We start from the raw sequence: 72,089 nt of genomic DNA, 5'->3' as shown, positions 1-72,089 counted from the left end.
GACTGTTTCGCTTTTTTACTTCAGTGTATATAGTGTATATTGGCTCGTAAAGTGGTTACACTGCCAAATTATTGCGACATGTAACGCCATCTGTGACCTGTTTTAAACATTATATCGATTGGAAAATTTGAGTCGTTTTTTAATTCTCAACTTTGTAAATAAAATATGTATTTTGATATGAGTTACAAAAGATAAAATAAGCTCTAAAACAGCTTACGGAGCGTTACTAAAACTGTCCGCCGTTTCATCGGAATATTCTGGAACTGTCCGCTGGCGAAGCGTGAAATAGCCGTCGCTCGGTTAAACACGAATATCCTTTATATATGAGACAGTGTATACACATATATCGAGTGCTTTTAAAGCGAAGTTATTGCTTCATAGCGGATGGTCACGAGGGAAATCTAGCCGTGTTTGCATTGCCGCATGGCCGCTGACCCTTCCCGCGATCATGTTAACACAACACCATCCGAATGACATTTGCATCTCATTGTAATATCGCCCTTTAGAATTGTTATTGCGGAGAAGAGTTAAGAGTGGACATGCGCTTCAAACTGTACTGTACTGAAATTTTATAATTAAAAACAACTAACATACCAAATTCAACTTCGTGACGATTGAATTAAAATAATAAAAGTACCTAATTACATAGTGTTATTAGGTGTATTTAGTATTTAAGTTAAACGAGCACGCTATTATGTCTATGTATAAAAAAAGTTCTGTGTTTCGAGCGAAAATTAATAAACATTTTCTAATTTTAGTTTTATTTAATACTTAATCGATGATTGAAAATTATATTTTACAATAGTAATCCACAATAATAATAAAACGAATGTATGAGGATTGTGTAATAAATATTACAATAGAATAGTAATAAAATAATCGAATCTATTGCAATAGCGTGGTCAAATCATAATTATAGCGAGTTCGCCATCCGAAGCGAGAGGGCCGAAATGCGCAGCTTCCGTTTTCCACGACATTGGGCACAATTTGAAATATTTTAGTGCTGTTGTAACGACTTGATGGCGCTGCCGAGGGCCACTTATATATCTCTTTTATCTTTTGTTGCCCTCTCCCCTCGCCCCTTGCCCTCCGCCGGATAAACTTTGCAGAGAGGGTTTTTCCAGCTAAAAAATTGTAGTGGAAAAAATTCGGCAATATTTTTATTTGTTGCTTTACCCAACATGTGTTACAATCTAAGAAATCGTTGAAATTGTTGTTGTATATTTTAGAAAAAATGTTTAGATAAAAAGTGACGTTAGGAATAAGTAAAAGAAAAGCATTTTACGTTTGTTCTTACGGTAGACCTTCATTTTTGTTGTTATTAACAGAATTTCCTTCTTTTCATTGATAATTATAACATAATTTTAGTATTCACTTAACAGAGTCCATTAAAATGTAACATGTAGAGTTACGAGCTGGAAATTCTCTTTGAAGTTGTTCGACCGGATATAAACAAGTCCAGGCGACACTTAAGAATCTTATAAACATATTCAGTCGCTTGTAAATCAGGTAGTAGAGATAGTTAAATCACATTTCTATCTCAGAAGCGATCTACGCTGTAAATTTCAAGCTAAAATGTCTTACTAAAAGCCAACTTACTAGTCTCTATAATACTGAATTATTTCTACATTTATGATTTGATATTAAACATCGAATATAAATTTATTTAAATATTCTGTGTTTCAACTGATAAAACATAACATTTTGCATTCTATTTGTGAAATATTAAATGTATATAAATTCCATAGAAACACAAGCTACATCTACAAAGCTATTTTCTGTTGTTTTTATTTGCACGCAAGTATCTACATAAAATATTAAATTAATGAACGCGTCTGACTAATTAAATTTTTTGTAGATGTATAATAAGTGTATAGGATATTGATTTGTATTACATAAAATTAATGATAACGTAAACCAACTACCAATGGCTACTTAATGACTATGATAATAATGTATCTTAGAAATATTAAACGGTCTCTATTTATTTAAAAACATTCTCAAATAAATAATTTGTTAATTACATAATTTTAAACTGATCGTATATTTATTGTCGAAAACTAGTAACGTAATATAAGTAATTCAATGGTGACAAAGTATACGTACAAAAAGTATGAAATCTTTGTTTTTATTCATTCGCAGGACTTGTTCTAAAGCTCGAAAGCTTAAACTTTTATTCTATTATTAACGTTTTCAAGGCATTCTAATTGTGTACAAGTTTCAACCGGACATTTGTGCTTTATTACTAATGTATTAATTACATACATCTTACCCGTTGCATTGAAATATATTAAATAAATAACCGAACAAAGCTGAGCGCAGGGCGTCCGTGTATAACTTACGACGATCAGAACAATAATTCAGGCAAAAAAGGAAATATGGCGTGCTTTTTTTACTTTTGGTAACGTCTTGATTAAGTAGGGACCACCTGCCCGGGTCCGTTCCTTCGGGACTCCATAAATAAGGCCAGGAAAAAAATATTAATGGGGACATAAAGAATACTTACCTTGAAACTCGAGTACGGGTCTATGGTCGTTAAGTTGTTATAAATCGGAAGGGTTGGCGGCGGCAAGCTTTTGTTTTATCGAACTTATAATCCTATGCCACTTCTAAATCTACCAAGCGGCTTTCATCTTTTAATCGATTAACAAAGAATATCAAATATAGAAGATAGAAATATCAAATATTTTAAATTGTGCAAATGAAATATTATTACGAAATTAGTCCTAAAAGTTTTGTGGTTTCCTCATCACAGTTTTCAACCTATTTATAATTGGATATAATCAAAATGATTTAGTTTTGTAATGTGATTATTACCCAAACAGATAAAAATATTTTCCCGCTTACAATATAACTCGACATTCCAAACCACTTTGTCGGTGCGAACAAAGGAAAACACAGCGCACTCTTAATGGCTGTGCAAAAAGGTTCCACGCAAAAAAAAAGATCTCATTTTTTTGCAAATATTGTGGTCGAATATAAATGAGTTTAGAAACTATTTCGCACAATAACGCACAGGTAAATAGGGTTCGGAATCAAAGATGGCTTCCCCCGTCAACAATAAATCTACCTAGAGACATTTCTCTGTTAGGCTAATCGTAAATTTATTGTTGCGAGGCTCCGTGTAGTACAAATTAACAATAGTGTGTATGAAATTAAATTAAGTTGCGTATATTAAATCACCGGGGTCATTGTATATACGGCTCGTATGAGAGCTTTTATGGATAATGAAGCGGTTTCCGCTGCCGCATAATAGTTTGAATGTCGTTGTAAATTGATTTTTATATTTTGTTTGACATAAATGATTGACATGAGAGCCTGTAGTCGAGAGGACGGCCGCGCACGACGCTTTTATGACCTGAACGACACTTTAACCGATAAATTTATCCGTCGAGGAATATTTGGGCAATTTTATGACTCATTTGGTGATACTAAATGCCGGTGTTGATCTCTCGAATGTATTTTAGTACGTATCGAGTTGCACCTTTGAATTTAGAATAAAATGCTTCCGAGTGAGGATAATGTTATTTTAAGCGTATCAGTCTTTTATTTTGTTTTTATCTAAAGGTACATTGATAGAGTGTAGTTAAGTTTACCTAATTTTAGATATGAGCAGCTTTCAGACAAATTGTTTAATGTTTACAGCGCGAACGTGTTTGTACACCCACCATTCCTTTATTTAAGAACATTTTGACTTTATGGTTTAAGATTATTTTAATTGTCTTATATCAAATTTATAGGATAATTAATGAGTTATTGAGGCATTATCATCTGTTGAATATTAAAAGCATCTAACAACTGTAAAATGGGATGTAAACTTGTATTTTATATTGCGTTGATTTATAAAAATGATTTTTTTTAGTATTATAATAATAGAAACAGCCATATTTATGCAAAAAATTGCGGTCGTGAAACTTTATCGTGTTTCAGGCGCTACGGCGGTGTGTCAGGATGTTGCCTTGGCGAAGGCTTCGCGGGAACAACATCAGTCTCCGGCGGGGCGCCGCCCAGCGCGCGCGGCCGCCCGCCATTGGCCCAGAACCTCCCGCCCACAACCACCTACAATCATATTTATAATGCACACGATCAAATAATTTACATTCAAGCTGAATTTGCGACCAGTAAGGGTAATTGAAAATTTGTTGTATTGACCCTTAACGGCCTATGGATGGGAATTGGAGAGTTCGGACGATTAATTTAATTAATACTACGATATCTACCTGCCTTTCCGCTTTTAGATTAATTTTAAATGCGCATAACATACAGTACCTACCTTTGTATTAAAATTATAAAAAATAGTATAATTCCACAATAACTAAATCAAAGAATATTAAATCTTATAAAATGACCATGATTTTTATTTCCTTAGCAACATTTACAAATATACGCGCTCTACGCGTAAATCAATATCGGTTCAAATAAAAAAGACTCAAAGGAGTTTAACGTTTTACTTAAATAAAAGAAAAATTGCGTACGTGTTAAATTGATAATTATTATTGGAAATATATGCAATATGATTGGACGTGGTTTTTACTAGATGTATTAAAATGGACTTTTTTATATTTATACATTAATAAATTAAATTATGTTCAAATTAATAACATTATTTACAATATTTTAAGCCATGACTTTATAAGCTAACGGTAAAAATTTATTAAAAACGATGATCGTAGAAATATGATATATACCTACTAAATTAGTTAATAATTATTTTAAATTCTTACTAGGCAATATTTCCAGTTAGAAAATTGGTCATTCGTATTTCGTCGTATTATACTAGCTTTATAATCCCACAATTTTTATACTCATAAGAAATATATTTATGGTGTTATTTGTAGAGAAGTAAAATTTGAAGTAAGATGTATGATATACAAATATTATTGTGCAACAATTGACATCCGAGAATTGAATTTAAATAAAAAATTAATTTAATTTAAATCTATTAAAATTAGTTTTAATTAATGCATTATCTGTAGATAAACTGAGGTATGTAGTGTCATTAAGGGAGGCTGACTTAAAGCGATAACTTGGAGTAGCGACTGCGCTGAGATAAACTCAATACTAATAAATAACGCACTCTTTAATTGGACTGACGATATGGATTTTAATTGGTCGTAAGTCTCTACCTACACGTAATGGATTTAGTATCCGTTCAGCGAACCCACCTACAGAAAGGATTAAGATTTTACTTAAGTGTGATACTTTGATTTAAGAATATTACGTGAACTCCTTTACTCTCTAATGGAGGGATGTTTATACGAGATAATTATATTTTTAATTGCTATTAAGACATCATGTATGTCTCAGATATGTAGAAACAATATTTATATTCTGTGTGTAAATTGCTTTCGTGGATATTTTCAAGTTAAAAATAATTAAATATATCTAAATTTCATTTGAGACATGAAATACTATGCAAATGCAAAAATACACTTATACGTATGAGTATGTATTCATTCATTTAACGTTTTAAATGTAAATTAATCATTATCGTATTGTTTTATAGGCTATTTATTATAAGCTATAGGTTTCTTTCAAAGCAAAAGAATTGTGTATTTCCCGTTGGACCGATCGGACAATTGTTCAATATGCACAATGGGATTTTTTTTTATAAATGCGAATGTTTGGATCTGTGGATGGATGGATGGATGTTTGTTAGAAGGTATCTGCAGAACGGATCTCAATGATATTTAGCGTAGATGTGAACCATAGTTTGGTAGACCACATAGGCTACTAATTAAGTTATTTTTGAATACGCGACTGATAAATAATATGACAAATAAATAAATTCAGACTGTTATGTTTTGATTTTTCTTTATTCTAAAATTGTTATCATAAATCATTGTTTTTTCACATAACTATATGATATTACCTATCTTTATTTTAATACTTCAATTCATTTTATTCTAGAAATTTCATATTGTAACTAAAATAATTAAATTTCGCAACGTCTGCCATGTCCTGTTGGAACCGATTAATGTATAAGTAGTTTTCAATAAAATTTTTGCAAATGCCTGTACATGTTACAATTAGGATCGGTCGAATGGGAACACGATTTCCTACATCGGCCCAATCGGAAAAAATCCTATCGACCGTTCGTCGACCGAGCAAATGCCCCGAAAATAAAGGAAAAATATTCAAGCTCTACAGTATAAATAAATTTATCAGCTAAAAAACATATTTATTTGATTATCGTGGTAGTGCCAATAGAGCCGTGTTAAACGTGCGCTTTGTCATAATCTTTGACAATGAGTGACTAAGATGCATTTTACATTATAACGTAAAAGGTCTTTCCAATATACAAATTCCTTATAAAAAATCTGTTTACATTTACTAGATCACATCTAAACAATGCTGCATATAAACAGCAGTCTGAAAATTTCGATATAATGAACTGATAGAGCAATAGACACCTATTCTCTTATCGTGTTGCAAATCTGAAAACAAACAAGAGGAAATATTCACGCTCCCGCTATAAAGGGGTAGCTACGAGTGATTTAATCAACCGATAAAAATTGTCGAGCCGCCAAGCTAGATGGCGCGTACGATAACAGCAATTGCTTCGCCTAGACTAGTTGAGTGTGCATTTATTTATGCACTTTATAACTGTAATTAAAGTGAAATATTCAGAGAAGGGAAACAAAATTCTTGCAAAAAAGAGCTTTGAAATATCAGTAAAATTTATATATTATCAGGAAGTTATTTTATGGATTTTCATATCATTCAGTTTCCTTCATAATCTTGAAGTTTTGGCTGACGACAAGAATTGATTTGGTACAAACAAAATTATAATTCGGATAAATCACACCTAAATAACTACTATAAAAATGATACTAGAACAAATTTTAAGACGCTAGAAATTATCATTATATTTAATAATGTTTTAATAAGCTTTCAATTATTAAGTTAAAAAATATATTTTATACAGACATGAAATCATTATTAAGTAAGTATTGCTAAGTAAAGCAAAACTACGTAAAATACAAATCCACTCACCGCTCTCGCATTCATTTCTGAAACAAAAGAAGGTATTGGTTAATTGCTGCTATAACATAGATTTTTACAACAACATGCCGTAAGTAACTTCGGCTTTCTTCAAAGGTATAATACCTCAATTGCATCGGTAATAAAATGAACCCTTAAGTAATTGCCAAATACCGTTTGTTTACGGTTTGCTTTTTAATATCTGGGTTTCTTTAGTCAACCACTAGTGAGTGAGCCTCTAGACTTTAAGAAGTGTTTAAAAATTTACGTAATATTTTGTAAATTTAAATTACAATTGTTGTGTTATTTATTTTGAAAAGTGAAAATCCTGGTGTCATCGTTTTTTTTTGAAGAATGTAGAATTTATTAATCATTGTTTGTTTATGTACGAGGACCTAAACGGAAAATAAATTGGAACTTAATAACGTGTAAGTAATTTTGCTTAACAACGTTTTTTTTTTTAATCTAATGCTGTACTAAGATAAACATAATTATTTTGTTATAATAACTACTAAAGTAATATAACGCAATAAATTCCAAGCGATACTACTAATATTAACTAATATTTCATTAGTATTTGTAATACATAGGTTAGAAGTTAAATTAACAACGACAGTTTAGAAAATTTGCTGAGAAAATTCATCAAATTTTCAAATCTTTTCCTTTGGCTTACAATTTGTTGTGCTGAAACTTTCTTATATACTCCTTAAAATTATTATAAATCAATCGGTAATATAGTATGAAATAGAAAATAGAGACCAAATGCAATCTTTTGATTATTGCCTAATGGGACTTGCGCTTCAGTTAACTCTAACAGGAAATTTCGAAGGCATATAAAATACGCGAGTTTTTTTCTTTTCTTACCGAGGGTTGGCACATGCTTTTAGAATAAAATAAAAGTATTTACAGGGCAAATGATAATCTTTACTAAACTATCATTTTCGGTTTGATGAAAGTTAGTATTTTAAAGTTTTCGTTACGTTTCGAATTTAAAAATTAGCACCATCTATTGGAATATTGCAAAACTACAATAGTTATTAGTTGCACCTTTGTTTGCATGAAGCATTTAGTGCCATCTATGAGTAACCGCGTGTACCACGTACGTTCATTGGAACTTGCAAGCTTGCATTCTAACTGGTTTTCATGTTACCGCACTAGATGATGTTGGTTATTTTTTAAACTATTATCGAAAAATGGTAGGTTCTTGTTTAAAAATTTAAGTATTTGTAAACTTGAGTATTTTAAATTATGACTAAGAAAAAAAAAACAGCGCAATCGCCCTTCATTTCAAACTTGAAATTAAAAATATAGATCAGTATGTGAAACTTACATAACGATTAGTAAAATGCTTATTTGTAAAAAAAAATCGCAGATTTGAATAGTTTTCAGCATTTAAAGTGAAATTCACTTGAAACTAAACTACATTACACATGCATTAGATATGTTTACTCGGACAAATGTTTTTCTTTTAACATGAAAATCGTTTAAATTAAAGAATAGACAACCATAAACTATAAAAATGCCATTTAAGCCGCACAGCTAAATTCATATTTCGATTTTAATACAAAACTAATTTTATCTGCAGTCCTTTACCGAACTTTATCTCGGCGTCATTTTATGAAAAAGAGGTCCCAATAGATGTCCAAATTGATGCTTTGTTTACATTGCAGCAATAAAATAGTTACGACGTGTTGAATAATCGTCTCCAGTTTGAGTGACCATAAATTTGTATATTTTTAAAGTCACGCAGTTTGGAGTCAATAAAAATTTAACGATTGTGAGGGTGCTCAAATAAAATTGTTACTCGGTTAACGGGCCCGCTTTGTTCGCTTCGGTTATACTTACTGCGTTGAGCTTTTACGATTCCTTCCTACAAGATTTCTTTAATTTGATTGTTATTTAATTGCTTCCGAAGCAGTAAATGTTAATCAAATATTATTTTTTTACTCGAACGGTTAAAATTGTTTTGCAATCCATTTACGATTTAATTTTTTTTTTCTATTTTTTTCTGGAGGTTGGGAATAACGGAATGCTTATTGACATTTCTGGAATTTAAGGAACTTACATAATTGTTACATGATACGTTTATATACTGATTGGTTTTTTTAAGTGCTAAGTTATCTTAGGAACTGTATGTTAGGGTATTCATGTTACAATGCTTTAAGAGTCAACATTATGTTTTAGTATTATTACTTCCTTTGACTAAATTCAATGTTCACTTAGTAAAACATAATACTTAACAACCTATAGACTTTGGAACATTCAATGATTGTTATGTAAAGACAAAACGCAACCATTCACGTATTCTCACGCAATTCAGTGCAGGTCATAAATAGGCGAATGTCGAGATATTCCTAACATTCCTAAAAGTAATCTATCTCGAGGCCTCGCCGCAATATCGGTTTCTGAACGATTAACAGAGGGCGTGCGTGCCCTTCGCTTTTACGACATACTTTTACGACGTCGTAAAAGTTGGCTATATAGATGCTATGATCTTTTTCCGCCAGCAAGTCCGCGAGCTGGCGATAGATGGCGCTTAACACAAACTCGAATCACTGTCACAGGGTAAATGTTTAAGTTTTATTGTGTGTTTCGCTAATGTGGTGTAAAATTAATAGGCAATAATGCTTTTATGGGTGCTTGTGACGGTTTATAGGGACATAAAGCTGTGCCAGGTGAATCTAGAGCGCGTATTTGTTTAAACTTAATCTCAGGTGTTCTACCGTGCTTTACTACAAGTTTGTATTTTATTAAGTGATTTTAAAAAACAAAAAGTGGATGGCTAATTACTAACAAGGAATTTGGTTTTTATCAAAAGAAGTAGAAAAATTGTAAACTCATCAATTATATCTTAGGTGATATAAATCACTCATACACTAAGAAAGTGACAGGCCTTCTTAATATATACCTATAAATGCATTTAACAATCAATTGATAGGTATATAATAACTATTAAAAATTTTAAGAGAAAAATCATTAGTATAAAAAGTTACTTTACACATTACATTTTACATATCTATTACTTTTATTCTTGTGTTAAGTTTAAAGCTTACGAATGTGCTCTTTTAAAAGTGTACATATTCAACCTATGTATGGGTTTTTAATATTACATAGTTACTTTCTGTGAATACCGTGAGTCTGTTGTCATCTTTGCGTTCTTAAAAATAATATTGTCATTGAAACGACGCGAGTGGGTGGTTGTCAATGGAATATGGATTTACAATAGATCATTAATAAGATTTACGACCTATTTATGTTCAATTGAGTTATTTTTGTGTGTATTATGTACTGATTTTGAAAACCCTTCTTCAATAGATCTCTACGATATTTAACACTTATGGTGTTCTATTGAATATAATATTTTAAAAGAAAACGCATCTTGGACTGCTGTCACTAAATAACATTAAGGGATTATTTTTATTATACTTAAAGTATTTTTAAGTAAACCTTGCGAAGATTTCGTTATTCTCCTTTATGGACAATTTTGTTCAAATCCTAAAACTTGGGATATGTCTTAAGAGACTACCAGTGCTTAATTACATTCCAAAGTTATGTAAACAAAATTCAAGTGAAGCTGCGTGTACCTAAGCAATTAAAGTTTTAACTTATGATGTTGACCACATACCACGGAAGGGTTGCGGAAAACTTTTAAGTGATTCCAAGAAATTTCCGCCTGGAATGTACTACATACATGCCGAGCTCAATTAAGCTGTTCTACTTTCGCAAATTGTTGCCACCGAAGCGTTGTCCCCACGCAATACCGCGCGGTATAAATTTAAGCAAGCGTAAACTAAAGTATCATTACAATATATTTTAACCAACGTCGTTTCACGCCTGTAACGCAACTTACAACTTTGCCCGTCTAGACTGAAACTATTCTGATATAACCCTCAATTACTTCAACTTTATCACGTTTCCCTCTCTCGCAAGTTATAGTGTCGAAAGTTCGAAAGGGACGTATAGTTTTAGTGTAAAGGGTGCGCTGCTGAAATCCAGCCGATTTTCCATGCAATTGAATAGAATACGTTACGGTGTGTTGACGTCACAATGGGGTTTTTGACGTCCCTCTTGAATAATGATTTATAGTCACTTTTCAATTTACTACAGCTCCTTAAATGAGTTTAAATGAACTAGGCTCTTACTTTTTTTTAAAATCAACTTTTTTGAATTTGAAATTTATGCCTTTTATGCCGAAGTTATTGAATATCGTCGATATATATCCTTCCCAGCCATACTCGCAATATCTTATAGGTAACTTAATATGCCCTCGACTGCCCTTATTTTGCATATATCTTGTTCATTTTTTTACGGCAGCGCCGAGATTTAGCGATAGATTCTGTTGCGTCATGGCTACATACAATTTATATTTACATAAAGCATGTTGAACAAAGTACAAGCATATGCGGGAATACAAAACATGTAATTCTATTCGCTCGTAAACACGTAGCAAGGGGAAATGGACAAGTGAAATATATTCCTGATTCAATTTCTTAAGAGCTGAATGCGAAAGAGTGAACACGGTACTTGAATGGACCGTTCATTTAATTTATTACATTACACTACGATTGATTCAGTTTTTCTAGTATTAATTTTTTGTAAAAAAAAGCTTGTAATATAATATTTTTTGCATTAGTAACATTAAAGTTAGGACGTAATCAAATTGAAAATCTTTTAGTAACAATAAACAGAGAGAACAACATAACGAAAAATGAAATTAAAGAGAAGGCACTATGTGTACGGCAGTGTACTATGTACCCGAAAGCTTTCAAGAGTCGAAAGCTCCGCCGAATTTTCGGTAATGACCTCTGAAATGAGCTTCATCGCCGTAAACCGACGAAATTTGCATTATCGCGATATTAATACTAGGGCAACACAAAAATTCCGAGCTTTTTGTAACGCCCGCGAAATGTATGCGGGTTACTTCCCTTTGAGGGAGCTTTGGAAAAATTGTTCACGCTGTAAGGTAGCTTTTACGATGAAAGGGAATACCTAAAGTATGTTTTTAATGTTATAATTATTAGTGATTTGCAGAAGTCTATGATGCTATTGTATTGTAAAATGTACTTGACAAATAACAATAATTAAATAGTATTAGATCAAATTCTTGTTTACGCTTCGTTTCTGCTAGTACGTGTTTTATTTATACATTTATAAAATAATTCTTGGAACAATTAATTTTAGCATATTAATGTGCTATTAGATTGTCGCTACCATTCGAAATTTAATTAGCAACTCTTCTAATTAGCATTCAAAATGGAAGCTCACGCAGACGCTTATATAAATACTGTCTATATCGCAGCAGAGAGCCGTCCGAATTCGCCGTTATTTTAATACCCTTATCAAAAAACAAGGCACATTACAAAATGGCCGCCATTTTCATGAGTTTGCGCGGGAAAACGCTCGTGAGGCAGCCTGGAAAATTATAACAAAAGGCATCTACCGCTATCTTTGTAATTATAGTAAATCACCTTGCTACAGGCGAGATAAGGTTGTATCTTTTCCGTAATGGAAAGTCCTATAAGTTGCAACCAGACCGCGACTTGTGACGTTTCTCTTTCGCCAGTGGAACTTTTCATACACCAAAAGCAAAAAGGGTTTTAAGTAATTGTTGTTCAAAGCAAACACTAACATATTATAAGATTGTTTAAGGTTTATCTTTCTACTTAAGTTACGGCCTCATGTTACGTTTTAGTTCTGAATTTGGGACGCGTTCGATGAACGGACCCTTGTTCCGTACAATCCGACCGAAAAGTTGTTGAATTAATGGTTATTTTATATGTAGATAAATAAGAAGGTGTTTATGTGTCTATCGTGGTGCTTACCTAGCAGATTATATTCAGTCAGATAAGAACAAGTAGAATCTTTTTCGTATTTTCGTTTTAAGAAAACTTCCCAAATTACAAACAGTTAAGTGTTTTAAAAAGTTATTTGTTTTCTTATAAATCTTTTGACCTAAAATCATTATAGTCGAAATCGGTTATACCATGTACAGTCGCGTAGCAAGCGTGTAGTTTACTCACGAGTGCGTTGTATCGCGTCGACTGTTCGCGAATTTCCCGCCAGTACTGTACCGAGGTGTACCGGCGGACATGAGGGAACGAGCTGGCTAGTCGTAACTTGGCCCGGGATAGTTAAATGTACGAATAACGTCCGATATTGCGCCCGCGGCTCCAACAAACGATCTGCCACGTAACACGATCCAATTAAATTGGGACGAATTTACGAGAACACGTCTGGCTACGGGAGGCGTCTTTAATTTGTTTGCTTTAAGAATAAACGAGACTCTAATTGTATGTATGGTGCAACAAATCGATAGTTCACAGTTCTGTTGGGAAGTTGTTTGACGTAATAGTCTTCACTTACAGCTTTAGATAATATTTCAATTAACTTTACGTAAGTAAAACATTGTTAAAGTGTGATCATACAGATCGTATGTACGATAAAACAAAACAAGTAATAGTAACATATTTTTAGTGTTAATTACCTGTTCGTCAACAACTACAATGGCTAAAAATATTTTGTGTTTAGTGTCGATTTTCCCTTTAGGTATATCAAGGAAGTACATTCAGTGCCTGTTCAATTAACATAAAAAAAAAAAAACATTGTAGTATTGTCATTAAAACAAGTCCTTTTCTAATAAATTTGTCTTGCTTCAATAAATGTAAATATTCCTTAGTGGATATTTAAAAAAAAAACTGATAAAAATATTATCTATTATCAAGTAGCGAGAAGAAAAATGAATTGAGTTTTGAAGATTATTAGCAAGTCCAATATAACTCGTAATTTTCTGTTCGCTGTATTTGAATTCATTTAACATAACGTGAATTGAGTATAAAAGTATTTTATAAACTATATTCTCGAGTTAACCCACTCAGAATTTCTATTTGGCGGGGCTTAGTAAACAGTTTTGATCAGGTAAGGTTAGTATCGGAATGGACCATTGTTCGCCCTCTATAGCCTCAGTGAAAGCGTAATGAAAGTGTGGATGGAACTTTTAAAACCCTTTGACTGTAAACGGCTTTCTCGGTCGAGTATAAAAGAAATTAGATTATTTATTTAGACATTTTTTTTTTTTCAATAGAAACACCTTTAATGTATGAATACATTGTCTGTTAATTTGCCTATAAAATCCAATTTCAAACTGTATTTTGCCTGCCTCAGTCTATGCTTTTTATTTTTTTGATCATAAAGTAATTTTTAACTTTAATAAGGTATGCTAAAAAAAGTTTCACCAAGTATTTGGACAGATAAAACATTTGAAGAAGTAAAAATGTACGAGAAATAACGTTCATATTTCACACAGACGTGCAATTATTATAATGAACTACAGGTCATAAAAAGTACACCATAATAGAAATTTAAAATCTAGTTTAAATCTTTGCTTCCACATAAAGTAAATAATAATATCAAAAGTATAAAATAAATATCTTATATTGAAGATGTTTCGGGTGATTTGAATTGTGTTCGTCTATAACAATTTCGCTTTTCCTGTGGCAAATCGTCGCCACCAGCGTAAAGTATAAAAGACAGCTTGATACGAATAGGCTATAATGATATGGTTATTATTATACTTATACTATTGTCTGTCTCTGCATCAAAAATTGTATCATTGTTAAGTTTTTCGTGCGATACTTACAATGCTGGTCGTGTGCCGTGAACATTGAGTTCGTACTGTAGGCAACGTTCATTGGATTTAATGTAAGCGAATTTGTACTGGGGGTTGGTAGGTAGGTTCGCTCGCTCCCAACCTGGCTTCTATCTGCAAAATCAATGTGGCTATTAGCAGGGTTTCGCGCAGTCGCAAAACGCTACCGGTCAACTGCGATCCGGTTGGAACTCGTTTTATATGGAGATAGTATTCACATTTGAATTTAGAACAACTGTTTTCACTGTTATGTGTAATTTTATACTATTTATATACTTATACTTGTATATATCAGGTTACTAATAAAGGAATTAGCTATTTTTTATCTGCTGTTGATTTTAGTACTATCTCGTTAATATGGTTTAAAAATGTTATACGCATCAGAACATTGATTTTGGAATGTAAATGCAAAAAATAAATTTTTGTATAACTTAACCTTTAACGTGTATACGACCGACTACGGTTGATTTACATCTCTACTGCCAGCTACAGTGCAGTTGACTATCTATATTATTATAGATAGTTAACTAATATAATGAAATATAATGTTAAAATATAATTGGTAAGTAATCGAGTTAAACTTAACGATGTGCAATAGCTTAAATTATATTCGAAACGTCGTCAAGAAAGTCGAAATTCGCAGATAAGTGGCGTCGTTCGCAAAAATCGATACTGCAATTGCTAACTATTTGGAACGAAGCTCCGTAGCATTTTAAATAATCCTGGCGGACGCTACGATTTACTGACGAATTGGATATTGGTTTCAGATGATTCAAAATTGAAGTTATGTACCTGATAAAATTATATACGAGTCAAAGAACGAAGATTAAAAATTGCTATTAACGAATGAGGTATTTTTATTTGTGTATTTTTTTAAACATCCTGAAGTTCATTTTGTAGATCATTCTTAGATTCTACATAAATTTACTCTACATGTTAACCTACGTAATATAACTTTAAATTATATATAATAAGCTAAGCACGCGTGGTCATAAACTTGTTAACAAATTCATATAATTATAACAATAGAATGTAGAAGTAACATAAAGTAGAAAATCATCCTCTTCGTAATATTTGAATGGTTTTTAACTTTCTCCTCAATTGTTTTTGTTTGGTCATACATAGCATTAACACGTGAATGTTTTACGATGCTCAAAGTTATAGCATGTTCTCTAATACAAACTGCCCATAAATAAAAGAGCCCTAGGATTGGTCTAACATATATTTTAAAACCATAAAACTTGAAGACGATCGTGCGAAATTGTTAAGACTCTGTATTGAATACTATTGATTATACCGGAATGTTTCAAACATAAATTTTTACGATTAAATACCGACATATAATTTTTAAGCATTGCCAGGTGTGTAATGTACTCTTTTACATAATGATCTTCATATTTTTTCTTATCAATGGCATGTTAGTTAGCAAACATTTTGAGGTGAATAATTTATACAACAATGTAATATATTATGTGGTTAATATCACACATTTTATTCAATAATATCCACTTATTTTATGTAAATTGTTCCACCTTATATAATAGTTATATGATAAATAAATTTAAGACTTAGTACAGGCAGGTTTTGTAATGCCATGGTACGATACAAAAGCTAGGGGATTTGACTATATACATATCTGTAGGTGTACATAAAATTCGTCGTTTCTCAATTCCCAATCAAAACTTTACATAGAGAAACGAAACAATTTCCTCGAAAGAATAAAAACAAAACCGAAATAAAATAAAAGGATGGAGTTTTCTATCGTATCCGGGATAGTTTGCGAGCGGTTTGCAGTCGCCATGTTCAATTCAGACAGATTCAATTACGTATCATATTCTTTTACCAGAATGTAATTTCGGAGTTTATATAAATTTTGGTTTTAATTATTATTATTTAAATAATATTAATTATTGAAACGAACTGCTAAAATTAATGTACAGATGAAGTAAATGTTACTTCAAAATATAGCAAGAAAGGATTAACTACAAAGCGTAAATAAAGTACCTACTCTACTTCATTTACGCTTTGTATCCTGAGGCAATGCGATAAGATGGAGAGGAATAGCAGTAACTGAATGATGATTCGTAAATGTGTTGGTACAGAAGAAAGGAGAGCGGTATGGCCGGATCGTGTGATATGGAAATTTATAATATCTGCCTAACCCTCCGAGATGCAAGCGTGAATGTTTGTGCAATGTTATTACAATTTGTTTAAAGTATCATACCTATCAAATAATTAAAAGCTAATTTATTTACCTATTCCGTTATTTCTAAGGTTCTCTCTCTCTCTCTTTCTCTTAAATAATAAAAAAGTATTTTAGGAGATAGATTGTTAGGGCAATAGCAATAGGAATAGACTTTTGAAAATGTTGGTTACGTATTAAGGCATTCGTGTGCAGGGAGGGAGCGTCAGACCATGAAATTGGCTCGGGCTATGGCATTGGAACAATGCATCGCAGCTTAATAGTTGACACGCAAATGGGATTTTTACTGTAGATATAAATTAACAAACTTTTGTAAAATTCAAATTTTATTATAGACAAGTAAAAAACATTTAAGTTTTGTATCTTTAAAGGACAAAATACATTTTAAGCAGAAGAAGATAAAAATTTATTTTATATAAACTTTACATAGAGTTTTAACTATTCTTGTTCCTGTCTCAGTGTTAGATTTTTTTTTAAATTAGTCCTTTTTCGGAATGTGCTAACCCCCAATGCGTTCTAGAATATGGTACCAAATTTTCTCTTTATCTACGTAGATGTGTATATAATATCCTTAAAGGCATTATTTTATTTACGTAAGGAGATTCCGAAGTTGTAAGACTGACCATCAATTGTTTTACAATACTTGTAGGTAAATACTATGTAAAGAATCGAAGACGGGAGAGGCAACATGAAAAATTACAGGTCTGACCACTAAATCATAAGGCTGTCTTGACAACAATAGTACTAAATTAGCAAAATATGTATATAGGTAAAATGCACGCGCTTTACACTTTAAGACGATCAATGTGAATCACCACCACTCGTGCATTTTATGAGCTATAAATACTAGGTGGTCTACGGTAATGGAAATTTACTAGATAGCGGTAAAACTTGTGCTACCTTAATATAAGAAATGAGGCTGTCACTACAAGTGTAACTATTGAAATTCTTTCGTCTCTAAAATACGTATTAACCACTTATAACGGCCATTCGATCACTCCGTGAGATATCAGGCGCCATAAAGGTAATGTCAAACGATTGGGGGTATCCAAAAAAACTATCAACAAAAACTATAAGCGAAAAAGTATTAGACGAAAGATGGAGACAAAAAATTGTATATGGATTTAAGTGCAAAACCGCTTGGGGCGTTCGATCGTTTCGTATGCCTTTTGCTTTAAGGGCGAACAGGTTTGCTGAACGATTTTCAGTTTAATGTTGCAAGAGTCTTCCTATTGTGAATTCCGTACGAGTGAAATTTATTTGACAGCGCCAGTGTCTGTAGAGAATGGAAAATGGCGGAATGGCAAAATACATTACATTATGGATATAAGTCATGGTTTGTTTTTGGCGGGGATCCGACAAACGTTATTGGTATTTAGGGACATTTAACTATTAGGGGCAATGGCTTTTTCTTTTTTATCGTGATATATGAGACAGTGAATGCAATAAGAATGACTTGCCGACAGTGAGGTCGTTAGTCACGGTGGGAATTAATATTATTTTAAATATGTTCGGGCATTTAGCTCAAGTAAAAAATATGCTTATCAGGAGTCAAGTGTGATGCCACTCTTCTTAAATATTGAAATAAGTACGCACCAGAGTGTAAAAATTAGGTGCTGATTTATGTTTGGACTGTTTTTTTATTTTAAGTCGGTTTATATTTAAAGTAATAAAAGATTTATTTTCAGTTTTATAACAAGAAAATAGTATGAAACTGCACTTAAATTTTGCTTTCTAATGGCGGTTGACGGCTATAAAAATATAACATTGTATAAACATTAGATTAAATCCTTATTATTGATGGTTCAGTTTCTTTAGTTTTTTAGTCAATATGTAGTAGCTAATCATTGGTGTTACATTCATTTTTTTGACACGGTAGCAATCCGTGTAGTAGGTATCCGACATAGTGCTTTCAATTCCCAATATAGGAATGTTCTCTACTACATCATAGCCTTTGTGTTTTTTCAAACTATGTTCTGTGTCAAATTTCATCAAGATCCGTTGAGCCGTCCTGAAGATACCTTCTAACAAACATCCATCCACCCATCCATCCATCTAAACTTTCGCAATTATAATATTAGAAAAATGATGCTACCGCATCATTTTTAATAGTATAACGTCTCTTACCTTACTCCGATCAAAAATTTTCGTCTCTTCTCCCTTGAACATTCCTGTTACTGAAAATATCTTTGCATATTTTCGGCAATGTATCTTTGTTACTAATAATAAACATAGTATAAATTTATTAAGACTGATTACTTAATCATATACTATTGAGACTTTTTTCTCTAAGCTCAGGTACAGCTCTTGTAGATAGTAAGTTTAAATAACTGTTATTAAATTGTTGTTTAGTAAATAAAAATATATCGAAGATATTAAACGAAGATACTGAACGATTTACATTTCATTCATATTAACCTGAAATTGCGTTCAATTTATAATTGTATTTTTAAAAGTATATGGCAACTTGGAAGATGACGCCGACGTCTCATCTTGCAAACAAACAGTTCATTAGAATATGTATGGATATGGTTAAGAGCATAAATAGTTATTTTCCACTTATAATATTATCACGTACTCAAACTCACCCTCTTATCATTCAGCAGAGCATTCAGTATTGCGCAGGAAGTAAAAGCTACAAAGTACTTGCATTGTACTGTACTCGTACCACAAGGTACTCGATAAAATCATTACAAATTCAGATTTGGCACTTAATATTTAATTTCTTGTTTTCAAATTGAATGAATAAGTGAAATTTGAATCAATGAGTTTTTTTGAAATTAAAACACAAAAAAATTTCAAACTACGACCATTTGTTCGGGATTGATTAAATCTTAGTGTTTTTTCTAAAACTGGTTACGATACCATATGTATGAAATTAAAAGATAAGAATAGTAGTTCATTTTTAGTTTTATGAGTAGATACTTCCAGTGTGAAAGGTTAGGGCGTGGCTTTTCAAATTGCTATATTATTTTGTGACCAAATTATATGTAAAACATTTAAAAACACGGAATAATATCTAATAATAAAATTTTCAATTTCATAATATACTGTATTCTATGAAGTAGAAAATTTTATTATAATTAGAAGGGTAGACAAAAAAAATAACTATAATAGCCTTAGTATTATTAACTCTTTATTCTCTTGAATTGTCAAAATTAATATTACAATATTGAATGCGGGCTTCATATACAATCACCCAACTATTTTGCTTAACTTTACCACGACACAGTCACATTAGCCGAATACGGTAACGTGATCGATTCCATGGACACAGTGCACAAACTGTTTGAAAGGTACAGATTAAAAATTATTAAAAAAAATATTGAATAAAACGAAGTTGTAAAATGGCCTCGCAACATTGATTTACTTTGTAAAACCAAAGCTAAAAATATTTCTATTAAAAAGTGTCCAAAACACATCACGTTTACCGTAATACGACATCGCGATACATAAATACATAACGTAAAAACAAAAATAATAATATAAACAAAATAATGCGCCACATAAATTTTCCACGACTATTTACAGTTACTTAGTTTAAGACAATTTAATTTCTATCTTCAAAAATATAGATATACGTACATACATACAATAGCTACATTTATATTAAGATAAAAATTGATCGATTTTTTTAACGAAATAACCTAAAAGAACGGAAGTCTTATATGCATAATGTTAATACACCAAGATTATGACCAGGTTTTTGATCAAACAATGAGTGTAAACAAAATGATATGGCAATGTTTGACGGATATTATTACTATATAGTGTTTAATATAAAAAATAATGATTACTGAATAAATATGGGTGAATATTTAGGTGTTTAATACGTTTAGACTACAAAATACTAGCAATATGGCAAGACAGCGTTGCAAAATGGAAAATGTTTATAATATATTTTGCAAATTGCTCATTGTTTCATTTGATTTATCTATGGTTATTACTGGCAGGGGAACAATTATGAAAACTTGACATAAATCAATAGATGTCTTACGCTGAACTACAAAAATTACAGGAAAATCCTTTACAAATGAAACATAAGAGAAAAACATATTCAACAATGAAAATCATTTTGGATTTGCACAGTCCCATAATAAAAAAAAATGTCGTCAATAACAAAACATTAAAATGAAATTAACTCATTGAATTCAGATAACAATTAAATTTCGTATACACACATAAATTTTTAACATTACACCTTAATGCAACAGATTGTGTGTGTTCCAATTTTATGAACATCTTCAATTTATTTCCCCATAATCAATAATCACGAACAATACTAATTAAGCGTTTACAAACAAATACTTTATCGGATTTAACACGCTTAACTTTTCTCTACGTTATTTATTACCTACGCATTATAATTTATAAAGTCTACTTACACCGATTACTTAAGTACATTTTGTTCGATTTATCTTTATTCTCGATTCGTAGTTTAAAATTAAGATGGGATTATTAATTTATTACTAGAGACAACCTTATTCCGTAAGCATTCTACGACCATTATGTAGATTTTCTTTATGAAGACATCTAATTTATTATTGCACATACCAGACGGTAGCCGATACATTCAATGTAAAGTTACGTGACACCGTATCGTCATAAATAAACATAATATATTTTTAATTTTATTTTTTATTCCAGTCAAAGAGAATTGAGAAATGTCCCGTTGATAGAATTAAAATTGTACATTACAAAAAATATAATATGTGAAATTTTCATGTTTGAATGAGTTAACGATGACGACTATTTCAAAAAATTGATTAACTGCTGATGAAATATTAAGTACGCTTATAAATTTATAGCATACTTTCTTCTCTCTCGTCTCTTGACTGGACCTTCGTGGAGTTTACTTGTAAAGAATTTGTATATTTCGTTGACAATAACAAAAAAATTGTCACTCTTAAATCTATTCACTCTCTTATGATATCCCGACTTTCACTTTCCTAAACATTATGATGCTAGTTTTTATGACGCGAGTAAGATAGTGGACAGAAAATCTATTGCGATAGTTTTATCAAAATCAAGCGAAGTTTCCAATTTTATATACGAATTTTAATTAATTTTCCAATTACTCTACCCTGACATTAATTTACGTATAATGGGTGACTATCAACACTAATATTAGAATACTAATTTTTTGTTTAGACATTACGTATAAAAGAAAATACCTTGCACAAAGAACTGTGTGAGTCTGACGCAATACTATTAATATTAGTGTTTATAAATTATAATTTTCATTTACAATGCTAAATTATTATTTTTAAACGTATTTTGGCACAACATTGCATTGAAAGCGAATTGAAATTCCAGACGCGTTTATTAGTTGAGTCTGTAAATTGATAAGAAATGTTGTGTGAGTGACGTCCATTTCAAATTAAGAAACATATTTTGATAAAAAAAAATTAAAATTTTAACTTGAAGCACTTAGAGATAAGGAAGAATATTATTAATAGGCATTTGTTCATTTTTGAAATTTGTCCCACAAAGCTATAAGATTCGAAGCATTGAAATGATCAAGGTGATACAAGCAAATGATCAAGTTAAAACTATCGAAGGTACACAAAGTGTATCTAATTTCTTAGGAAATACTTCATACAAAGTCCATTTTATATTACCTATAATGTATATTACACTTAAACTACTCAATGTTTAAAATTACTTGTAAAATTTAAAATTTAGTCACATTATTGTTTATTATATGTATCATTGTTACGTATATAATTTTTGAACATCGGATATTTTCAGATCTTTCGGACGACGCACCGCTCACTTTGCACAAAGTGCATCATATATGTTCAAATCCATTTGCAGTTTTTCGATCACTATATGTATAACTGGACATGGTGCTTCTAATCTAGAATTGATATCAAAAAATATCGAGTAATTTTAAATATTTACCTTTTGTTCTGAAGACAGAAATACAAAATTAAGATTTGTTAAAACGTAGACTTATTAGCGATTGTACTTCGATACGTATTTTTGTTACAAATATACATTAAAAGTTCTTATGGAATAATTATGTTTTCATTCATGTATTTGTCGGTACAAAAAAGTAAAATAAAAACTAAAATGTCTAAAGCGAATCAACAATTTACGAACTTAACGACGGAAGGAAATCACTGATGAAAATAATAAAGCAACTCTTTCGAAATCAACAATCGGACAATAATACAACAAACTTGACAAATATAAAAAATGTGACCCTTTAAAACATAACTGGTCTGCTAAAAGCAAACAAATAATAAAATATACATCAAAATGTACATAATATAATAATAATCTAATAGTAAAAAAATATAACGTAATGAATTAGAGTAAGTGGTAGCAATAAATACTATGAGATTCACAGATTTAAAATCTTAACTAACAATACCGAAATCCACTCGGAATTTATATGTAATCCTTAGGGCGACACTAACGCGTTTGTATATTTTAGATAAAATATTATTGCAATACATAGTGTGGTTATGGCAACAAAATAAATGCTTAAAGCACATCACCAGCCGTCCACTAGCGAACATGGAGGCGAGTCTTTCGCACTAAAGGAACATTGATACGAAGTCAAAATGCCTCCACAACGAGACGACACTCCCATTGAACCAGCCGCAAAACATAAAGAACTAGTGGATACGAAACGACAACCGTTGCGCGCTGCTCCCCGTGGACGCAACACTTCAGGTAATCACACTATGATACAGTATCAGTCAAGATTGCCTAGTGCTTTGGCCAGACGCCTTACGTCGGCACCTTATTCACTTTGAGGAGGTCGTTGGAGCCCTTGTCGATGGGCATCTTCATAGGGTCGTGGTGGTGAGTCACGTGGTGGCCGTGGTGCTGCCCCTCCAGCTTCGCCTGCTTCTCCTGCTGCTGCTGTTTCATTCTGTCCTGTTCCTCGCGCTCTCTGCGCGCCTGCTCGTTGATTTCTTTCACTGCGCGCAATTCCTTCTTGAGTTTCATACGTCGATTTTGGAACCAAATCTTGATCTGCCTCTCCGTAAGGCACAGGGCGTGTGCGATCTCTATCCTGCGTCGACGCGTCAGGTAGTGGTTGAAATGGAATTCCTTTTCCAGTTCTAATGTCTGGAACCTTGTATATGTCTGTCGGCCTCGTCGTCGAGGGCAGCCATTCGGACCTGAAAGCAAAAATAAATTAAATTTAATAATCATTCAAATTAAACTTAATGATGTTATCGTAAACAACTATCTCAAAATGGTTGTTAGTAATTAAAGTAAATTTAATATCACTTTTACGTTCCATATATCATTCAATGAGACACATGTTTTGAATTCGCAGCGCAAAGCCTCCATGCATGCCATTAAATTTCACTTTATATCATCTAAGATTTTTATGGGCCATTAATATTTTATTGCGGTAATAAAGTTAATTTTAAATCCCTTTTGCTACTGACAATACATTTTCTAAATCTTTAAGTGTATCGAATACAAATTTGATTACAATATTACGTAGACAATCTTAAGCATTTTTGACCTGGTCTATGTCTATGAAAAAGACTTGACTTTCGTAAACGGTATTTTCAAAAATGAACAAAATTCCGTACTGAACAAAAAAGTAACAGAATGGATTAAGGCCCGTTAAAAGCTTGCGCAGTAACAATGAAGCGTTTCCTAAAAAAAAAACACAAAAAAGGGTTGAGTAAGGAAGGGTTGCGCAACTTTCTAATGCTTTGTAAGGTGACTCTATTATGTTCGTCGAGGCATTTTCGAGGAATTCGTGAAAGTTGAACCTCTATTTCAATTTACTTAAAAATACAATAGGTCAAATAACATTCGGACCCTTTAAAAATACGTGTTTTAAATCGAAAGTTTATCTAATTTACTAGAATTTGATCTTGTTTCACACATACGGTGAGGACGTGTATATGTGGGACAGGTAAATGCCATGATAGCGGCGCAGACGCCGGACCCAGGACTGGTTTTCGAGCCAGGTAATAAATAAGGTAAGATAAATAGGCTTCTCGACGTGTATAAAATTGATAGTGGACCAACGGCGACCGCGAGAATGTTGTCGTGTAGACTTGCCCTTAGTTACCTGGATCCCGCTTGTAGCATGCCTACATATGCATCTTTTCGATAGATGTGAGTATTTTTGTTATATAACTTGATGATAGTATTTTATTTTTTACAGCCCTAAACGATTGCCCAATTTTTGATAATACATCAGCAAATGTTTTTGGTTCAAGATATATTTTTTATATAAGTATGTTGCAATTGTAAGCAGCTGTTTTTTGTTTCTTTTACAAAATGTAATACGTAACATTCTTAGGTTTTATACTTTTTGAATTACTTGCATAGACAAAACAGTGAATTACGAGCGACGTTGATCGCTACCTTTAAAATATACTCGTTTGAAATAGATATTTGCTTGTACAGAAAATAACACGTATTAAAATATAATTCGCGTACTGAGTATAAATCTTATTGGCGTAATAAATCGATTTCCTATTCAGATTGCTTACAAGGTTGTTTTATGACTGTTAAGCCGCATTTTTATGCCGGATAAAAAGGATTAGTAAGTTTAATTGAAAATAAGAATAAAATATTTCGGTCACATTGAGATACTGAAATTGATTCGCGATTCGGATAATTTACAACGTTGCTAATACCTGTTAAAGCTAAATTTAAATTATAGTGTCCTAAACAAATTAAGCGGCTCGTACGAAAGCTCTACTTCGAAATTTTGTATCAGCCATAAATTACTATAACTGCATTTTATGGCCGCAATAACATTTACAGTTGGCGTTAATTTCAACAAAAACTTAAAACTGCTTAAAATGTCATAAATAGGAAATGGTGTAATTATGCGACTGTGGTTAGAAGAGTGCGAACATTGTAGATGATGTGCGTGAAAGAGATAGATAGGTCTATTCTAATTTTAAAAAGCAAAGATGGAACCCAAAATACAATACACGAGTCCCAATAATGCAATCAAGGAGAAAGGTCGTAAATAGTATTGTGTGCTATTTGAAAGTGACCCTTCCGACTATCTAAATAAAGACTAAATCTAAACATGACGAGAATAATATAAGCTGTTTCCTGACGGTGGCAGCAATATGTTAGCGAAGCAGGTTGGCCACCCTTCACACGGTCGCCATGACGACGGGCGTTAAAGCACCTCCCGTCAGCTGGGTTCCATTATTCTTTGTTGTATTGTTGAGACGGGGCGGTTTGTCACTGATACGATACGTCGTACCTGTAAAAGCTGCTATTTCCGACAAAGTTTTTCGTGATCCGGATCTCGAAGTATTCGGATTACGACCTGATAATTTGCATTTGATTTAAAAAAAATTCTTCGTATGCATTGAATAAATTGTTGTGATTAGTTTGTCTTAATTGTATGAAAATCATGAAATATAGATACCAATTACTTTATTTTGTTCTTGACTCGGACAAAAAAAAAACTATAAATATACGATGGTTTAAGTGTAATATATCTCGAAAAAGAACGACAAAGCATTAATTAGGGGCGTACATTGTGAGTCGACTTGGGGCCGACTATAAACACACTGCGACAAGCTCTGGCTCTTAACTTACCTCGCTTTTTTCTCCGAAATAAATCTCACGGAATGTTCTTGTTTATTTATTATTTTATTTAACTTTGTATCAAACCTGCCCGCCTTTGTAAGGAACCAGTTCTACAGTGGCTTTGATTAATGTGGCCCCGGTGGATTGGAATATTAAAAAGGTGCGTTTGTGAATTATAAGAGATACTAACAGGTAAGAAGGTAATTTATAGAGCAAGTACGATTACTTCTGGTGGACTGGTCAGAGACTAGTGTTGTCTCAATACAATATTTGGAAGCTTACAGGGTTTTTGTGTTCTAATATGAAATAAATTTATATATTAAACATTTTGCCCGCTTTATGCTTCACAATTAAATGTAATTAGAGAACAATAAATAAAGATTGAGGCTTATTTACAATTTTTTTTGGGAATGATTTTTATGTAATTATGACTACATACTTTGATACAGGTTATGAATAACCTACTGTTGCTGCAATAGTAGGTTATTCATAATCTTGTGATACATGTGGCATACATTTTAAGAAATACTTTGCACTTGCATTTTACATATTTTTTATAATTAAAATAAAATCAAGTAGCAACACTGACCATGTTACGAGTATGCGTTTCACTTATTACGAGTACTTTCTGTGTTAACTTTATTTAAAATAAACAAACAAATGAATTCGTGGTACAAATTGTTTTATTTCCCAAAGATAAGGCCACCGTGATCGTAATCTTTTTTGTTCGCAACCCGTAAGCAAACGTTTTTAATTTACATTTTAAACTTTTTAATTATTTGTACAATCGGATTAGTTTTAAATTTAAATCTTGCACACATATAAGTAATGCGCAACCGTTTAGTATTAATTTTAGTATGAATCCTAGATTTTATTGACTGACAAAAAAATTGAAAGGAAAAAAGCTTGAATGTTTTACAAACTAATTATTTTAGCTTTCTAAACAAATATTTTATCACTTTTGCATAATATTTTTTTTGTTATTTATTTTAAAAATATTTTCTTTTGAAAAATAGAAATGTGTTCTTTTGAGGATTTTTCTGAAAAAGCTTTTGTTCTTAATACCGTAAAATTAAGTAAGTAATTGATAAATAATCGACAAAGGGCGATGTTATCGTTTTCTACGAAATAACCATTGTATGGATATCAATTACGTTATGAAGTATTAAGCTTTATCAATTAAATCGACATTACGCCTCTTAAGGGCTTCGTAACCTCACGTCAGCGACACTGGAGTTTATTGCGTCGTAACTCCTCGTTTGTCGTAAATGCTCGGCAATGTTCGGGCGGCCATTTTAAAAAAGAATTTGTAATCTCGAAAGTAGATATTGCTGTATTGTTTTCGGATCTTGTTCGACTCGATCCTTTAAATCATTAGGCAGGAAAGCGTTAGTGCTTTCATGCCCTTGGATTTAAAAGTTACTTAAGTGACTCACCGTTGGTTTCTGAAACCAAAATCTCTGAAAATCATGAACAAGAGAGATGACAATATGATTTAAACGGAGATTCTCAAATTATTATATAACTGTGGTAACTAATTTGTTTCGGTGTAGAATTCATTAATACGTGACATATATAGCATGGATAAAATTTCTTCTTAGACGTTTAAAAAGCTTTACTAATTACACCTTTACAATGAAATATCATTTTTCTGATTGAAACATTTAACTATTCTTTTTTTTCAGTTAGGATTTAAATATACTGCATGTATGTTTGTACACAATATGCAACAGAAACAAAACAAAACTTTGTAACAGTAAAGCTAAGTCAAGTAAAAAGCTAATATTGCAAGCGTACTCGAGACGGAAAGAGGCATTTTCGCTGGTTGCAAATGCCAGTTAAATCATCACAATGTTGTTCTGTGCTCCGTTCTACAAAGGACATTGCCTTTGGTACAGGGCTGCTACTGAATCACTAAATTTCTAAGAATACACAAGGAAAACGTTTTAAAAACCTAAACATTTTAAAATTACTGTGAACGTATTTCTTTAAAGTGGTCTTATAATCTGATAGTAGTAAATTGAACATACCTGCGTACATATTTCTAACGATTTAGTATACTGAACGTAAAAATAAACCGAAGTAATTAGTCAATCCTGTGATCTATTAATATAAGAGTAGAGCGAAGTACTATTCAGATATATTCAATGACATAGTACGAAAATTAATAAAAATTTTACAATTGATGTTAAGATCTAAGTTAAGTTATTAGTAACAAAATAAATTTTTAATTTATTTATTGTGGCAACCCTCGCAGTGGTATAATGTATAAACATAGGAGCAGCGAGTTGGACCAAGGCGATCTTTGATCCTCGCCTCACTGACGTCACGATTTATTCATCCCGCTTCAACAGCGAGGGATTGAGATGAAGACTAACGAATATACAAGTTGATATACAGTTATATACCAACTGTTATTGACTTGTTATGGATGACAACCTGATAAATATTCTAATAGTAGTATTAATAAGTGTCGTGTTGACTAATATTTCTTATCTTGGAAATAAAAAATTGTCTCAATTGATCTTTTTCACAAAATACGATGTTCACCGTTTGAACAGGAATCACCAATGAAAACTTAACAACAACATAATTCCTCTAGTTTTTGTATGGTGCAATAATAAAATGATTTTTTATTAAAGATGCTGATAAATTATAACAAAATATATTCGTCAAAGAGAACGGGTCGATGTATTTGTAACATATATTATAATATACAGGTTTCGACTATATAATGTGGCTGCGGTTGTATATGGACGACCAAACGAACTAAGAGCGGACAACTTGATTTAAAGCGCGAGGGGTTAACGCCCTCAGCATCCTTACTTGTTTAACAACCTAAAACAATATAATGACTTCCATCCTTGTCAGCTTTTTCGTGTAAAACATACTGGGTATAGCTTAATACTTATTTAATTAAAAAAAAAATAACAATTCGCATAGTATTTTCAAATTTAAATTATCCAAATATATTAATTAAAGTTTAAAATTGGTATTATAGATATTTTTTTTTCCTTTTAAATTAACGTTATGTAGGTAAATTTGAAGGTTTTTTTTCCAAATTTATTTAATAGTATCTCGAAGCTGGTGAAACAATTTACTGCGTACAGAAAACTTATTGAATACGTAAACTAACAGTGAAATTATGTTCGGATATAACTTTAGTCGATATCTGATGTGTTCCTATTGCGAGATTTATTTTATGGCTAGATATCAACATCGTTTACTCGATTCCTAATCCCATTTGCCGCATACAGACGATTTATGGGCGCGAAAGGAACGCGTAAATACCCGTTGGATCTTCTTAGATGGAGCCACTTACTACGATAAAATAAGAATTATCGCTTTTAATTTTGTTAGCGGCCCTCGCTCAGACGTTGTTCATTTCCAGAGTAGTTTTACGTAAGATTAATTTAACAAAAAAATATAAATAAACTTATATTGAATAAAACCACTCACGTCCGCTACTTGATAGTCATAAGCTGATATATTGTGTGCGTGATTGTACAAAATGTACTATTTTCTTATTTAAAATTACTGATTTTAGGAAACGAGATGGTTATTAAAGATCGTAGTAACTATAACCTTCCTTCAACCTTAGTGAACATATGTAAAAGAAGATTGGCATTTAATGTCTTCTAGAATAATCACTGCTTGGTATTTCCATAACTTCATATCATATTATTTTATTACATCATCCATGTACGAAGTAAAATGAACCCTTGTATATGCTAAATTGATGTTATTCAATAATCAATCCTTTTGAGTACAAACAGAGGCTCACAGAAATGCAGATCAGTGCACATTTACAGCCGGCAATAAAACGCTATTTACTGCCAAACGACCATTATACATTGTGCGTTACGCCAACTATTATTGAAATTGATGACTTTATCCGAGATAAATGGGTCGCAAGATATCTCGCTCGACACGTAATACTCGATTTAATTAGCCTGAATGTTTCCATTATTGATATGCCCACATATCAGTTACGAAGTTCATTCTTAATGCTTCATTTTATGGTATAAAGAATTAAGTACCTGTGTGTTGAAGAAAATGAAATATTTTAATATAACTGTGTTTTTGGTGACAAAAATAAGCGAATAAAAAGCAACATTTAAAATTATTTCCAACTTCGTCGCAAAATGCACACTGACACAGTAAGACCACATCCGATAATTTCGTTTTCAACATACAAAAAAGGATTTCCGTGGATTTGAAGCGTTGATATCGCTCAAAAAGCGCCGTAGATCACTGTCGGGGGTCGTTAAGGCGTTCTCGGTAGCGAAGGGAACTCGTTTGCAACGTGCGGAATGGCGGCACACGCTATGGCACTGCAGTGCAACAAATTACAATCGCAACTCCAACCTACTCCCATATTGCAAGAGCTACCTGGTCTTTTATATTTAAATTTACCTACTCTCATCTTCAGTTTTAATAGTTTGATTAAATAAAATATATTAATTTTCGTTAAAAAGTATTACAAATTTAATTTTATTTCAATTACTAGCTGTCGCCCGCGACTCCGTCCGCGCGGAATTAAAAATAACCTAATAAGTAGCCTATGCGTTCTTCCAGACTACTTCTATATATGTGCCAAATTTCATCAAGATCCGTTGAGCCGTTCCGGAGATACCTTCAAACAAACATCCATCCATCCATCTAAACTTTCGCATTTACAATATTAGTAAGATTTATTAGAGTAGGTACTTATTCGTTGTTACCATTGAAAATATTTGATTTATAAACTTTAACTAATTTAAAATAAATTCTAAAAACCTTGGTGACTGAAAACTGGTTTTTGTTCACTAATTATTATGTGTTACACAGCAAATTGCCTTCATATTAGACGCAGTCTAAAGACAAGTGAACTAACTAATCCCTTTGCGTGGCACTAAGTATTAGTTATAATTAAACACATTGTAGGTGTATACCAGCCGCCAAGTCTCAGAAATTGTAATTATACAAAGTCAGCACAGGATGTATAGTTACGACAAAATTGTATATTGGTGATGATTTCAAAGAACACAAAATTGAGCTTTAAAAAGCGGGTATAAAGTTCAATTTAGCAACGCAAGTGTATTGTGAATTTTCACAAAGATTTTCCTTTTAAGCAACAACTGAAATAGGTATACACACACGAGTAAGTGCACTCTGTCTGCCGCCAACCGCTGCACTCAGATTAATTAATTTCTTCCCCTGATATTTTAATTAAGAACCGGCAAACATTTTTTGAATTAAAAATGAGTCATACTAATTTTTTTAAATCTAGCCAAGTTTGCGACGTAATCAAACGATAAAATAAATTCAATCTCTTCATACTTTTACTCTTGTTATAAGCACGTAGTCGTAGTAAATGCCTAGACGAAATTATTCTCGGAAGCTGTGTTATTTCAGCAATCGGTGCTTACTCTGCATTTATTTTCCGTCGTCAATATTTATAAAAGGGGCTCACGTGTTAAGGCTAGAACAGGATGTTTTAAATTCCCAATTGCTATACTAAATACGCAATTCATTTCCTATTAATTATTATTTGTGTGTCGAGATAAGCCGTTCTTACTAAGGTGCGCGCCTACGGTTTAGAGAGCGTTATTTTTGATAATAATATTGTGAACCGATCGTAAGTCGTTGCGAGTGGAGAGGGCCGTTTTATTTTTGAAAATGGCTCCATCAATCACCGATAACGTTTTCGAGTGTCTTGACAGAAAAAAAAACTGTAACGCTCAGTATAATGTGTCGCGTACGATTTCGGAGTAACTAAATATTGTCGCGACGTTTTCAATGGGTATTTCACTGACGTTATTGCCCGTTACAAGTTATGAAGTGAAGGATAGTCGATTTAAGAGCTTTATTCCCGGTATTATCTTAATGTTCTTTGTTGAAAACATTGACTTCACATTCGCGTATTTTGATTTCACTTAATAAATTTTGTAATTTTGTATCAATGTAACATATCTCTAACGGAGGATCGCCCAAAGAATTTAATGAGAAATCGCAAGTCTCAACTAGAAGTTGCCTATTTAATATGACCGCTTTATGTAGAGAGTTAAGTTATTAACCTAATCTGGCTCGCAGTAAAGTTGCAACTCGTAGTCCCGTGGAACAACTCTCACAGCACTTAAGCGAACGGCCTGTCAATTAAGGCATCCGTTTGAAGGATTATTTAGTATCAGGTCAGGTCCATTCGACAAATGCAGTATTTTAAATTTTGTTTCTATTTATAGCTGAAAAATTTTACAAGCAAGCATGATAAAGATTGATAAATTGATATGACGTACATATTTTTTAAAATTATCCCCAAATGAAAGCATTGGATTTACATAGTAAGTGAATCATAGCAAATGGATCAAAAAGGACAATAGGATCGTGACTTTAAAATCGCACTAAAAACAATTATGTCATCAACTCATTTTAAATATGAACACCGCAAAGTACCGTATTGTCAACCTAAATTAATTAAAGAAAAAAATATTTGTGTAATAAATATGTAAATATATTCACGTTTCATTACGGGTAAGATAAGATTGAGTGTTTAATATTTATTCTGTACTTTATAAAGCCTTATCACTTCAACATGACATTACAATATATATCATAGTTGTATGATTTACTCTTCACTTTATTGAAAAATTTAAAACTGTGGGTAATTGAACTTTTGTTTATGTAACAAATTTAATTTTTTTTATTATTTAGAATTAAATTCTAGTTTGGGTCATAATAATTTGCGATAAACAGTCGAAACGTATTATTAAAGTGATCTAAATCAAAATACATGAGCCGATACTTGACTTTACTGTTACGAGTTTTCATAAAATTTCATAAAAAAAAACATATTTTTCACTCTGACATTTATTACTTTAGTATCTATTTAAGTAGCCTGAAATGTAAAAAGTACCGGCGAATAATTGTATCTATTACTGATAGTGTAAGTGTGAAAAAGTTCAATTAAAAACTCTAGTGTATATTTTTATATTTAAACGCAATTCTTAACATTATATTGGTATTACCTTGTTATTGTTTGTTTTCAATTTTTCACATTGAATTGAACAATGTGTCTTACAACTCGACATAGTTTTCCAAAATTGTACCGTAATGCACTGAATTAACAATGAAAATCAAATGAAGTGGGTGTACGCAATCGCTTTGCTTAGACACACGTCGGTCTCACAATAAAAGAGCTTTTAAAAACATCGAGGCTATCTCAAACGCTCGCGTTACTCGTTGTTTTGAAAGCACATAGACCGTTCATGACTACGTTTCCGACGAAGTGTCGACTTCGGGTTACGTTTAACACCGTCACATGAATCTCCCGCTCGGATGTTTGGACCGAACGAGCGTTCATTAACATTTTATGACTAATACGAGCGATAAAAGTGGAATAAGACGCATTCAACGGGTCATACGGTGTGATAGACGGGGGCTGGCACACACTGTAGGAAGCGTTCCGTTATAGCATAAACTCATTCAGATCCACGCATTCTGATCCATCGAATGGCGGTTATTGCACATTTACAAAGTTATATCGATTTTGTTTGGATAAAGCACACGGGAGCCAATATGAGCCAATATTGTTTTTCGACGGTACTTCATCTGCGCATATAAACATCACAATGTTCAAATATAAGATAAGCTTGCGTAAAATACTCGCGTGAGTCAAAAAATTAGCAACGTAAACAAATATGAATTTTAAAATGGAGTCCATTCGCACGTAGCTCCGATAAAGTCGATGCAGCGTCATAATTGCTTCATCGTGTCGTATTTGAAAAACGTGCGTTTTTTGTTATTACAACACGCGTGCTTCTAACACGATTATGAGTACAAGGATTAATTTGTAGGCAATTTAAGGTAATTTTTTATTTATATTTACGTAATTGAAGTTAAAAATCAATACAGTTTTAGAATATTTTCGTTAGTAGGGCGAGGTTAGCACAACCTGTTACACCTGTTACAAATAATCCAACTAAAATAAATATCAGTTTTTTTTTTTAAACTACTATAAAATATAAGCAAAGATTTTTTTTTATTCCGATTTATAAACGGCTTTTTTATCTATAAATACAGATATTGTTTTTTGTTGACAATTTTCCTCCTATATTTTAATTAATTTATTTTTCATAATAAAACTATTAACTTGCAATGCAAAGGCAGGTGATGATGTGTTTGGTGCCATCTGCCGGTATTTGTGATTGTCCTAAGCTTGGTCCCAGTGGCACCCGGTCAAAGATAATATAAAGTTGAACAGATCAGGGGCGCGGAAGATCGTAAACTTTTTTAGAACATCTCGCAACAAAACGCGAATCGTAAAAGTAATTGGAGCCCATTCATATTAATAGACATTTACGAGGTCCCCATAATAAAATAGAGATTGTCGTCGCTCTTATGCGCTAGTTTTGAACGTCCAGTAGCGACTGTAGGCAATCTGTGATTTCGGTACTGTTCATTCGTTTTGTGACTAGCACATTTGAGTCATATTGACTTTAGACATAAATTTCTTTATAGTAATGCTCAACAGCTGTCTCTGCTCTCATGTTATCCATTTAAACTTTGGAAATGCTTGTTGCCTAAATACTTTATGCAGACTGGCATAACTGTGCAAAAATGGCAGTTAACTATACTTTAAAAAAAGGTAAAACAATATCGTATAACAGTAGTTTTTTGATCATCCGAAATAAAAACTGCTTTGCAAAAATAAGTTACTGAATATAACTGCAACTAGTTTACTTTTATTACAACTACATATTATACATATGAACATAACTTTTAGTATATAGATAACCTTATCTACATTAGCGTCGGAACACATTAAACGAATTAAGAAAAATCGAACAGCTGCCACATTTACAACACAGGGCTGTAAGTACGCCTTATTGGGGATTACAAGTAATATACGATATGACTTATCTATCTATACAGCGCCTTCAAAATGACAGATAAATGGAGGGGGCATTAGGCAGCGCAGATGGCGCCTCCACACCTCCTCCGGGATGCGAGCAATTTTCCAACCCTTAGCTTGATTCGATTCCCGAAAGGTTTTCCCGGGGATATTTATTATAACATCTTTATTAACGTTTCGAAACGTTTGCGAAGAATTAGATTCGTCCATTTTTTCTACGTAGGTACGTGACAGCTTTAATTTTCTCTATTCGAAAATATATGAAACTTTTTTAATATACATATCTTATTAATATTATAAATGCGCATGTTTAGATGGATGGATGGATGTTCCTTTGAAGGTATCTCCAAAACGATTCAACGCATCTTGATGAAACTTGACACCGATGTAGAAAATAGTCTGGAAGAAAACATAAGCTACTTATTACGTTTGTTTTTAATTCTGCGCGGACGATCTCGCGGGCGACAGCTAGTAATTTTATACAATTTCAAAAAAGTCCTATAATTGTTAAAGTAATCTTTGATGAACACAAAATGTGTCTTTCATTTAATGACCAAGACTTTAACACATGTTTCAGCAATTCAGTGATTCACATCTTTTGTCTCATACGTTTTATTTACATCCTCAGATCTCTACTTTTATAAATAATTGAAAAGTAGGTAGAGATTTCAGCACAAATATACAGTTTTCTCTTCTCTCATTAATTTCAGCCTCCCCACCTTTGTTTATGATAGTAATACTTTATAGCGCAACGCAATATCGTAACGTAATTTAAAACGAATTAGTGCCCCCTCTGAATTTCAAATTTGTATGCTCTCGCGCCCTGCGCTTAATGTACCTACCTATATTTTAAAAAACAAAGGGTGCTACGTGTACTATTTTATAATCTCGGCCCCTTTCCCCCTTCACCGTTGCTTTGTGCAAATGTTACAGAACAAACCCTCTTATGTAACGGTAGAGAGCTTTCTCGTAAAAATGGCTGCTTTATATTTACTAAAACGGCGTTTACCTTCCAGTTAGCTACTGCTATTTTAAAAACAAACATTTAAGCTGCGAATATCTTGTAGTTTTAATCTATTTTTATCAAGTTTATCGTGATGATAATCATTAAATAAACGTTGTATTACATTAAATAAAATAATCATATGGATTAAATAACATTGTTTAATTCATTATTAGGTTACGTAGAACTTTAAATAAAGTATTCTGAGTCAAAGATTAATTTGCCTGGAAAATGTTGAGTGGACACTACCATACTTGATGAAGCGCTTAATTTGGGAAACGGGTGCAGGTGACATGTTCGTACGCCCGTTTCTGCAAACATTTGGGTCGACCAACATAGCTCCCGCTTTGTCTTTTTTTTGGGACTTGTAACCTATGTTTACTGATTTTTTACTCTATATATGAAATAAATTATGTGTTATTATATAAATTATTATTATTACTATGTGTTATTATAATAAATTATGTGTCAATAAGTTTTGAAAATTATGTAATATTCTACTGACAAATTTTGTAAACTTAAATTTTAATTCCGTGACCAAAAGTAGTAAGTAGTTCTTAAAAAAGACTTAGTTGAATGTTTATCAAAACACCTAAAACTAACGATTATGTTAACGATATGCTAGAGGTGGCCTTTAAATTTAAACATTAACAGATCCTTATCTTTCTTATTATATTAAATAAAGTGGTAGAAAACGCGTAAGTTATAGTTATTGCTGTGAACACAAATTTCCTTTTAATTAAAAATTTCTTTTGTAAGAACGAAACAGGTTTTATCGAACTGGTTTAGTGGCCAAGTAGTAACATTATTCCCCATATATATTTATCGAGCTATATAAGGTGAAGATTCAACCTCCGGACTAGTAATGTTTGGGCGAGGCGTGGTCAAATGCATCAAGGGGATGTATGCAAATTAGCAGTGCTATGCAGGCGGCGGTCTCCAACTGCGCTCGTTAGTCTCTCTATTCTGCATTTATTAATTCAACTGTGTAATTTATGGAGGTCCATCGGTTGGACGCATAAATTCCCTTAATTGAAACTTAATGCGGGCTGACGGATTTAGGAACGCAGCGAGAATTTACCTACAGATGAAACGGTTTATTGAGGCAAGGCAGTTAGAAATTATGTGCATTGTTATAGGGTGACGGAGATATCGATTCAACTTAGGGGTGGCACTAACGAGATATTTACAAATAAACAAGATTTTTTTATTCCTCAATAACATTAATACTTAATAAATATCAAATTATAAAATCAGTTCAGTTTTATTGTATAATTTTATTGAATTAAAGTGAATCTGAATGAGGAAAATATAATCTTAAATGGTGTAGTTGTTTTTTAAAATTAATGTATAAAATATAAGTATACTCAATTGTATTTTTTATAATAATTCCACATCATATGATTCTAGAGTAGTTCTAAATATTATTAAGTTTAACAATCGTATGCCAGTTCATCAAAGCTGTAGATTAAAAACGTAAACTAAACAATGCACATAGCTTATTAGGGAGGCGACACACACAGACAACGTAATAGTTTGGCGTGTTTTAATTACTAAAGCCGGGTAGCTGGGGTGCGATGCTCCCTTAAGTATCGCGCTGCAGTCGGGCTAACGTGCCACTAAACTATGACAGTGCCACTTTACGCTGTACGCAGGCGTTAGCGATTAACTAAGCTAGTTTTCTCATTATAACACAGTTTTCCTAAACATTACATATATACTATGTACAACATTTATTTTTTTGCGGATAAAATATGTGACATATATTTTTTATGTGATAGGTGTTCATGCGATTACTTTTTATTATTAATAAGCCTAAGGAAGTATTCGAAGTGTATTTTTTAACATGACCGCACTTTTAATTAAATAATTTGTTACTCTATTCTACTTTGTACCATCACAAATAAGTACTTCTTATTTTTTGGTACATTTTTAATGTATGAATTATTATTTTTTAAACAAGATTCTGCATTTTGTCGCGCATAAATTTGGAATTCAAAAAGAGTAGGCATAAATTGCAATAAAATAGAAAATATTTGAGCGCAATTAAGGCACCCTTATAATTCTAGAATGCCAGTCACATCCCCTCTTCTCCCCCAAACCCTCGTTAAAGGCCAGTGATTAAATATCGCCTCTCACGCATTCAGGCCGCATCTTTATTAAACGCCCGCCATTTGCGACTCAGCAATTATAATTAAAAATTAATCCGACAAGGAAAGTTTCATTTCGTATCGTTAGCGGACAAAACATTCCGCTGCTATAGTTTAGATTAGATATACGAAGAAATAAATAAAAATTATGTTATCATCAATTTCGATTGAATTCCTTGTAAATATGAATTGTATTTTCGCTTATGAATTATATTTAAGGAAATAGATAAAAATAGATATTTAATAAAATATCCAAGTTATATAGTGTATTTGGCGTAATTTAAAAAAGTCAAAAGGTAAACTATTCAACATACCGTTATGTTAATACTTTCCCTTACGGCCCCGAAAAGATAGAATTGCAAATCGTCGGCTAAAATTTATGTTAGTATCGTCCTTATACAGCTCCCTTTGGGGCGCGGGCTGAAATAAGTCTGTAGACTATTTGGTTAAGCTAGCCGCGCTCGTTGTTGGTCAAAATGACCCTAAACATTTTATTTGCTAGTATCGCTCGTCATGTTATGCGGTCGAATAGCGCTGACTAATCTTAAGAGAACATTCAAGGGATGTTTTCCACGCCCGGTCTCCTATAAACATACCTAAAAACAGCTTCGCATAGTTTGAAAACATTCCAGAACTTGTTTCCTCTCACTGCGCACCCTACTATCGCATACGTCTCACACGTACGCTTCCGCACGCTACGTGAATATTTATAGACGTAATGAACGTAATATATAAGTTCGCAAATGTTACGGATCCCAATTTATTGCCAATCGATTAACACCCTAGCGTACCCTCTGCTGCTTTATTTAATTGAAGCATTCCCGTGATTGGATTTGTAGACGCAACCACCGAGATCCCGAAAATGTAATTATCGAAAAAGGTCTGACTGCTTACGTAAATTTAAGAGCGATGCCTTAACCATATTAGATGTTTTTTTATAAATTTCTTGAAAGAAATTCGCGCGTAATATAGTTAATGTGGTAATAAACGACGAAATAGGTAACTATGTCCGTATTCCCATGTCGACATCCTCACGCATGTAAATATGACACCCCATAAACTGAATGTTTTATAGGGTTCCACTATCATTCCAATTTATTCTGGACACTTTTTGTCTACTTCGAGGGTGTTCGATTTTTAGGGGTGAATTTATAGCTTTTATTAGATCTCTTTTGGGTGCTAATAGCAGTATCACCTTTAAATGGTACTTATAAAGAAACGGTTTATAAGCATTTCAATTCTAATATTTTTATGGAAGCTATTCACGCTTATTATGAAGATTTCTGATAAATTGAAACACAGATTTTGTAATTTAAAGGCATATCGCTATCGCATATCGCATATCGTCGCTACATAGAGCTACAGTAAGCGTTGTAAATTAATCGTTGGATGCCACGTAAACTCAATAAATTTGCGCAGAATTTGCAATGTATCAAGCACGCACAGATCGATATCGGACGGGAGCCGCCTTCCCGCATTGTAATCCGTTGTTTGGGCCGCGATATCGAGCGAACTAACAAAATATTCTGATCTCGTAGCGACGTAACGCCCTCTGCCGCCGGCCCCCGCTATTTATACCTCTGTTATTGGCACTTCTTCAATGTCAGACGCACCCTGCTACTATCCCCTGATCCCCTTAGCCCAACGGATGCCCCTTGGTATCCCTAAACATACATTACGACACACCGCTCGAATACTAAAGGCGACAATGGCCAACATAAAATTATATCAATTGCTTGGATTTTATTCTTGGATTATAATTTGGGATTTAACACTTCACACCTCCTTGTGAAGGGTTTATTGAACTTACATAGTTAGAAAAAGACAATCTCCGCTTATACTGATAAAAGAAAGATAATAATATAATTTTTTTAAGTAAATATTTTTTATGCACGATAAATAGGAATTAAAAAGCATGATTGTTGTATTGAACGGTTTTAATTGCTTACTGGGTTTGCCGGTTGGGAAAACACGCGTAGGTAGGTCCATTCATATATTAAACTGTTTATTTAACTGATCAAAGTTTATGTTAATGTAATTCTTGAATATAAAGACTATCAACATTATTATATTTAATACAGTAAAAAGATTTTATCTTCAGCAAATTATTACATTCCTGTGCATTCATGCAATATATGCTAATAAACAGGTCATTGAATAAGCGCTCTTTTTTATTTTCATTGTCATCAGTCAAAATATGTTCACTTGTGGTCTATTTGGTCAGTAACTTTTCTTTTTGTAAGTGAAATTAAGTGAAAAAGAAAAAGCTTATGATTGAATTGACATGTTGTAAGTAAAGTTAAATCATAAAATTCAAGTTAATTAAGTTCGCTGCTATAGCGCAATATTTGAAAATATAAATGAATTCTCCGACTCTATGGGTGGTTGGAGCAGTAATTAAACAGTTCTTGATTATAATTTCTCAACGGTTAATTACCATAAAACCTATGCGTTACGAGCAAAGTCCGGATAAATTTCATAATTCATGTATACCTGCTGCTTACTGTGTTAAAGATATTGCAAACACCGTTTAGATAAAGCCATTAAGTAAACTTTATATTAGCATCGATTTAAAAAAAGCATTCTTGTATTGCAAGGAACGAAGTCTGCTGATCAAAAGCAAAATGCGGCAAAAATTCTCGGATTGTAACAATTAAACTTGTCCATAATAAAAATCACAATTTCATTTCTCAATGCGAACGATTAAGTAGCGTCAACGCTATATTAATTGAACTAAAACGTATGTATACGTACGATATGCGTTTCGTTGTAAAGATAAAGAAAGAAACAGTTTTATTTAAATCTCTTCCTTCATACGGTGTAAGTGGGCGCATGTTAATTTCTGCGTCACACGAAACTTTGTTAATTATAAGCGTTTGTAATTACAATGGGCGAGCTTGGGGACTATAAAACAGCGTCAGGTCATTAAAAAATACTGTTTTACATTATAATAGGAATACCGCGTAGTTTTAGGAAGTGAATATTGAAATTATTCCTTGTACGCACCTTTTAATTCACTGTTTTCATTTAATAAATGAGCTAATAGTTGTTTTAATGGCGCTTCACATATTTAAGTTATTTAAGTAGCTATCAAAGAGGCGTTATAAGAGATTTTGATATTAAGCTTAAGAATGTAAATAAAAACACTTTTATTAAATAATAAAGTGCTACGGATATACGGTGTCATTCATTTGAAAAGTAAGAATAATTGAAAACATAGAAAATATTACAGAAAACGCAGTTGCTTACGTCCCTAGACATTATTACATAAACGATAGTCACAGTTGCATGAAAAGCTATATCGACCCGTTCAAATAGCAACATTAATGCAATGTTAGTCTAACGGAAATACAATTTAATTTATTTCATTGTTTGATATAATTTTGCAACACATATAACTACAAGGTATGTGTTGGAATAAATTAAACAGAAATATAAGTAAATATAATTTCTGAAGTGTCTTTTATAACTTACAGCAACAATATAAAGGCATGTAAACAGAATATTTTCTTTAAACATTTATTATCCAAGTATACGTCATTCCATTCCGCAAAATGTGGTACTCCAGGTGAAAACGTCCCCCACTGGTTATATATCAAGATGCGTATCTCAGATTTACGCGGCGAGGCTGTTCGCGATTGTATCTCTCAGATTAATGCACGCGAGCCGCATAGAGCCTATGGCCTACACACCGCCCGTAATATAATTCCATCCCCTTTATCTTGTAATTTATTCACCTTAACGACGCGCGGCTTTATTTTTTATTGTTTTACTTTTGATTGGAGCGCCTGAGTATTTTAAGTAAGCCGAGATGTCGACCATTTATCTATTGTAAGGGATTCGAATTCATGGAGCACTGTTTAATGTAAAAACATTGACCGCCTTAATTGGCTCGGGACCATCAATATGTGTATTTTATAGAATAATATGGTTTAAAAAGGTTTCTTAATGTTAGGAAATCTTATATTAATGTATATAGAGTCCTAAAATTACAGAAAATAAATGGTTATGTTTGCGTTGAAATGTTGCAGTTAAGTTGCAAGTGTCATAGTTCAACGTGAGTTTATTTTCTTTATGGCCCGCATTGCAAGTCGCTCGAAAGCTCGTAAATCACCTTCGAGCCTGTCGCCCGGCTTCCTCGAACGTGTGTAAGTGCCCAACTCTGGTCAGCGAGCCAATTTGTTTTTATTGAGACTACCCTCCAGTTATGCAAACTGGTCGGAAACGCTGAGCTCGCTGTAAACAAACTCAAAAGTGTCCAGTCACCGCTGACCTGCGAACGTATAAACCTATCGTGCGCCAGTTTCCAAAGTTCCCTTACAACGTAACCAGGTCTCGATAAAATGGCCGTAACGACCACGTCCACCTTTAATCTCGGCGCGAATGTTTTCACAAGCGCCTGCGTTCGGCCTCTGGAGCCGTGATCAGACGCCTGTAAACAAAACTTAACGTTAATAGAGATATAAATTGTACACATTTCATTTAATCCCTTTGAAAACAATCGACACCTAATACATTAGAAGATTGCTCGCTATCGGCCCGAGCACGCGCCCATAGTTAAATTTTGCGGACTTTCTTAGTTTGCCCTTCGCTTTGTTTGCGTCTTAACGTTATATCAAACTTCACAAACAACGATCCTAAGTTAACATTACCACGATATACGTTCGACCTTATAAATTTAAATGTTTATACGTTCTCTTGGAACATTTTAACTAATGTTGCGTCGAATTTCATATAATAAATTGTCTCGATCGTAGCATTAGTAGATATTAGAATACCTACGATTCAGCTTGTGATAGACTAATAAAATAAATTCGAAGTGGCGCTTTGGCAGACGACATGGTGATACTGAAATTAACATAACGTAGTCGGCGTAAGCGGAGTAAACTGAACGACGCGGCGCGGCGCTTACAAACTTTGTCGGTCTGTTGAACAATGCCTGCGCTCACGTTCAAAAGCAATAGAATCTCATCTCAGACAATATTATAACTACAGAACAATACAAACAGAAAATTAAGATGCGTATTTGAACAGAATGTATGATTTTTTTTTTTTTCAATCAACTGTAAGATTTTCCAACAACTTACTACCAATCTAGCGCGATCCGACTTAGAATATTCAATTACCTTTTATTTTGGGTCAAAGTAACGCCGCTGTCCCTTTCAATATGTATGTTGTTCGGCAACCTCTTTTACATGTCTGCGTTGGCATTTAGACTTGTATTTAAATTGGTAATTTGATGAATAATTTAGTAAAATTATTGCAAAAATTATATCATTATTGTATGTAATTAATTATCATAAATATCATGTGATAAAAATACAACAGTTCACTTAAACTTTGTAAGAACACGTTGATTCTTTATTTAAAAACTGATTTACCTTTAATGTAACCAAAGATAATAAAAAGATATTATTCACTGTAAAATCTTTTTCACCAATTTTTTTATAGAAACTTAATGATTCATTAGGTTTTCTTGGAGCAAAGCCAATTTCATCTTCGTGTTATGCATCTTTTACTTAATTTATTTTGAATTTCTCGTCAACGACAATGTGCTTTCTGGCATTCTTATTTCCTGTCAGTTCTGATTAACATGTACTATTCCAAATTAATATTTTATATTCTATAACATTTTCATCTTCATCAAACTTTTATAACTTTCATTAACTTGAAGTCAGGTTCAAATAGATATCTATAGTGCTAACCGTGGGTTTCTGAGACAAAAATCTCCGTTTAAAACATATTGTTATATCTGCTTTGTCAAAGACAATGACAGAGATAACGATTTGTTTTACACAGAGATTTAGGTTTCAAAAACCCACGGTAAGAGATTTAATAACAATGGATTTTTCATGCAACATTTCATTCAAGCTTTATTCTCGTCAGTGCTACGAGATGTGTATATCAATATCATGCAAATTTCGCCTGCATTCGTATCAATCACTTTCAATTTATGAATCAATCATTTTTTATTTTATCAAGAAATCTATGCGTCATTTTATTGTTAAACCTCGCTTGAGAGCTAATCCCGGCATGTAAATTCCAAACGCATTGACCATTCAAGTCAAAAGTTTAAACAATTTACTGTATATCGTCATTTGTAGGAAATTATGTTGGTACAAATGATTGGCTATACAAAGCAGTATGTAAATCTAGGCGCAGGCGCATTAAAATATTGATGTATTCATAGGACAAGGCAACAGTCGCGGCATTTCAAGTAGAACCGTCAGCCGGGCTACCTTATGACTGCTCACAGATAATCAATATGAATAGCTTTGATAAATATTTTATAATAAAGATATTATTGAACTCCGAATAGAGAGAAAAATATTAAATTTATAGTATACAGTATCTATTATAAATAAAACTATTTAGTTTTGTGTTCCATAAAAATAAACACATTAATAGTTATTTTATACTTTGAGTGAAAAATTTAATATTGTTATTTTTATTTTAATAGCGCTATAAAAAGCCTAATATTGTGTGAAAATTGTAATAAAAAAAGATTTTTGCATATTTTTGCCTAAAATGGTAACTCAGACTGTCGTTTTACGGACATTAATAAAGGTTATATAAAATTATTATATAGTCGTATTTGAACATTAATATATATTATTACAAATGTATATTGTTTTACTCTTAATGTGATTTTATAAACTTAAATTTAGTAAAATATATATTTCAATTTAATTTTGTATTTTGAAATAAAACCGTCAGCCGGAAATACATTACTAATGTAGGACCTACACGCATTTTATATTTTGTTAAATTAAATTAATTTTCTACATAGATTTATAACCGAGTGTTTCATACAAGTTTGACGTCTAATCAAGAGTCGATTTTATTATTAGTATTATTTAGTACGTAATGCACTGTGAATTGTAACTACTGGTTGTTAATAAATATTTTTCTTTTTAATTATAATAAAAAATATTGACACATTTTTGGACGAAAATCTTAAAAATATTTTTTTTTTGTCGTAACCGTTAAATTGTGATTTACTCTGCCTATGACAAAGTAGATGCCATCTAGTTCTAGAATGACCTAACAGCAATTAAAATTTAAAAGTTTTCCTGTCAACATAAAATGATATTTCGTCTTCGTCGTCATGTCATAAACATGTTAAATTTTATGTTAACAGGATATGAATTAAAATTGCAAAACGCCAGCTGTCTCTTTACGTCATTGAAGTTTTGTTTGTTTTCGTTTTTAAGCTTTTAACCTTACTATGACCATATTCGTTCATTTTATTTTAGCTTATTAAATTTATGAGGTTGCCAAATTTATTCGTTGGAAAAATAAAATATGTTATAATTTTAAATATGACACAATTTACTTATATATTCATTTATATTTTAACTATTAAGCAATGTAATTGAATTATTGTTATACATAACTAACAAAGATGAATAATAAGTCGAACAATTTTAATTTGTGTTTACGTGCCAAATGAATATGATACGGATATTACAAGAGCTGACGTTGTTAACTGCATTGTAAATAACAAATGCACGTATTGCGAACAAAATGCTAGTGATGAGATCACTACATGAATCATGTTTCACTCCGCCAGTTCTCTCAAAAACGATCCAGTAAAACATAGTGAGAAGTGATATAAAATGATTTACGTCAACTTAGTTTTACACGATACTGACTTAAAAGCGCCGAAATATTACAACGGTCACAAGAGGAAATGTGCAAGTATTTTTCATAAAACTAATACAAAAAATTTGCTATTTCATGTGTCTAAAACACTTCAACTAGTTTCTACATTGCCCGCTATATAAACTATATAAGTTTCTATGCCTTTTCTAAGAATACACAGGAAGCAGCGAACCGACCGGATTAAATAAATTACTGTAACGAATTAGCTCTCGTGGTCAGATATAGCGATTTGTAATTATCTGAAACGAGACGAATCGTTAAAATTTTTAAATGCAATACCAATACTATGAGCATAACGTCTATATGGCGCCGTGCATAACCAATTTAATTTGATTGAAATTTAAAACGATAAACAAAATATAAGAAAACAAAAAAACTGCTGTCAACGATATGTGAAAAAATTATTGTGATAAAATAAAATAATATAAAGATCAACACAAAGATAATGTTTTGATAGCGCACGTGTCAGTAGAACAATTATTGACTATTCAAAACACTTGCATCGCCGCAATCCACTCACGCGCAGGCCAACGAACCTATTGCATATTTTCGACACGATGTTAAATAAAGCAGGTTACGTAATACACTAAATAACAACAATTGTTGCCTTGAACGACAAAAAGCACGTCTTCTTTGGCGCCATAACTATTCTCGTCCATATTGCCTGATGGCAGACGTGCGTCGTGCGTCGTACGGCCTAACACATGCTACTCTAATAAAGGCTATAACCGTTGACATTGACATTACTTACTGTATAGCAACGGAAGCATATGACTTTTTACGGCCACTATAAGTTCATTATCAAAATCACTTACTACGTAATGCTAAAAAAAGTAGGACAATATGACAGATAAGCCATATTTTTAAACGTTGGAATATAACGCAGCAACAAAAATTAAATGACGAAAACGCAATATTCTATGCTTAGTCATTTTGCTAAATTTGCATTAATGTCTCGAATGGATACTATTACCATTTTAGAGAAATAATTTTTAATGATTGAGTGTTTTTTTTATTACCATTAAATTAAATATGATAAAGTTAATTTTGGCGTCAAAACGTATAGATGTCGGCCGGCTTCTCTATGACAGTCACGTTCACAAATCTGGCACACTGTTTATACAACACTACGCCACGGGCTTGCCTCGTTAAATTTTTATTGCCGCAAGGTCGCCACTTTATGGTCAATTCTCAGCTGTTATTGTTTGCGGGCGGAGTTTTTTTTTTCCACTAGCCTCAAACGCCTTGTAACGGTGAAGTTACGATTGACAGCGATTATCTCATAATTGTTATGGACCTATAAAACGATTTTTATAAGCTCTAAAAGCATAATCTGTTCTGTTTGGTCAATTACTAAAATATATTGATGATAAAGGTGTATTAATGCGGCACTATATCGTTGAGCGTATGGCCGCTATAAATTTGCGTATGCGACTGTTTTATATCGCGAATTTATCTAAAATACTGTGGGAATTCGACGCTAGTGTAGTTTTAGCGGGCGCTGATGCAAGTAAAAACGTTCGGCCAATGAGTCGGCGCCAACGAACCAATCTCCATTGGGGCATGTGATAGCAATACGATGTTTTGACTGCGAATTTGGTGATATCGAGTTTTGTAAAACGACCGCACGGCGTTGAGTAATAAAGCAATTTGCGAGCGTGCCAACAAAACAATGGGCCCGTTCTTAGTTTGTTTTAACAGCTTTCGACACCGTGATTTAAAACCCTTTGACTTATACCTTATTTGTAAACATCTTGTTAGCACAAAGGAAGGCAGTTTTAACAATATGAGAATTTGCACAACCCTATTGCCGTGAACTCTTTCTTGTCTTTTTTCTGTAAATCCTGTGAAAGTAGAAAGCAAAGAGCCATAAAAAATAAAGGGTTGTATTTTGAAAACAACAGCTTAGTCAATCAGAATACAGTAATTTAACAATTGTATTATGTTAATTATTTAATGACTCTTTTAATTGTTCCTAGAGCAACGAAGTCCTTTTTAAAAATACTTCCTTGACCATACCTTTTTGAATATCAAATATGTACATGTTTCTACGTAACACATCTGCATTCAGTAACGTTATGACTCTTTTTGACTAATGTTATTTGTTTTTGTAGTAAAACATAATTTTGATGTATAGTCTTCGTCTAAAAAGCACAAAATCTGGAGGAAATCCGTGACGTTTTTAGAACAACATCTTACAAGTCAAGATTTTTTTTTTTATCTGCGGTAAAATGTTATTTAACGTCGGACAATTAGATCTAAAACTTGTCATATGGACGTATAAGTGCTATGTCGTAACTGTTTTGGTCTGCTTCACTATATTCGGTAATAATTGGAAAGCAAATTAAATTCTTTGACTGTACCATACCATTAGTACACTGGGCTCAATCGTATAACCTGTATTGCATAAAAAAGCTACAGATGCTGTAATCAATGACTACTGTAGCGCTTTCTAAACGATTTCTTTTTAATTGTTCAGTTCTACTCCTTGCCTATTGTCTATGGAGAAAGTTTTCATACAATGCTACCTTTATAAACCCTTTATTTGCTTTTTGTATTTTTTCGCTAGGAATAGGTAACTGTTTGCCGCTATTGTACGAATCTTTTTGTTGCACAAAGTTAAAAGGTAGCTAAAATTGCCGAAATTTAAATTTTTAACGACTCAATGAGCAAATTATATCCACGGTGTATTTTTCCTGTTGTACTTAACGCTGAATTAGTGTAATTTTAAAGTTAAAACATAAAATTTTATATTTCATTAATGCTGTTAATTTTATGAAAACAAAATGCTTCATTATGATCATATATAGTTGCTGCTTAATATCTACCCATTTTAACTTACCCTTACCTAATCCAAGGTAGGCGTTTATAAAAAATATCCAACAAAATATAATTTTGACTTCATAAATTTTCTCATAAAAGGATAAGGAAACTTAATCGCTTAATGCACCTCTCATTCAGTGAAATATATTTGAACTAATGTGCGTCTTCATTTCTAACATTGAAAACAATAGGATAAATTATACTCTTAGTATACTGATTATATACATATACGGAACGTAAAAGTAAGTTGTAATTAATAAGTGCTCATATACGTTACGATGTTTTGTAAACTTTAAACATATTAATCATAATAAATAAAAATAAGCACATAAACACGTTTTAAGAATTATTAAACAACCATTTTAATTAACAGCGTATTTTAAGTTCCGAAATGATGTTTGTTATGTTAATTGCAATGATTCAACTAAGCCATGTCAAATGAATAATTGCAACAGAACATTACGGAAGGCGTGGATGATAGGTTTGTCGGTCTCTACACATGATCTTCAAATGTCTCTATAAATATATACGATTTCATTAGTTCGTTCACGTTACCAAGTTGTGCCTTATACCATTATATTCGAAATTTGAATTTCTAACGCCACGTAGTTTCCAAGAATGCTACAATAAAGGAGGTTGTATGTGGAATATTTATGCGAGGCGTATTCCCATAGAATGTTGTACCTATAGAATTTGTGAAGTTAATTTACATGAGTTTTCAAATTCTCTCATGCAAATATAGCCGAATATTTTAAAACCTTTTTTTTTCCAAAAACAATAATAAATTATTTCAATCATACAAATATAAAATAAATTTATAATTTAATATTATAATTGGATTAATACAAATCAAAATGAATATAACGTCCAATTTCGAGTATCCTATTAAAGTATTTTAATTAGAAGCTTAATATGACGTAAAAAATTCTAAATAAAATTTTACAATAATTTAAAACTGCAAAAAATAATATTTAAGAATTTTGATACTTCTTACACTACTTCTTAAGTCAGTAACTTAGCTTTCTGGCGAACTAGATTTATCTTTCTAATGCTCGTAATATAGAATAGTTGACGATAGCGACGCCTCGTGTCGTTATTTATGTATAGTGCCTTCACATACACCTGGGTGGTCCCTTTGTAATGTAAAAGTTCTCAAGAATCTCGAACGAACTGTTAGAACGATTGAAGATCATGCGTACAGACTGGAGATCTTTATTTCTATATACATAAGACTTAAAACTAAAAGAAAATAAAATTGAAACGATAAATACCATTGAACTCACCGCAGACCACGCGGTCGAAGGGGCTCATCCAATCTGGAAATGGAAAATCTATTATCAATCGTATTGAATGTTCATTGTTTCGGCAGAATCGCATGCATAATGTTAGATAGATAACTAAACTTCATAGTAATCTAGAAAAAAAAAACTAACTATGAACACATTTTTTAATTAAAAACAAAAAACTTACACCTGAAAATTTGACATCTCAACAATATTAGAACAAGCGCAAATATTACTTGACAACAAAATTAACAAAATGGAAAATGTATTGATTTTGATAAGTTAAAATGTGAGTCAAATTAACATTAAAATCGCCTATTTTACACAGATTTATTAAAGCATTATTTACAGATAACAGAGACATTTATATATCAAAGCGACTATAAGCGTGGGTGGCGGCTTTATACCCATAACTAACCGAATTGAATATATTAATTACCATAGAAAAAGAAATACATGTAGGTACAAATATCTATTATATATATTATGTAGGTACACATATTATATAGGTACATTTACATAGTACATAATGTGTACAAATGTGCATTCGAAAGGTGGTACGTCCTGATTATTTACTTATATGCAATTTTTTTGAGATTATTTCAGAAGGTATTCTTTAAACCGATATGGTTATATTTATTAAAGTAAATTTTAGAGCCGACGACACTTTCTGTTTATTAAGATATTCATATGTTGCACAATTTGTTAAGTACGGTTTACTCATTTTAGTGTTAGAAAATAAAAGATAAATTATGGTTTTCCTAAATAAATTTAACCTGCAAAATAATTGTAAGTGTTAAGCGTATGATGCGACTACGTGTCAATATTGTGACTTTGAAAATAATGTTTATTTACATGTTATCAAATCAGCCCTATATTCTGATAATGGGGGACAATTATGCAGTCTTTAATTAAGCCAGGTTCCTCAGCACTAAATTTAGTGTTGTCCCACTATCAATCGGAAATGTAAAATGTTGCAAGCGAATATAATCGTTAATTACCTTTAAGTGCACACAAAACTCGATTATGTCGTAAGCGATGCATCGATATCCAGCATAAATAATTCACTCGTAATGATAATAAATGACTTTGAAACCGAAATTTTTGAGCGCTAATTTTTAATCGTGGAAACTCTAAAAAGGTTTAATACCTACAACCTGGCTTCATATTTCAAAAGTCAAGATAGTCGAAGTTAATAATGTTGTTCCCACAATTCATGTTTTTATTTATTTATGTATTATGCTTATTCTTAATTTAATTTGAAATTTCAATAAATAACATAGATAAGGTGGGTATTTTGATAAAATAACTCTATCAGCCGATGAAATAGCCCGCGAATTCCGTTTATTTTTAAATAATTAAGAATGTTAATTGACTTTTGATGTCCATAATTAATTGCAATGGTAGAGGAGATACTGATAAGTAAAAATATATTTTACGACATGTCAACCTTATTTAGTATGGAAAGTGAAGGTACTTTCAAAATTACTGACTTTTTTTTGGTTAAATAGATATCTTACTAATATTATAAATGCGAAAGTTTAGATGGAATGATGAATGGATGTTTGTTAGAAGGTACTTATCTCCGGACCGGTTCAACGGATCTTGATGAAATTTAGCACAGGAAGTATACATAGGATACTTAATAAGTTTTTTTATTCCGTGCGGACAGAGTCGCGGGCGAGAGCTAGTTAATAACATTTTAAATATTGCACATTATGTTAATGATAAATATTAGTTCTTTAGTTACTGGTGGGATAATAGATATGACCATCTAACAATATTCGGATTAATTTTAATTTACGCTACTGTATTGTACTACTGTAATGTAGGTACTAATGTAATACAAATCTCCTAAATTATTAACACTAGTGGTGGATTTATTGTTGATAAAGTAATTAACAGCAATCAATAGCATACAGGGTATTCAAGTCGGGTTCGGGTGCAGCGCGATTGGTTGTCGGCGGCCATGTTGGGTCGGCGCATGCGCCCCGTGCGCGAGTCCACACGTGACTGGCTGCCTTGCCACCGATAGGGTTCGCATTATCTTCGGCCATTGTTGATGTTATACTTTGATTGATACCCAAAATAGTTCATAGATTGTTTTACTGCCTCTAGCTGTTTCTTTTGTTAATTAAAATGAATTCTCATTTGATTATAACCTAAGACTTTGAGAATATTAAAATGTAAATTCCTTATTTATTGAGAGTTGAAGTAAAATATTTTGTACAATATTTTTTCCGGCTATATCATGTTTCGGTATTGAAATAATAATGTAGAAAAAAAAATATGAAAATATTATAAACTTTAAATTACCTAAAACCGCGCTGAAAAAATTATAATTTGAAATTAAATTTAATAATTTTACTTCGTATTAAAGTTACTTAATAAATTTAATTGAAATGCGACGGTAAAACAGCTGAATATGACGCATTCTACAACTGGCAACACCACCAGTCAGCAGCGAGTCCGCCATTTTATTTTCGAGCACGTGGTGTCGCAAGCACCTGCCGCAGTATTTTCGTCCCGAATCAGCGCGAGACGGATACATCGCCCCAATGCTCCGGTCATTTTTATAATCTAACATTAGCAACAAATCACATAAATAGTCGTTTATAAAACAAAAACAAGTCGGTTATAGGCCATTCTAAATAATTCAAGTGAGCTACGAGCCAGTTACGATGGCATATCGGCTTTGATTATGAGGTTCTTTACGTGTTGCGTTATTGACGACGGACATGTGCCAGGAAGGTCGATCTCCGATGCGAACTCAAAAATCTTTATGATTCACACGTTGCTACATGAGGAAATAGTTATTTTCACGTATAATTCATCTAACAGCTACTAAGGGTTGTATTTTAAATATTTATGTAAATTAGATATAATTTTTAATTCTTATAAAGTCTGAAACATTTTCATAACATAAAACATTTCAAGAAATCTAGATATCAATTATGTTTATGTTCACACATTTAAAATTCATAACTTGATCAAGTCAAATTGTTCAATGAATAGTACCTAATCTATCAATAGGCAGTATAAAAAATCGCTTCAAACTTTCAATATGACCTTCTTTAAATAAAAAGTCAATAAATTAAAATAAAAACGAAAATTTATATACTTATAAATTAAAATTAATGTAAGAGAAAGTCTTACATAATTTATTATACATTTAAATTTTATAAATGACATCACTGAGGAAATTACTAAAAAAAATGGCCTACGGAGGCCTTTTTCTCGGCCCTTTTGTGCTTAGGGTTACCTACGCTTAGGCAATTAACCACTTTGTCAAGTCGAAATTACTTACATAGCTCTAAAAGTATTTTTTTTAAACAAAATATAAATATTGAATTTATTGAAAAGTTATAACTCTGAATTTATTGAATACTATTGTAAGTTATAACAAACAAGGATGTTAATCTATATTTTAATCACATCAGAAGGAATATAACGATGTATAAGTATTGGAACTTTGCCATTGTAATACCTTGCCCTTGCGCATGCTAAATGTCTGCGGAATTCTGATACCATTGCGACATTCACAATGAACAATATGTATGTTTATACTAAATTATCTGACAAGAAATTAATTGTTTAAAACAACAATTAATTGTACACTTTCACCTCACACTTTAAAAACAATCAGACCATTTAAGCTTTATAAGCTATAAACTAAAACATTACCTATATGTCAGTCGGGCTAAGAAATTTTCAAATACTTATTGGGACTGCAAGCTCACTAAAATTGCTACACGACATCACGATCTAGTAATGCGATAAAAGATAATAAAATCGCGAATAAAACTAATTGTGCCATTGTATTCAAAGCGTACAGGTTGTTAAATACAGTAATGGGCGGCCGTTTTTGTGTACAAAGTGGACCTCACATGTGTGCGACATGCGGAATGCAACTACCTACATAGTCCACGAAACGTGCTGCATGTCCTAGGTTAGTTTTGTTTGTTACTATTTAAGGTCAAACGACGGTCAGCTGTTGAGATAGAGACGAATGGTAGAGTTCAATTGTTACCTTTGTTTTTATAATAAAAGAAACAAAATTATTGTCATAACTATTATGTTGCAGACGCTTTAGTATTGTAGTACCAACTTATAAGTCAATCAGAATCTAGTCATGAACCAATAGAGATAAATTGTTGAGATAGTTTTGACCTGAAGATTTAAAAAAGAAAGATTATGGTTATATGGTTGATTATGGTTATTTGCTATTATTATTAATTATAAATAGGCTTACAAAAAGTAAATCTTACTTAAATAAAGTACTTTTCATCCCGACATTTAGTATAAGTTGAGGAATAATTAATTCATATTAGAAATTTTAAAATGATTATATTATAATATTTTGTGTAGGTAGGTACTGACCAGTATTATCTTACCACTAAGGCCAACCTTACAATTAGTAAGTAAAAGATACCTACATATTTGCTTTGGTTGTAGTAAGAAATAATCGATATAGAAAAAGTGAATAATTTCTTTCGGAAAGACAGGAAATTTCTTTTATCAATGATGTGAAATATTTCTTCTTTTTAGACTATTCATCATAATTACCTATCTAAAAAGATCAATTAAATTACACACTGTTAACTTAATTGATTGGATAATAGTTCGCTTTATTATTTTTAATTTAATTTTATTATAGAAGACCCGAAAATATTAAATATTTAGGTCTTAAAAAAATACTTTTATATTTAGAATAGGTACTTTTAAATTGAAATAATTAATTGGATCAATGATTACTTCATTTTATAAAAATAATAAAACTTAAAGTAAATTTAAAATTTATCTTCATTTATAATTTTTATGTTCCAAAACTGTATAAACAAGTTTATTTATAATCAAGATTGTAATCCAAGCAATAAGATTCTTTGTATTTATATCGTTTTGTTCCTGTTAATTGAAATAAATGTCGAAATAATTCGTTCGGGTAAAAAACATTCCGCCGTCGGCGTCGGCGGGAAAATATCTGGGCGTTGTTACCGACTGCGATGCGGAACACAAAACTCTACAATTACCTCCTGATCTAAATATTTAATTATGAATATGTGTAATTAAAAAGATAATTATAGAATATTCAATTACGCGTACACATAATTTTTTTATTAAATATGAAGCCTTTTTAACACGAATATTACTATAAAATAGCAATTAATGGACTATTTTATAGCATTTTTATGAGTTTTACTTGTATCTACTCCGATTGATATAATTTAAGTAATAATCAATAGCAATAGCCAATTAATTTAGTTACTATGTCTTATTGGTTTTAATTTATTATTGTTTATGTTTCGAGATACCATTTATACATGCATAAATGTCTTTTGTGGTATATTGTATATGTATTTAACAAGTAAATACTACAATTATTGAGTTAGTGTTACCATAAATACATACTGAAGTGTAGGATTTACCGCCTTTCGGATGCCAATGAACACATTATAGATATTCCAGAATAAATAACTAATAAAACCAACATTCTTATTAAGCACGCTTAGCAATGCATTGACAAGTAGGCGCGAAAACATAAGTGAGAGTAATATTCAAATAAAGTAAAGAACTAAATTGATTAAACTATTGTTTCTGATATAAATGATTTCAATACCTTTGACTACAGATACTAAGCTTAAAACTGAAATCAAAACTGTTACTGTCTACAGAATTCATGAGAACATGCAATGAAGGGAACATACCAGTAATAGACATCCACGGGTAGCGCGGGATGTCAGGCAACGGCTGGGCGGAGGGCTGTGCGCAGGTGGCGCCCATGGCGTCCACCGAGGCAGCTGAAGCGGCCGAGGCGGCGGAGGCGGCGGCTTGATGATAGAACTGCGCCGCTGCCGCCATGCTGGCAGATGCTGCCGATACAGCAGCTCCGCCGTTGTGCTGCGTCAGCGCGTAGTTCATCATGGGATCGGCGCCCACCGCCGCGGGGTATCGGCAACTCTTGTCGTCGGCCCCGACGCCGGTGAAGGGCACCGAGCCTCCAAACTGCTGGTGATGCGATACGTAGGGATACATCCTGGTTGGAGCACCGGGCGACGCCGATGAGGAGGACGACGACCGCTGCGGGCTGCCGGCTCCTGGCGAGCCCGCGCCCAGCGCCGCCGCGCCTGACAGCGAGGAGGACAGCGACGACGACAACGACGACGAAAGCGACGACGACAACGAAGACGACAGCGACGCCTCTATAGGCGACGCCCCCGCACCCGCGAATAGGTTCTGGTGGTGAAACTGCTGGTGGTACTTCGGAAGCATGCTATCGATGATGAACTTGGAACTCATCGCTCGGCGGCGACGCGGCGCGCGACGTACGCCTCGCGGGAGGATGCGTTTATCGCCGGCGATTCGGATCGATTCGCGCGCGTGCACCTCTAGTATGGCCGCGGATCGTTTATGACCCGCGTATGAGGCTCTACGACTCTGAATTCCCCGTCGCGGCGAACGTTACCGCCGCCGCGCTCTGCGAGCGGGAAGGCGAATCGGACGCACCGAGTGTGAGCGGGATAGAATTTATGTAACGCGCCGGGACGGAAACCTCTCCGTCTCATTAATTCCTACCTGCGTAGCGCATATTAGAAAGAGATAAAAGCTATTCGCTAACGAGTTACCCGCCGGCCATTGTTGGCGATGGCGGGAGGCCCGCGCACCCCGCTCGCCCCGCCGCTGCGCCAATAGTGCCTCGCTGCAGATCATTCGCCGCCAATCACAAACCATTCCGGCACTTCTAGCTGTCAAACTGAATGGTTTTAAACAAAACTGCAACAGTTTTCAAATATTTTGTTTCGAATACAATTTAAAAAACAAGAAGTACAAATGTTGTAAACGGAATAAACATTAAATAATTAGCTGTTTATATATTTATTCTATAAAATACAATCATTATGAATTTAAAAAAATAAAAGATTACTTCAATAAAATTTTAAATACTTAATACCCTCCCTGATATCATATTTAATTTTGATGATCACAATTACCACCATTTATAAATACTTATAATCTAACACTGACTAAACTTAACTTGGAAAAACATCTCGGTAGTAGAAAAAAATATTTTTCATACTATCTTTATACGTATGTGAAATCAATAATAATTAAAAAAAATATTTATAAAAAGTGATACCTCTAGTAACACATCAATGCTCCACTCTTTAAATTAAACGTAATACATATTTATTTGGTCACAAAATTAATAAATACAGAATAACATATTTTCAGAAGTAAATAAAAGGTTTTAGAACTTTTAATACAGTTACAAAGAAGTGTAAATGTAATACAAATGTTTGTGAAAATAATAAATAACTTATTATTCCAACTTTATAACAAATTGTAAGTAGGAAATAATTCCTTAAAAATCTATAATTTTTTAAACTTTTATATTATATGTGTGCATTATAATTTAATAATGAACACTTGTCAACGTATTCTAATAAGAAACTAATCTGAATGAAATTTTCAAATAAAGCACTTATTTTCACAAGGCAGGATTGTACGAAGTTGTGTTACACCGGCCACGTGGCCAACCGGTATAGTCTGTCCTTCTTCGGCATGCTACTTGTCTCTCTCGCGCATTTCATTCATCCCCGTAAGTCGTAACCGCGGCAAGCACGTGCGCAATAACAAACTTTACGACAATTTAAATAAAACCGTTTATTGTGTGAGAAATTTATTTATTTACATCGCTTTCGATTGTTGACCGCGTTTAGTGCATGGTTTTTATGGGCTTAAGTTGCCTTTTCAGCTTTATCAGGTCGCTAGTACGACGGTGAGGCAGTAGAACATTGCATAAGTATAGGTTTTATGTTGTTATTGTGATCTTTATGCCACAAATGTATAGGGAGCAATGATATGGCCAGTTAGGGTCATTCGTTTTACGATAGGTGCAATTTTTTATGTCCGTTTAATTGTTTTGAATTGTAAATACGGAGGTTAACGTCTATTTACGTCCTTATCTATTGTTTATTGTGTAGGAATATGATTTTTATTGCTTCATCACAATGTAGTTAATATCGCAATTAAGATTAACCTTTAAGTTTATTTACATCATTGTCATACAATGTAGCTAGACGAAGCTTTTGACGTGATTATTTTATTGATTTTTAATCTAAATTACGCTATTAAAATAAATACGCAAACTAATATGTTTACAATAAGCGGGTATAAAATAAATAATGTTCAGGTACAGTCGCCTTTTTCGCGGTATTCCTGTTAAAGAAAAATTTGCTTAGCATCTTGCAATGAGTATAAATTCCAGTTTTGCGAAGTACCAATTAGGATACTGTAAAACATTTAAACTGGTTTCTTATCGATTACTCTATGATTTTGTTTTAAGACGTACTACAAAGACGCTTAAACTTTTATCGCTCCAAAGTAGAATAGCGCCAACAAAGACCACTGTACTTGCAAATGTAATTAATTGTGATTGATAAATAAAATGTTAATAAGTGTTAAGTGTTGTGACTACTTGTATATATTATATTAGCCTTATACATATGTGGCATAGTATCTCTAAGCTATATTAAAACTCTGTAACAATAATCCCAAATTTTCCCAACAGCTGAATAAGTTGCTAAAAGGTAGTTTTCTCTCTGTAATAGAATTTGTTGACACAAGCGGAGGTCAATGCTTGGTCCAATAGGTAACTCTTTTAATTGCTAATTGGAAATTCATAAGTCAATTACAGAAATTTCTTACTAGAATTTTAAATATTAATTAAATAACTGAATATAAAAATTATTCAAGGTTTGCCTCTATATCTACATTTTTTTAAAAGTAAGTATGTAACTATTTAACTATATTGCTGTCGGAAAGCTGTGAATTAACGAGTAACATACTCGCATTGACGACGATATAGAAAACTCAAAGTATTTTAACATCTCAATAACATTAAAAATTTTACAGGCCATAACAATCCATATTTCACTCATATAAAGTTTACGATACACAATAGTGGTTCACGTGCACCGATGTAATAGTATAACACGTAAAATGTAACTAAATGCGAGTGCAGGCTTTCGCGCAGCAAAGAGACCGGTGTACCATCACGCCCCATTTTATGGGGGATCGATGGGCAAGAGGCAATCGAGAGAGCCACAAAGTCCCAGGTGGGTGGGGCGAACGTCCATCGTAAAAGTTCTCGACTCCTGAGAAAATTTACAACTATCGGCCCGCGAGATTTAACGATCAGTTTATAGATCCGACGGTTTCCAATTCGATATAAAGTCACTCTGTCAGTGTGACGCCCATCAGGACGCGATACGAGACAGTTATTGCGATCTTGCCGATCACTGTCTCCCGGTATTACTTAGCATTTGTTTGTATTTTGCATACCACTGTGGGTTTCGAGTTGACTGAGTGACACTTGTATTAATATACATCTCTGTTTTGTCAAAGAGAATCAAAGAGAGGTCATGAAAACTTACATGTGTCACTGCAGTGTACTTCAAGGATTACCCTTTTGACTAGTAAGCTAAAAGTTAAGTTATTTTAATTTAGCAAATTAAGAATACGCGAAAGCTTCATTTAAAACTGCATATATGAAATTTTATGTTTTTTTTTTAACTTATAAAAGACTTTTTAAAATAGTACGCGTATAATAAACAGTAGCGACATCTATTAGGATCCTTCATTCATTATAATACGTAAGTAACTTACCATTTAATCGGCATCAAAACCTGTAATCAAAAAAGAAGTATAAGTTAACGTTAAAATGTTTTATGTGCTATAAATTATTATTAATGCTATAATTGATATTAATCTAAGTCTAACTTCTATTCATAGGTATATAGGTATTAAACAAGATTCTTATCGGCCCATCCGACGAAAAGAGTTAGGTACATCTCTTGTGGCTTAAAAGATGCAACTCTTTTCGTTACGAGAACGTGAGAAAAAAATGTACGCTTTGAGAGCTTTTTGAGCTTTTGTTTTAGCGATCTTTCCCGATGAAACAATATTTTATTATCTCTCAAAAAATATTTCCTTATTTCGTTTTGTTAAATGCTTTTGTGAATTATTAGCGCTAATTAATTTTCAAGCAAAATTAAATTTAATAAAGTATATTGTGGCGTGGTAATAACTGTAGGCATTTATCATTTTGTTTCTACCTCATCGATAAGAGTAACCTAGAAGAACGAGCGTAGTTTGTATATAGGATATTTATTAAGCCATTCCAGCGGTGTACAAGCCGGAGGGTAAGTAGAAAATTTTAATTTCACGTCTAGAGGCGGCCGGGGGCGCGGAAATTTGTGTGGCATAATAAGTGAGATTGTTGCGAAATTTGCTACAAGAAAAAGAAAGAGGGCTCGCAACATACTAGCGCGGTAAAATAATGTGGATATTCCTTAATATAACGCAGTTACTTTACCGGGAGATGCGTGCAATGTAGGTACATTCTACTTTTAACCAAAATGGGGAAGTTCTCACAACGAATGTGTAGTAATATCACTGAATTTAACTTCCTACAATTGATTTTTTTGAGAACTTTAAAAAAGGAGATGTCAGCTAACACAGGGTTTAATCTGCTTGATAATTTTATAATTTGGACGCTTGAATTCTAAAGCAATTACTTTGTAATTTTGAGTTTTAGAATATTTTATCTAGTTCTTAGTAGGTTTGAACCTCTAGTCAATCTTGAATTCATACCTACACCTACCTAAATGATTAGTTTAAAACCTTATTTTAATAATTCAATTATTTTTTTATATCTAAAAGTATGTCCATACTAAGTCCGGCAGGCGCACGTGTAAGTGGCAGCTTCAATATTTATGTGCAATTTTTGGAGCGCCGCCGCCCGCCGCTTCGCCGCCCGCGCCCCGCGCCCTCTATAAAGGATGCAGCGCTCCATCTTCCCAGTTCGAGCACGCCCAAACTGGCTATAAATGAGCCCAGTTATGAATATACGTTGCAATTATTAATAACCTATCTACGTTGAAAAACTTCGACGTTTTAAATGAATTATTCTTATATTCTCACCATGAACTTGGCCGGTTTGATCGCAATTCGTAATTTTTTTTTATTTAGACCTTTCATCTAATAAGATATATTATATGTATTTTTTGTCTGTATTTGAATATTTATGGTCTAAACGTAGGTACAGCTCTATTTAAACTAAGCAATTTCTTATTAGAAATGAGTCCCATGAGAATAAGTTTTTATTAAGTTAAGCTTTTAGCGACGTTGTGTACTCAAAATACTGCGAAGTCGTGTTGAGGCTACAGATTAGAAGGATATTGTGCCAAACTGTACACTAGATCTCGGAATACTTACAATCTGGGTTATTATCATATGACCTACCTATTCAAACCATTTCAACCTAAATCCAAATAGCAGCCGTCCTGTTAGGCATTATTGGAAAAGAGGTTTATGTAAGAAAAGCTGGTAATAAAATCAAAGAATTTAAGTTTAATTCAAAATTTTATTATACTATTTAATTTGACGTTTTCCTTCGATCACTCAAATCATTTTAATAGTCACTTTATAAGTCAACAGAAAAAAAGTAATAAGCTTTCAAAAGCTTAGGCGGTACCTAAATCACAAATGGACTTACAACCGTAATTTAGTTATAACTGACATTAAATATGAAGTCAATAAAACTATAGTATTAAGATTAGGATTAATTTGAAAAAATAAACGAAATATTAAACACAGATTACGACTAAATTGAAAATGTAATAATGACAAACTAATGCAATGATTTGTAAATGCAACCTATTCAACAAAGTTATTCATCAATCCAACAGTAAAAATAACAGAAGCAGAAAAATTCCATAACTATCATTTCTCAATCTACGCAGCGAGTGCTAGAGTAATATTATTCAAATAAAAACAATTTCAATTTGTTCCCAAATTGAAACAGAGAGCAGGCGGCGTGTTATTACATTTTGGGCGGAGGTTAGCAGCGGCAGAGCGTGTAAAGTGCCGATAGAGTTCCCTCCCGGCCCGCTCATTGCCTATAACACAAGCTTCGGGCTTCCCTCAAAAGCCTCCGAGAACGCCTCGAATTTAGCGACTTTTCGCTCTCTATACTTTCACGCGACATTTAGACGTTATACGTCGTGTTGTGTCATTTCTCTACACGCTTTTATGAAGAATGTAGTTCTTGATGGCCTCGCCCTTTGAAATTATTAAGACGTTTGGAATTTACTTGAAATCAATTTTCTTACGCTTTAATGGTGATATGTGGAGCTTTTAGAATTTAAATTTTTAATAAGGGGGGTATTTAAAATAGTGATAAAAGATAAGCAAAGAATCGATTCATGATAATGTTATCACAGTCGTATTGTTAAAGCTTTGAACTAGAGAAACGATCATTGTAATTTCTAAAAAAATTTATCTCAGAAACAATTAAAATCAATCTAGTTTACATAGTATAGATAAATTATTTTTAAGGTGGAGTAATAATAAATGGGTAGATATACCTAAGGTATAAACATTTGTACGTAGGGAAATGTGAACTTTTAAATACATTTTTACCGTATTAAATTTTATGTCCACAGCAATATAGTCTTAAAACTTAGAAAAACAAAATTACAATACACCTTTTTTTCATCGTGTATAAAGTACGACGCGTTTAAAAAGGTGCTGGGGGACACAGTAGAGCCATCTGTGTCGTAGTGTTCAGACTAGAGATCGCTCTCGCTGACAGTCGCAGCATCTGTAAATCCTGTAAATCTCGCCAATGGAGAAAAAATCTAAAACATCTCATCATTATGAAATCTTGCAGTTGACTATTCTAGTGTAATTTTTTTATGTATTTTTGAAACTTTAAAGTTAATAGTTATTTCTAACTCGATTATTAATTTTCTTGAAAAATTTTATTCATTTCAACGCCATCTTTCGGGTGGTGAACGAACTCTCTCACCATACATTCATGCAGAGATGCATTGCTCTTGCTGCGGTGCATGCAGGTATGATTCGCGTTTCTAGTTAGTGGATCAATAATAATTTAAAGTTTCAATCTCCGACAAAGCCATATTTAAAAAAAGTTAAAACAAAATATAATTAATCAAAAGGGATGTTTCATTCATAAACGATTTATTACAGGATTAAGCATATCATTTTTATTTTCCATTTGTTAATAAGCTTGATGTTTTTTATTAATATGTACAGATAAAATCAAAGACAACGTAAATAAACATCACATTATTAAATCAATAAATATCACAGCGTTGAAATATTGGCCTTGTCTTGGCAGACACAAAATTTATTAACTAACTCTTTTTACCTGAGACCTAGATCTCTGTATAAAACAGATCGTCAAAGATATTCCTGTCATTATCTTTGGCAAAACAGAGATAACAAAATGTTTTAAACGGAGATTTGGGTATCAGGAACCCACGGTAAGTTTGACGACGGTATGGCGAAAAAAAAGTTTAGAACAGTGAGTGTTTTACTTCGTCAACGAACGAAAATTTTATAACTTGAAGGGGAAACGGATAACTGAGAGGCGAAGAGGTTATATCAATGAAGACGGTTCCTCGTGACATTAATGCTCTTTTACGTTGTTTATTTAGCTTCTTATGAACTTTGAGCTTTCTCGTATGAAAAGTATTTTTCTTATGTCTGTACCTTTTATATTAAAAAAATATGTATGATTGTTTTGAACAAATACGTAGATGAATAGATATTGTTCAATGAATATTAAATAATAATTGAGTTGTTCTACATCCTTTTGTAAATTTACAAGTTTGTAAGTGTTTAATACTTATCCATGACCGTCCTGTAAAATTCGAACTTGTTTTATACAAAAAAGACACAAATATTCATTTTCAGATAACTCAAATTAATTCTTTGCATTAATTTTATACTCTCTTATAATCTGATAGATAGTCTGGAAGACAAAAGCTTTAACATCAAATATTTAGTTTTGCAGTTATCAGCATTTCATTCGCATTTTTGCAATGTTTTTCGCACCACTATTAAATTCCTAATCTGCATTCCAGTGCTTCCTCATCTCAGTTTTATCGCCGAGCGATAAGACGTAAGGATTCCGCTTTTATGTGGTAAAAGCGTTATGATGCATACAAAGCATCTTGCTCGTTTTGTGCACATGAATGAAACTTATCGAATAACTTTTCACATAATAGTAGGTAAATAACACGGCAATTCTAAGATATATGATATATGTAAACGTCAAGATAGTAACAAGATAGTAAGATTAACTTTTTTTTTATTGACACTTTTTTGTCATTATTGATTTAAATTTTATATTTAGTTATTATTTCGTGCATAAAAAAACGTAATTCAAGAAAGTGCGGAATATATTAATGTAATACAAGCGCCATTTCATTTTATGGTAAAATTTCAATTATTTAAATGCAAAATCATAGTAATAATGGTTCATGATTGCCTTTATTGTAACGCTAAGTGTCAGATAAAGCGTGTATATTAGGCAGTTTTCCGCCGCCCCCGCCCCCGCCTATGTTCAGGCGGGGCGTGATCGCGGTCGTGTACATCGCACATTGTCTAAATAATGAATCCATCCGCACGTTCTCGGCTGATTTACAACCGCACACAAAAGCGCTATAAGACTCTGTAATGACACCTACCGCAGCCACTTTATTTTTTGGACCTTATACAATTTTTTTTCACACGCGACTATTTAGAATTTTTATCACGTAAATTTCTCGCTCGAAAGGGAAACCCCTATTGTCATTCTGAACGCACCGGCTGTTTCCTCGCGAACACGTGTTCGATGTTTATGTAGTATATAGACACTGAAGTTATTTCAGTCACGCAATTTTGGTTCGACTCAGTTTTGAATTTCGGAGCTTCGCAAGAGCGAGGCGAAAGCCGACATCAGCTCAATTAAAAGGTATTTATTGCGTATTGACACGAAAATGTTACACATTGTCATTGGATTTATGTACATGAATTTTATGCATATATTTTACACATTTTCATTACTTAAAAAGGTAAAAATATCATTCCTGCAACGATCAGACATTATTTTGTTATTTTTGTTCTGCAACATCTATATAACTACTTATGTAAATCTAGAAAAAATTGTAACCACATTTTTTTATATTTGCAGATGGTTTTCGAATTGACTAACAAAATTTCTTATAACATTTTTAAGGTTGTTTATCACTTTAAGCTCATGAATATATCTAAATATATAAAATTACTTAACAAGGTTATAATTATCATAAAAGAGTATTAGATCGAATACGTTGATAAAATATTGTTTGGGAAATAGACATAATAAATCACTTTTGCGAGGTTTTATTAACATGAATAGGATTACCATTTTGTTATTTATTCATGGTCGTAAATGTCGTAAAAAGTAGAATTCGAAAGCTAAAATATGTTTTCAAAATCATACTAACATTACGTTGTACGATATTAGCAGGTACCTACAATGTCCTAGTATAATTATAATTTATTCAACGTACTCTACCAAGGGAAAAATATTAGAAGAAGTAAAAAAAATATCCTAAAATAGGTAGAAAACCTAAACTTAATTTTCCTAACGGTTTTTTTTAAATTTATTACCAATTTGTAAGGAACTATTATTTATGGGCAATATCAAAGAATGCAGATAGTCATTTCTAGACGCATAATGGCACAAGTGACACGGATACCTTTACTGACAATACAGTAAGTCTTCTATGTAGTTATTAAATTTAATTAAATGCAGCTGTTATTAAATATAAACAATATTCCAACGGCTGGACGAGTCGTTACTTCAAGAATTTATAATTAAACGCGCTTCTATCGATAAGAAAACCTATTTTAATACATGTTAAGGGAATAGATTACTGATTGCTACATTGAAATCTGTACCTTATTACGATGGAATAGATTTTATATTATAACGACAAAACGAGGAAGAAAATATTTTTCATTCATTTTTTTCTTAATACATTCTTCGAGGTCAAATCACCGGACGCATTCAACGCATAGCCGCAATATGAGTAATTCTGATTATTGCGGTCGTTGCAATTATTGGCGTTCGTAACTTGAAACAATTCAAAGAGCTATCGAAAAATTACAAACCGTGGAACTGGAGCACATCAAATGCTAAGGTTGATATAAAATAAATCCATTTTGTCATTATACGTAATTCTGCGCTTCGATAAAGAGCGTTTATAATTTTTTTGTAAATTTTGTATGCACGTAACTGTCTATAAAAGTCCTTCTGTGCGAGAAGGAAGCCTAATATTTTTGACACGTTATTGAAATGATCTGCATATCTGTTTCAGAAAAAAATGAGTAGCCATTTTGTAAATACCAATTGATAAGCTGGTATAAAATAAAACTGAAAAAAAAAACTTGTTTATGATATCTAAATGTGGGACTTTATTGTCTATATCTTCATAAAGTCATATTTACCTTTAAAGTTTTTTTTGTTAATGTGTTATACGCAATTCATGTTTTATGGATTCTGGTGAAATTTAAGAGAATATGTAGTGTGACGCAATCTAAGACATCATTGCAGTTGAATCATCGATGAATAAAAATTTTCACTGGTATAACCATCACTATCATATCTTTTCATATAATATTTGACATCGTAAATATGTAAAGTAGATCATGATAACTGAACATTTTTGTTCTCCTAGTTGCACATAAAGTATTGCACGGTACAAGGCACAGGCGCATTAAAAGCAATTGGAACGTTTAATAAACTTTTAAAATTAATTTTCTTCTTTTGGTGTTCAAAAATATGTTTAAACACGCACGTAAGTAAGGGTCCATGTACACTTGTCAGAGAATAATAAAAATAAACCATAGATTAATGTGACTAGAATGTTTTTTTACAATAAATAAACCATCGATTGCACCCACCTGATGTTAAGTAGTTACGTGGCCGATAAAATCAACTTTGTAAAATAATTAAAATCAACGCAATGTGTTTACTACAATTTGTTAAAAAAAACTCTAAAATAAAAAAATACTGAGTAGCAAGAATTGTGCCAGCAAATGTAATAGACGCAGTGTGTAAGCAGCCTTATTTGTACTGTTTGTCACCCTCCTGATTGCGCGCAGGGTTGACAAGGGTAGACCCACTGCTTTGCAAATAATGGTAGTACCAACAGATGGTGCTACTGTATTTTGCACTATACAATTTAGTTCTGCTTTTTATGTGCAGATGGAGCTCCGCTATTAGTGGTAACATCAAGACAAATTAGGAGATTTACACCTAAAATTTAAATGAAAACTCTTGCCATATTTATACTTCTGTTACTGATATTATGGAATAAAATTTTATTGCATTTGTCTTTAACAATCTCCTTTAATATTTTTTTCTACTTATTCATAAAAACGTATTTATTTTTTCGAAAGAAATTTTGCAAAATATTGAAATGTCGTTTACAAAAAAAGGCGCATCTTTTACAAGCGTTCCAATGATTGGCATATTAACAAAATTATCGTTAACGCAGGTACCGTATTGTTTATCTGCACAAATCACCTTTGCGCAAACAAAGCCTGCATTCAAACTCGCCACGTCAAAGACTCATCTTACTACGTGTACACCGCGGAAGGGTTGACGAAAATAAATACCTTTTGTTCATCCCTTGTAACAATCTATAGACTCTACGGTTAATTGTAAGTCAAAACAAAGTTGTACGACTTAATGGATTTGATACTTTACTTCTCTATTTTATACAGATATAAATTTTACAATGAGTCATACTATAGGTTTGTGTAGTTGCGTGTAAACGAAACTAGGTACTAAGCTGTACATGGTAATTCACTATAATTTATGGCGTAATTTAACACTATTTATTAAAATCAATAATCCATCGTTGGGATATCCAATTACCTTTGTATCTACGAAATAGCGCATAAAATTTAATAAATACATCATAATTTATTAATTTGCTAATTAATAGAAGACATTTAGTACATGTATACATAAGCAAGAAGACAGAAATTGTAAATTCATAACGTAAAAGTAAATGGTACAGTCAGATGAGATAATCTGGTAAAGTTATTTTTATATGAACCGTAAATAAAAATTGATTCTTATATACTCCTGCGTAAATTTTAATAGTCGATAATATTTTTTGTCGGTAGAAAGATCTTCTTCTTTCCATCTTTAAACTCTAGTCTGCCTAGCAAAATAACTAGTATGAAACAAGAGATTATCTAGATATAATAAAATCTGCAAAATATACTGTTTTTAAATAAAGCCAACATACAAATTTTTCGCGCTTGTAGCGTGGTTTTAACATCCTATTGAATATAATGCCTTGACGTAACTATATTTATTGTAATATTCTGTTAACCTTTAATATTAATAGAATATTTCGATGTATTAAAATTATTCTCACCAGTACAGTTAGAGTATACGCAACCAATGTACACAATGCAAGAAAATTGCACAACGAAAAACCATAAAACCATTACTCGATTACCCAACCCTTTGAGGTGTAATAAATATTACTGTCACACAGTAAAAGTTACGACACTTGTGCAATTTCAACTTTGTACCAAAGTGATATGACTTCAATTTGAACAGCTATTGAATGAATAAAGGCATGTTACCTTAGTAAAAAATATAGTAGAGATAATTGGTAGAGAAAGGTTTTTAACTGTTGGTTATAATCACAGGTATTAGGGGACGAAAGTGAGAAATTCAACCAGTCTCTATTTAGTTGCTAAACAGAGAGTAGATAAGTAAGATTGTGGTTTAAATATTATGTGATTTGAGATATTACAGTTACTTCTTATTGCCTTATTACGCAAGTGACAAGTGGATGTTAAAGCAAAGTGTACAAATATGAAGGTAAATTGTCGTTAAATTTTGTTATAAATAATGTTTAACGTTTTGATAATCTACAAAGTACAGGTAAGACATACAATAAAATCAAATAACTTATAGCTGTGAAAATTAACTTCGTGCAACACATTACAATATTTATTGCATATTGCAAGATTCGACGTTTCTCGATTACTTCTTAGACTCCGGTTAGATACCTACATATAAATTAGTTACTTTGTATTTTTGTGTGAATTCCTTACTGAAAAAATCGTTTGAAAGCTCTGCTTTTAAATTGCATGGAGAATTACGAACAACTGCAGTTAATTTTCAAATGAAAGGTGAAGATTGGTAAAAGATAAAAAGACAAAATTGCACACACATTTTCTGTTGTTAAGCCAACCTAATTCAGAAAGCTTCCGCACAAGTTCCTTACGTAGCAGAATTTTTATGGCACCTATTCTTCTAAATTGTAACCTTTGTATTTACAGTAATGTTTCGTGAACGTGAAACAAAAAGCAACTTTAACTTTCGGTATATCGTTGATCAATTTGCATTAGATATAGAATATACCGTAAATTCGAAATACTCGACTACAAACAACATTTATTTTAATATGGCGCTTAGATATCAATAAAAGCATTTCCGAGGTTTCAACGCCGTAAACTGTCCCATAAAACGGTTTATGGTCCATACGTACACACATTAAAGAGATAGGTACAACAATAAATCATTATAAATATACGTTATAAACAAAACTCGCGGCAAGGGTTGGAGAGTAAATAATTTTATGACATTTACGACCTTGGATTCTCTCGCGAATTATTGATGTATTAAATCAAATATGATTTAAAGTTTCCTTTCTATTCTACGCTAACAGAGTTGTTATCAGTGGTTATTAATAAATAGTCTAGAAGCAAATACAGATAGCATTTGAAACATTACATATAAAAGTAGTTGGGGAAGTTCGACAGAGATTGTAACTGCGCGATGTCGTGCGTTTGGTCAGTAAGTGCGGTGCGATGGAGCGAATGTTTCTATCTGCTACTGTTAACTGTTAGGTATACGCATTAGGCGTTATTTCCTCCCCTAATGTTGGTGAATATTCCACATTACTTCTATGTTTCTTTTACTACTGAATTGTTATTTCATGTATTAAAAAAAAAAAAGTAATTTCTTTACAACAAATGTGCCAGCAAATAGATCGTTTATTCCGCATGGAAAAACTAAAACTTATTTATTATGAACTACTAACTGTAAGGTTTTACCAGAAACTATATCGCTACCTTTTCTAAAAACATAAAAGAAATGTAAGCATATTAACAATATATATAACTTTAAACTTTCGTGGTTTTTACTGATATAATGTTCGTAAGAAACGGGATTCTTACCACGATTAAGCTGTTTGACATGATATTAACAATATTACGGTCTAATGTTTTAAATAAAACTTTTTTGATTACAGAATGGTTACCATTTCATTTAATTAAAAATAAAGGTATCTAAGATGGCGCATAGAATTTTAGATGAAAATTATTATTAACGAACAGATATGTTAGTATGATAATTTATGAAAATATAATAAGTAAGACAACATTACTCAATAACATTAGTATATTTTATTGAAGTAAAATGTATTTGAATGTATTAAATGTTAGTAATTTGAATAGCCCTCTGAATGGAAAACATAACCGTGAAGTATAGCATGGGGTCAAGCGGGACCATCGTAAGTAGGTACCAGTCAAACTGGCCGCCACTGTCTCTATATATAAATGTTTTTATAATCTATAATATATGTATATATAATATGTTAAACAAACGTGTTCAACGAGTCATCATGAACTAAACTTGACGAAATAACGGGAAATCATTAACATAATTAATTAGTTGAAAACTGTCAGCCTATAAAATTTCATTATCTATTTATAACTGGCAAAACATTTCAATGGTTACAAATTGTAATAATCTAAATGTGTAATTCAATCCTAATTAATGTTTGTAATAAAAAATAAATAAATACGTTACGGGAACTTGACAATCCGTATACTTACAAACGTAATATTGTGATTTCTCCCTCACGGTATATAGCAAAATAAGAGAAGTTCGAAACAAAGCAGTATCTGGTAACAAGTAAACCCGTTCGGACTGTAGGTAGGTAGGTAAGTAACAAAGTTCCAGTAGTTCGCTCGACCTCCCCGACGAGGGTCTGAGACGGTGGAAACCAATTTAAAGTTGCCGTCCGGCTGGTTAAAAAGCAAAAGTTTCGTCGCAACTTACTCGAAACTAAGCCCTTTATATCTGCTTATTTTATAAGACAAGTATTTTGAGAACATGTTGTGTTCCTACGTTACATATAAATGCCATTAAAGGAATTCGTATCCGACTTTATCAATACCATTTACTTGACAAATATTTCTTAAATACAAATTAAATTCTAATATTATGAGGCATTTAATTGATAAGCTTAAAGATTAAAATTCGAATTCGAAACAATTTATAATTAAGTTCTTATGATTATTTACTATTCATAATCATATATTCAAGTAAAGATAATGTCATTCACGAGTCAATTTTACGAATTTATCTTTATAAAACTGAAATTATGGCTAACCTAATTTCATTCTTAGATTACTAAATAGCCGCAAAATATCGTTGGGTAAATTTTAGGAATAGAGAACATTAATTACGTTACTACAACACAAGATCGCTGTCATAGTATTTGTTAACTGTATACTTTTTATCGTAGACGTTAGGGAAGGTTAATCCGTTGTAATATTCGTATATCGGATCAGACATTAAAGTTACCTTACTTTATTGTCGTCTCTTGCCTTATTCAAAGATAAAGCCTTAAATAAGTTACAAAGTTTTAAAAGTATACGTAGCTCCACCGTTATCTATCAGTTATATCACCGACAGTCGATAATGAAGTTAAAAGCTACTTTGTGAACCAATTAAAATTCAAAAACGAATAAAAACATGTTCTTAGGTGTATGTTTAACTGTTATAATAAATCTGAATTTAACCAGCATTGATTAGTTTACTTTTAAGAACTTTCATATAATGTACGTTATGTAAAATTGCTCATACTAAGAATAAGCAAAGAAGCACGATAAAATTCTAAATTTATTTTTACTGGATGTTTTCCAAATTCGTATCGTGACATTAAAAGGGCA

At 32.4% G+C, this 72,089-nt stretch overlaps 1 protein-coding gene across 4 annotated transcripts; it reads right to left on the bottom strand.

Moving 5' to 3' along the window:
* Nucleotides 1-23,162: 23,162 nt before the first annotated feature.
* LOC106711859 (homeobox protein abdominal-A homolog) lies at nt 23,163-57,008 on the bottom strand. Of its 4 annotated transcripts, none has more exons than XM_014504268.2 (3): nt 55,904-57,008; nt 50,187-50,246; nt 23,163-23,971 (listed from the first exon to the last, which is right to left on the bottom strand). In XM_014504268.2, exons 1-3 carry the CDS (start codon nt 56,493-56,495, stop codon nt 23,574-23,576), a joined length of 1,050 nt encoding a protein of 349 aa, XP_014359754.1. In that variant the 5' UTR covers nt 56,496-57,008; the 3' UTR covers nt 23,163-23,573. The 4 variants fall into 4 exon arrangements, with proteins under 4 accessions (XP_014359754.1, XP_014359755.1, XP_014359756.1 ...); XM_014504269.2 differs by having other exon boundaries at nt 50,199-50,246; XM_014504270.2 differs by having other exon boundaries at nt 50,187-50,231.
* Between the last annotated feature and the right edge of the window lie 15,081 nt (nt 57,009-72,089).

This window comes from Papilio machaon, chromosome 9 (genome assembly GCF_912999745.1).
Source record: "Papilio machaon chromosome 9, ilPapMach1.1, whole genome shotgun sequence".
In the NCBI taxonomy this organism is placed as follows: domain Eukaryota; kingdom Metazoa; phylum Arthropoda; class Insecta; order Lepidoptera; family Papilionidae; genus Papilio; species Papilio machaon.
This window is presented reverse-complemented; position numbering and strand designations above follow the sequence as displayed.

What these genes read in the sequence shown, in the direction of transcription:
- LOC106711859 (XM_014504268.2), bottom strand. Translation starts at nt 56,495, where the DNA reads ATGAGTTCCAAGTTCATCATCGATAGCATGCTTCCGAAGTACCACCAG. An exon ending in CCCGTGGATGTCTATTACTG is followed by an intron (nt 50,247 to 55,903) that starts GTATGTTCCCTT and finishes GATTGATAATAG; the next exon opens with ATTTTCCATTTCCAGATTGG. An exon ending in GGTCTGCGGTGAGTTCAATG is followed by an intron (nt 23,972 to 50,186) that starts GTATTTATCGTT and finishes TTTTGCTTTCAG; the next exon opens with GTCCGAATGGCTGCCCTCGA.